Raw genomic sequence first — 67,021 nt, 5'->3', positions numbered from 1 at the left:
CAGGCTCCCTGCTCAGCAGGGAGTCTGCTTTTCCCTCTGTCCTTCCCCCTGCTTGTGCTCTCTCTTGCTCTCTCTCAAATAAATAAATAAAATCTTTTTTTCCCCCCTTTCCCTCCGGAAGGGAAAGGCAGCAAAACCAGGCAGGGTAGTCTGGGGATTGTGCCCCAGGGGCGTCTGCTGCCCTGTGTAGGGTCCGATCTTAGGAGGTGCACAACAAATTTGCTTATAAGTATTCCTCTGGTTGCAGGGAAAAGACCGGCCGGGTAGTGCACCCTAGGGATGACATCTTTGGCCTGGTAGTCCATGGGATCTCCTGAAAACATGCAAATCCTCCTCCAAAGGCAGGCACTGTCCTGGCTGGCCAAGGAGACTCATGAAAGTTGCCCCGGGTCCTCCTGCAGTCCCACATGGTGCCCGATTGTTGGATATACCCCTGTAAACCTCTGTAGCTGTTCTCTGGTGGAGACAAGCACAGGCTAGCCAGAGAGACTCGGGGGGGTGGGGGGCGGTGTGCCCAGGGCCAGGCTGTGCTTCTGCATGGGCCCTAGTATTGGACCCACCTGGTGGTGCCTCCTGAGAACGTATCCACATCCCCATTCAAAGGGAAGACACCTACTGGCCTGCGCTGGACAAGTAAACCCATGAAGGATGCCGTGGTGTCAGGTGTTTTCACTCTTGGGTCCCGGTCGTTGGGAGCACTTCCTGAAAAGTTTCTATATCCTTTTCTGGAGGTCAGCACCACCCAGTGGCTGAATGCACTCCTCCTCCCCCTGCTTCCTAGCCATCCAGGGAGGCCCAGGGAGTGTTCCAGGCCCAGCTGCGGTCACATGTAGGCCTTATTCATCACATATGCCACTGGAAAATGTTTCCAACTCCTCTACAGGAAGGCCGCACCGGGGAGGGTGTCCTGGGCCCAGCAGCCTTCCTGTGCCAGGGGGCGGAGACTGAGCTGAGATGGCCAGGGAGGCCCGTGGAGGGCCAGACTCAGGGGCTAGTCACTGGGAGCACCTAGTGAAAATGTCTAAATTGTACTCTGGAAGCTGAGAGCAGCCCGGGCCACCCAGGGAGTTCCGTGGATGGTGCCCTGGGCCCATCAGGCTACTCCTTGGGTGAGACCCACGCAAAGTGGCACCTGGGGGTCCAGGTTCATCTAGGTCGCGCCGGTTGAACTGCGCCACCTGGCGGCTGTTTTAATGTCGTCTCCGGAGCTCGGCTGTGCGGGCCTGGAATGGGATCCAACCCTCAAAAGCAAGGCGGAGTTCCAGGAGACTGGTGGCAATGTTGTCCTGGCTGCGACACACGCTGCCTCCGGATGGGCTCCCCTGAGATTGTCACTGCCATATAGAGGAGAGCGACATCCAGGAACTGCACGGATGGGCTGAATGACACACGGCGGTCCCCTCCGCCCATGGGGACTCCCTTGAGACGTTGCAGGTAATGGGGTAGAGAGTCCGGCGGGGGGCGAGGGGAAACTTGGTGCCTGGTTTCTAGGTTCTCCCTCCAGAGGCCGGGATCATGGCCAGGAAGGCCTGGGAGCGTTTCCCTCATCTGGCTGCAGTCCTGCATGGGGCAGGTCGCTGGATGTGCATCCTGAAATTTCCCCATCTGAAGAGGGAGCGGGGTGGCCCAGGGAGGGCACTCTGTGCCCAACTGCACTCCCAGTGGGGGCCGTTCTTGAACACTTCCCCCAAATCTGTGGATGTCTCCCTGCGGTGACAGGGTCCATCCTGGGCCAAACAGTCATCCAGGGGTGGGCTCATTGGACCTGGTGGCCGCCTCCAGCGGGGACCTGGTAATCTGAATCATTTGCTGGAGGGGCTCCTGGGTGGCTCAGGTCATGATCCTGGGGTCCTGAGGTCCTGGGATTGAGCCCAGCCTCTGGCTCCCTGCTCAGTGGGGAGCCTGCTTCTCCCTCTCCCTCTGCCACTTCCCCTGCTTGTGCTCACTTGCCCTCTGTCAAGTAAATAAAATCTTTAAAAAAAAATTTTTTTTTTAATCACTTGCTGGAAGTGTTTCCAAGGTAGGAGTGGGGCACTGGCTCTGGCCAGTCAGGAAGGTGTGACTAGGATGCCCTGGGTGTGTGGGCCTTCCAAAAAGTTTTCTAAGTCTCCCTCGGAAGGCTGAATCCTTTGAGGGCTGCGAGGGAGGCTTGAGGAGGTTGCTCCTGGCAGGCAACTGTCCTCAGTGGGATTCCAGTCACTACCTATCCCTTCTGAAAATGTTTCCTGAGGAAAGGAAGGCCCCAAGTCAACTCCCTACACGAGGTGAAGAGCAGTCACGTGTGGGTTCACTGGATGCACCTCCTGAAAATTTTTCTAAGTCTCTCACCATGGTAACAAGCCTGCCAGACAGGGAGGCCAAGGGAGGGTGCCTAGGTCCTGTCCACAGCCCAGATTGAGCCCAGTAGTTGGTAGAAGTGTTGTCGGGGTGCTCAGGTCCTCCATCCTGCACAGGGGAGACAAGATGACTTCTAAACCAATGATGGAGAATCAGCTTGTCTAGAGTCAGTGATGACTGGGGAAGGCATCGTCTGGCCATGGGGATGCGAGAGGTCACAGCTGTCTCATGCACTTCCTGAAAGAGTTTCTGATTCCCCTTGCTGGAAGGGAGGCACCATCTTGGGCCTGTTAGGGATGCACTGTGAAGGCACCCTCGACAAGAATGCGGATCTCTGAAGGGCCTGCTTGTTGGAGGCACCCCCTAAGTGTGTTAAGTCCCGATTGGTGGAAGCGTCGGTCTGTGTTGCCAGGCCCCATGTTAGCCCTGGTGATCTGACTCAGCTCACAAAGACATTTCCCATTCCTGGACAGCCTGGCAGGCTTGCAGAGGGCACCCAAGGCTAGGCCTCAGTCCATCATGGGTCATGGTCACGGAGGGTGCCTCCCAAAAGTTTTCTTAGTCCCTCTTTGGAGTCTGGGACTGGCTTGGGCTGGGTGGAGAGGGATAAGAGGGGGACCTCAGCCAGCCATGGTCCCACGGGGGGCCAACTTTAGTATGTTCCAAATTTTCGAAGTCTCCAGCCTGAACATGCTAAGGACACCCTGGGAAAGTTCACTGGGCCCAGCCACTATCCTGCATGAAGCCTGGTTGTCTGATGGGCTTTCTGGAAATTTTTCTGGATCTCGTTAGTGTCGTGGGCATGGGCCATGTCTGGCCAAAGAAGCCTGGGAAGATGCTCTGGGCATAGCTGTGGTCTCATGTGGCTTCCATGCATTTGGAGCATCTCACAAAATGTTTTCTAAGTACCCTCTGGAGGGCACCCAGAGCCAGGGTGCAATCCAGCGTGGGTTCTGTAATAATTCGCTAAGGCTGCCCTAACAAAGTACTATTCCAAACTGGGCCCCTTAAACAGAAATTCATCTGACAGTTTAGGAGACTAGATGACCTCGTTCATCTTAATTAATTAATGTGCAATGACCCTATTCCCAAATAAGATCGTGTTCTCAGGTACTGGAGGTTAGGACTTCAACATATGAACTTTAGGGGACACAATTCAACCCATAACAGGTTTCAGGCATTGGAAGCGCCCCCTGTGGTTTTCTTAATCCCCTACCACAAGCTGGGACTGGCTTGGGACAGAGAGGGAGGTTCGTAAATAGCCCTCGGGCTGCCCTACATTTTGGGGTCCCACTGTTCAGATAAGCCTTCCCCAAATGTCAATGAAAAGGAGGACCAGTCCAGGTGGAGCAGGAGGCTCAGGGAGGGTACCCCAGGACGCTGCATGGGACTGACGGCTGCTTGGCTATAGGAGGTGCCCGCAGTGTTTCTAACTCTCCCTCTGCTGTTTTTGGGGTGCATCCAAATACCAGGCCCTACATGAGACCATGGCTGAACTCTCAGCACCTTCCCCCAAACCCGCTGGTCGCTGGATATGCCTGCAGATTTTTCTAAGTCCTCCTCCTCTACATGTCTGTCCTTCTGCCAGGCCCATAATGTTTTGATTACTGGAGCTTTAAGTGTTGAAATCGGGGAGTGTGAGACCTCCACCTTTTTTCTTTTTAAAGATTGTTTTGGCTATTGGTGGTACCTGGAGATTCCATGTGAATTTTATTTTATTTTTAAAGACTTTATTTATTTGAGATAGAGCGAGAGTGAGAGAGAACACAAGCAGGGGGAGCAGCAAGGAAGAGGGAGAAGCAGGCTCCCCGCTGAGCAGGGAGCCCGATGCAGGACTCGATCCCAGGACCTTGGGATCATGACCTGAGCTGAAGGCAGATGCTTAACTGACTGAGCCATTCAGGTGCCCCTCCATTTGTATTTTAGAATGGATTTGTTTGTTTGTTTGTTTCTGCAAAAAACATTGTTGGGATTGCACTGAATCTGTAGCTGAATTTGGGCACTGCCGACATCTTAATGTTAAGTCTCCCATCCATGAACACAGGACGTCTTTCCATTTATTGCTGTCTTTTCTAGTTTCTTTCAGCACCATTTGTTGTTTTTAGTGTAAAAGTCTTCTCTCTCCTTGGCTGAGTTTATTCCTAGGTATTTTATTCTTCTTGATGCTTCTAAATGGAATTGTTTTCTTCATTTCCCTTTTGGATTGTTCACTGTTAGTGTACAGAAATGTAACGGATTTTTGTCTGCTTTGTATCCTGCAAATTTGCTGAAATCGTTGGTTTTTTGCATGTGGAATCTTTAGTTTCTTACATGTAAGATTGTGGCTTTTTTTTTTTTTAATCATGTCAACTGCCATTTCTGCATTGAGATGATTATGGTTTTTCCAACCTTCATTCTGCTAATGTGGTATGCACTACACTGATTTTCAGATGTTGAACTGTCCTTGCATTCATGGATAAGTGCATTCATGATCCACTTGGTCACAGTGTATAAAGCTTTTAATGTGCTGAATTTGTTTTACTAATTTTTCTTTTTTTAAAGATTTTATTTGAGAGAGAGCAAGCACGAGCAGGGGGAAGGGCAACAGGAGAGGGAGAAGCAGAGTCCCCGCAGAGCAGGGAGCCCGACTGGGGACTCCATCCCAGGACCCTGAGATCATGACCTGAGCTGAAGGCAGATGCTTTACTGACTGAGCCACCCAGGCGCCCTGGTTTACTAATTTTTGAAAGATTTTTGCATCAACATTCATCAGGGATATTGGTCTGTAGTTGTCCTGTCTTTGCTGACTTTGAATTCACAGTGAAGCCATCTGGTCCTGGTCTTTTCTTTGTTGGAAGGTTTCTGATTAATGATTCATTCTCCATACTAGTTATTAAGTCTGTTTGGATTTTCTATTTCTTCATGATTCAGTTTTGATGTATTGTGTACTTCTAGGAATTTGTCCATTTCATCTAGGTTATCCAATTTATTTGTGTATAATTATTCATGGTATTCTCTTATAATCCTTTTAATCTGTAAACTTGGTGGTAACATTGCTTTTTATTTATTGTAGTAATTTGCATCTTCTTTTTTTCTTAGCCAATATAGCTGAATGTTTGTCAGTTGTTTTTTCAAAGAAACAACCTTTTGTGTCACTGAATGTTCTCTATTGTTTTTCTATTCTTTATTTTTTAAAAATCTCACTGCCTAGTAAAATCTGAGGTCTGTGGTTTTTTTTTTTTAAAGATTTTATTTATTTATTTAAGAGAGAGAGAGAATGAGAGATAGAGAGCACGAGAAGGAAGAGGGTCAGAGGGAGAAGCAGACTCCCTGCTGAGCAGGGAGCCCGATGTGGGACTCAATCCAGGGATTCCAGGATCATGACCCGAGCCCAAGGCAGTCGCTTAACCAACTGAGCCACCCAGGCGTCCCTGAGGTCTGTGTTTCTTTAGGGACAGTTTCTATCAATTTGTTTCTTTGAATGGGCCATGTTTTTCTGTTTCTTTGTGAATTTTTGTTAAAAATTGGGTATTTGACTATCTTAATATGGTAACTCTGGAAATCAGATTCTTTCCCTTCCCTAAAGTTTGCAGGGTTTTTTCTTTTAATTGTTGAAAGCTGTAGTCTGTTTTTTTCCCAAACTATTTTTGCAAACCCTATTACTTGTGTGATCACTAAAGTCTCTGTTCCTTTAGCTTGTGTTTAGCTTCTGGTTTTGTTTTTTGCTTTTATTATTATTAAGCAATCTCTCCCCACAACGTAGGGCTTGAACTCACAACCCCGGAGATCAAGAGTCACATGATCTACTGATTGAGCCAGCCAGGTGACCCTAGCTTATGTTAGAGAGTTTCTTGAATATCAGGAGTACTTCCAGCCTGCAGGCTGGCTTTGCTCTATCGCTCTTTTCAACACTTACCTAGGCTTGCTCTCAGCCTGAGGTAAAAGCTAATGTTTTAGCTTTTTTCTGGGCATGTACCTTGCCTTGGCATGAATATGGCCTTGTAACTTCCCCTTTACACAGCTGCTTTTAAATGTTCTAACTTCCCAAAGAATTTCAGCCCATCTTCTCCTCAGGCCTCAGATGATATATTCTCTTGCACCAGGCATCAGCAGGTCTGTATTCGCCTTGCAGCTTTTATGAACCATTCAGGACACTTTTCCCACCCGAGTTTCTAGTTAGGTGAAAGAGACAAGCACCTTGTGTCAATCCTTCAGGCTCCTCCAGACAGGTTAGAACACATATACACAATGATTTGCAGATGAGGTCTGCTCTGCTCCCTTGGGTTCAACAGAAGAACTGGGAACCAAGCTGCTACTGCTTCAAGACCAGGGCCACTTACATGCTGGGAAGAGGGTCAGGCAGCGTCAAGTAAAAAAGCCACAAAACTTTCCTCCCATGTGAAGATGGCTTTTTCTTGATTGGGTATTCACTTGGTTGCTGTAAAGCTTTGCCTATTTTCCAGAGTTCTGCAAAGGTGGTTCAGCTTCTGCTTTTCCCCCCTCAGTGTTTCTGTGGGGGAGCAAGGGCTTCGAGCTTCCTAGCCACCATTTTGTTGACATCACTCTTAATATTTTGCTACTCTTAGTCCTCTGTCCCATTCACAGAGACATACAATGCAGGGAGGAATTAGATCTCAAGCAGGAGGAAGACATGAGGACTTAGACCTTCCCTTAGGCTGCTTTTTTTTTTTTTTTTAAGATTTTATTTATTTATCTGACAGAGAGAGACACAGCAAGAGAGGGAACACAAGCAGGGGGAGTGGGAGAGGGAGAAGCAGGCTTCCCACTGAGCAGGGAGCCTGATGTGGGGCTCGATCCCAGGACCCTGGGATTATGACCTGAGCCGAAGGCAGACGCTTAACAACTGAGCCACCCAGGAGCTCCCCTTAGACCACTTTTCATGCCTCTACACCAAAAACTTAGAGTACTTTGATTACTTTTGTTGTGTAAATAATTAGTTTATAGATTATAGCAAGGGTCAGCATCCAGTGGCCGACACGCCAAATCTGGCCCTCCACCAGTATTTGTAAATCAACTTTAACTGCGTATGTTCACATAATATTCATGGCTGTTTATAAGCAGGACAATGGCAGAACTGAGTAGTTGTGACAGAGATCACAGGGATTGCTCAGATGAGCAAATCTAGTATCTGGCTCTTTTGCAGAAAGTTTACCTGCTTCTGATTCAGAACTCCTGGCACAGAGGAGATGCTTCAAAATTAGAACTGCATTAAGAGCACAATCTCTGAGCCAAATGGTATGGGTCTGAATTCAATCTTTTATCATTTACTAGCTTTTGTGACTAAAATTCATTGCAATCACTCGCTTTAAGGAAATATAGCTACTTTGTAGAATTTGCTCCAGTTTTACTGTATTAATCTATGGGTACTGAGTAATTTCCATAAAACAATGGAAATGCTGTCTGACAGCACACTCTGCAAGGTGGGGGCTGGGCAGATAGGATTAGATAGGCGTTGGTGTTGCTAGTTGCTGGCCTGTTATAACAAGGCTATGTTATCATTTAAACCAATCAAAAAAGGAAAGAAGAGAAACCCCTGGTCTGATTCAGAATCAGATATGAGCAGTAACGAAAGTAACTTTGATGTCCCTCCACGAGAGATAGAGCCACGGAGAACAGCAACAAAAACCAAATTCACAGTGGATTCAGATGACGATTTCTCAGATTTTGATGAAAGAACTCAAGATGAGGATTTTGTCCCATCATCAGATGTTAGTCCACTTAAGACCAAAGCTTCCCCCAAACATACTACCAAAGAACTGAAGCCGCAGAGAAGTGTCACGTCAGTAATGGACCTTGATGATGATGACAGTGTACCACTTCCTCCAGGTTCTCCTGCTGCTGCTTTCTCAGCGGACACTGAAATCCTAAACCCCGTTTCTAAAAAGGTGGCGGTGAAGACGACCGCAGCAAAAAGTCAGTCTTCCACCTCCAGGACAGGTGCCAAAAAAGGGGCCGCACCAAAAGGAACCGAAAAGGATCCAGGCTTGAATTCTGATGTACCTCAAAAGCCTGATCCCCCCAAAACCAAAACTCGCCGCAAAAGGAAACCACCCACTTCTGATTCCGACTCTAATTTTGAGATGATTTCTAAAACAGTCACAAACAAGAAATCCGAGGGCGAGAGTGAGGACTTCCATCTGGACTTAGACTCAGCTGTGGCTCCTCAGGCCAAATCTGGATGGGCAAAGAAACCTATAAAGTACCTCGAAGAATCGGATGAAGACGATCTGTTCTAAAATGTGGTGATTTTAAGTAATGGTCTTATTGAGCCCAAGACTGGTTTTAGAGTTACCTGAGTCCCTTAATTTCCTCCCCTCTGAATTTTGTTTGGGGAAGGTAGTTTTAATCCAGAACTACCAAAGTGAAGTGTGTAGAGCCCAAGTATCTATTACCGTTTTATAATACTGTCTAAGTAGTGACCACCGTGGGCATGGTTTTCTTCTCGGCTTTGTCTATGTTTGGAGTGTCTTTTGTCTTTAGAATCTGATTTCAAGTTCTTCTGGACTCTGGAGATAGTTGTGAGGTCACTTCAGCATAACACAGTTTCTTGACGACTCATTAAGCTAAAATTGTTATAAATGTCTACTCTGCCTCTTTTCATACTTTCAGTAAATAAGAGATAGAGCATGATTGTTTTACCTTAGTTTTATAGGTAATTTTCCATCAGATAGAACTTTATAGTTCTAGTACAAATACTCCCCACTCAGTCTTTTATGTGCTGAATTTTTGCTCAAGCAATGAGAAATTGCTCATAGTCTTCATATCCTTTTGAATATTAGCAGCGGCTGAAGAAAAATAGCCTGACTGTCTCTGTATAACCTCAACACAGTCAATAGGGTGAAGGAAATTAGTGTTGTGACTATCTCAATTCTTGACTTGTCCCCTCGGGCTGTCTCCAAGTTCGAATCTCCCAAAGAACAAATTTCTAGGGAGGATTGGATTGCAAAAAAGTCGGGGACAACATTCACTCAAAGATCTTATATCAATGCCATCCATACTCAGCAGTGAGCGGTTATATCCATTTTGAGAAATCTCCATAATTTTCAACTTACAAACTTTTAAAGATATTTCTGCATTTTTACATGTGTGTGAGTTGAGTGGTGTTTTCAATGTTTTTGTAAATATTTACTATGTTTTTCTATTTCACTTAATTTCAACCATTTTTTACTTTAATAAAATGTTCTAAACATTGCAAAAACAAAACAAAAACAAAAAACAAGGCTATGTTGTTTTGATGTTGAACATAAACTCTCTCGCAGACAACCCAAATCACACAGGTTTGTTCTCTGTGACGGAAGAAGACCAACGTGAGGCCACTATCTTGTCTGTAACTGGATTATACAACAAAATTGTCCAAGCCACAGAAATTACCAAGTGTTTCATTATCCTGGCACACATGATTGACAATTACTTCTTCATCTTTGGTTTTTAGCCCCATTTCTAGATCTAATGATTAAGATACCCGATCACAGAATTACATTTACCTCCTAATATCATTAATCAATGTCCCAATTTCTTGAACTCCCTCTCCCCCTGCCAACCAACTAATGTAAGCCCAAATCACAGAATAAGTCCATCCTTCCTATTACATCTACTGAGATGCATCATGGTTCTTCATGGTGTATGGTCTCCACCATTACAATGAGTCAGTAACTCAACTATGTTCTACTCTGTGTTCCTGGTAATCTCTGGCTGTGTAGCATTGATGAAAGCAAGACAGAAGTTTCTACTAAAATATTAAGTCAGGCGCCTGGGTGGCTCAGATGGTTAAGCATCTGCCTTCGGCTCAGGTCATGATCCCAGCGTCCTGGGATCGAGTCCCGCATCGGGCTCCCTGCTCCTTGGGAGCCTGCTCTCCCTCTGCCTCTCTCTCTCTCTCATGAATAAATAAAATCTTTAAAAAATAAAATAATAAGTCATTTTAATGGAAAAAATGTTAACTATATGTAAATAAAAGAATTTAACCTTAAAAATTGCTTTGGATCCTTGAAGAAATCAAATAATTCAAACCACAAAAAAAATTAAAAATCAAATAATAAAAAAATTGAAAAAAACACCCTGAAGTAAATGAATATGAAAATAGAATATCAAAATTTATGGAACACACACAAAATTTTTAGGGTCAAAATTATAATTTTAAATACATTAGGAAGGAATAAAGATCTAAAAATCAACAAGTTTCAATTGCAGTAAACTAGAAAAAGCATATCAAAAGTAAAATTAAAAAAAGGAAATATTAAGCAGAAAAACATTAGAAGCAGAAATCAATGAAACACAACACCAGAATACCAATAGAGAAAATCAATAAAACAAACAACTGGTTCTCTGACAAGATCAAGAAAATTGATAAAATCAAAGCAGCACCAATCAAGAAAAAAAAGAAGACACGAATTACAAAAATATAAAAACAAGGAAACAAGTATACCCTCTCCAACCCCCAACAAAACCCACAAAACCCATACAAACCTACAAACATACCTGAGATTTTTAAAGCTATAAAGGAATCATGAACTATTTTATGCCAAAAGATTAATTTATTTGAAATGGACAGTTCCTAGCCATAGTCACACCTACAAAATCAACTCAGGAAAAAATAGAGATAGAAAATCTGAATAGGTCTCTATCAAATCAAGAAGTTGAAGTAGTAGTTAAAAATCTTCACACAGGGATGCCTGGGTGGCTCAGTTGGGTAAGCGTCTGCCTTCAGCTCAGGTCATGACCCCAGGGTCCTGGGATTGAGCCCCACATTGGGTTCCCTGCTCCGCCAGAAGCCTGCTTCTCCCTCTCTCACTTCCCCTGCTTGTGTTCCCTCTCTTGCTGTGTCTGTCAAATAAATAAATAAAATCTCAAAAAAAAATATTACTGGTTGATGGGAAGGAACTCTTAAAAAAAAATCTTCACACAAAGAGCCATGGACCAGATAGCCTCACTGTTGGAATTCTAACAAACTTTAATGAAGAAATACCAGGACCACACTAATAAAAGAGGAGCAACTACATAATAAATCATTTCATCAAATCTAGACAAAGATATTACAAGAAAAAAAATGGCAGGAACCCTTTCACACGGTGCACTTGTGTCAAATCACTATGATGAACATTTTAAGTATATTTTAATTGTCAATTATACCTCAATAAAGCTGGAGGGGAAATAAAGGACACTGAAACAGAAGTGGGTTTGGGTAGACTGAAAAAAGGAAAGGAAAAAACCCAAAAAATCAGATGAATGACCTCCACAAACATAAAACCTCTTAAAATATTGGCAAATGACATATGGCAAGACGTATAAAGGTTTATACACTGACAAAGTGGAGTTTGTCCAAGAAGGCAAGAGTGGATTTAATTCTCACCAAATGCTATCTAGAAAGAAACTTCAATCTGATGAAACATATGAAAAGCCTACAGGTAAAATCCTACTTAGATGTATAAGACTGAATGCATTCCCCCTCACTACTTCTATTCAAAATTTTTCTGGAACTCATAGCTGAGGCAAGAAGGCAGAAAACTTAAAGGAACAAAGATTAGAAAGAAAGAAGCAAAACTCTTATTTGCGGATGACATAATCTTGTTTGTAAAAATAACTATTGAATCTAAGGGGAAAAAGAAGTCTTAGAATAGCAAGGTCATAGGATCGAAGACCTAAGAATCAACTGTATTGCTATAGACTAGTAATGAAAAATCCAAACCTGAAAGTAAGAAAATTCCATTCACCATAGTATCAAAAGAAAAAAAAAATACTATTCTGGAATGGCAGCATGAGGAGCTAGCTCTGTGGACCCCCTCCCCAGCAAAACAAATACAAATGGTAAGTCACTTTAAAAATCCAATTATCGTAAGGCTCTGGAAAGTGTCATAATAGCATATAACAAATAAACATGAATTCAATAAAACCTAAGTAAGAGTAAGGGGAGTGAGAGTCTGTGGCACTGAAACCACAATTTGCTTTCTGTCCCTCTCATGTCAATGATGCAAACACCACTCCAGGCAGGGGCAGCCAAGAACACAAGACTTCCCCCAATCCTGCTCTCAGTCCAGGGATCTATCTTCCTGGTAGGGTCAGGAACCAGCATTTGTCATTCCCTCCCAGCTACATATTGCAGAGGATCATTTCCATCTGGCTGCCACTGATAGGAGTGGAGACCCCACTTCAGATGTGGCATGTTAAGAACACTGGAGCCCCAACTGCCCTCTCCCTAGCTCATTTATAGGGCAGAAGTTCTATGCCAAGACGCAGGTCAAGAAGAGGCTGCCACCCACACCTAGTGTCTTTCTCCTAAAAGGGGGTTATTCAGGGGCTCAGTTGGTTACGCATCTGACTTTGGCTCAGGTCATGATCTCGGGGTCCTGGGATCGAGCCCTGCGTTGGGCTCCTGCACTCAGTATGGAGTCTGCTTGTCCCTCTGACCCTCCCCCTGCTCGTGCTTTCTCTCAAATAAAATCTTTCCAAAAGGGGGAGGGTTATTCAGAGAAAAGCAGACCAATGTCCCCACCCATTATTCCAGAATTGTGGTGCAAGGATTTTGTTCATAGGCAGAGACAGTTCCTAAGAGCAGATGGCTCCGAAGCTCTCTCCAAAAGGGTTAAGTTTATTTGAAACAAATGGGTGGAATTTCATGACTAAGGGTGCTCTTGAAGACAATGGAGGTTTTGAGGGCAAGCCATGAAGTGGAAGCTAGTAGCTTCACAAGATCACTATATGAAACAAGCCAGCCAGCTAGTTTACTAGAGAACCAGAGAAAGACAGATAAGGAAAGCCCTCTTGGGATTAGAACAAACCTCAAACCCTGGCCTCAAAAACTACTTCTACAAAGGGGCAGGAATGAAACTGGATCAGGCTCTGGAGCAATTTATGCCCCAGGGTACTGTTAAAAACAATAAAGCAACTAGTCTGCCATAACAGTGTGATAAGGGAAAAGAGTCAATGAGAGAGGGGTGCCTGGGTGGCTCAGTTAGTTAAGCGACTGCCTTCGGCTCAGGTCATGATCCTGGAGTCCCGGGATCGAGTCCCGCATCGGGCTCCCTGCTCAGCAGGGAGTCTGCTTCTCCGTTGGACCCTACCCCCCTCATGCTCTCTATCTAATTCTCTCTCTCAAATAAATAAAATCTTTAAAAAAAAGAGAGAGAGGGAGAGAGCCCTGTGGAAACCAGTCATCCCATTGAGACTGTAAGCAAGCCCAGGGCTGTGCCCTCTGGAAAGCAACATCTGAGGCTCACATTGGAAAAAACAGATGTCACCAAAAAGTCAGCTAATCACAAAACCAATAAAACAAGCAGTCCTGAAAAGTACATGATCTAGAATGTCCAATTTTCAACTGAAAATGTGTAATACATGCAAGTAAATGGAAATGATTGGCTTAAAACAGAAAAAAGGCAGACAACTGCCTGAGAGATGATCTAGATGATAGCTTTAACACAGACTTCAGGGCACCCATTATAAATATGCTCAAAGAACTAAGGGAAACCATATTTAAAGAAGTAAAGGAGGATATGATAATGATGTCACATTACAGTATATCAACGAGAAGTTACAGATGGAGAAAGATTATGCAATCTAAAGAACAGATAAGAATGAAGAAAAATGAAGAGAGTCCTTGGAAAATGTGGAATACTAAGTACAAAAACATACGCATAATGGAAATAGCAGACTGAGAAGACACAGAAAGGAGGATATTCCACCACTGCTGGTTCAAATGAATTCTCTGCCCCTTCCTCTCCCTTTTCTCCTTCTGGGACTCCCATAACGTGAATATTGGTCGGTTTAATGGTATCCCAGAAGTTCCTTGGCTTACTTTCCTTTATTCTTTATTTCTCTGCTCCTCAGACTTATCATTTCAAATGACCTGTTTTCAAGTTCACAGATTGTTTCTTCTGCATGTTCCAAATCTGCTTTTGATCCTTCTAGTGACTTTTTTCAATTCAGTTTAAAAATTTCTCAGGCGCCTGGGTGGCTCAGTTGGTTAAGTGACTGCCTTCGGCTCAGGTCATGATCCCAGGGTCCTGGGATCAAGCCCCGCATTGGGCTCCCTGCTCAACAGGGGGCCTGTTTCTCCCTCTCCCTCTGCCGCTCCCAATGCTTGTGCTCTCCTGCTTTCTCTGCCAAATAAATCAATAAAATCAATAAAATCTTTTTTAAAAAAATTTCTCTTTAATGTTCTCAATTTCTTCATCTATTCTTCTCCTGACTTTATTTTCCTCTTAAACCCTTTAAGAGTGTCTGTGTGTATATATGTGTGTGTGTATGTATATCTGTGTGTGTGTGTGTGTATTTTTTTTTTTAGCGTTGTGCACACGCTCCAGTGGGAGGAGGTGCAGAGTGAGAGAGAATCTTAAGCAGGCTCCATGCCCAGCATGGAGCTTGACATGGGGCTTGATCTCACAACCCTGAGATCATGACCTGAGCCCAAATCAAGAGTTGGATGCTTAACCAACTGAGCCACCCAGGTGCCCCAAGAGTATTATTTTAAATACTTTGTCTACTAAGTCTGAAGTCTGTACTTCGTTAGGGTTGGTTTCTGGAGATTTATGATTTAACTTGTTTTGGAGTGGGCCATGTTTTCAAGTCTCTCTCTATGCCATGTGATCTTATGTTGAAACTTGGGCATTTGAACTCCTTGCAGAATGGCTCCATGCACATGAAGACTTCCACTACCAGCCTAGCATGAAGACTTAAGACATTCTTGGGCCTTTTCTGGGCTTGGGTCTCCCCTTGGTCTGTGGGTGTGCTTTCCCCCCCAATTCCCTTGTATACATGCTCTTTTTTTTTAAAATTTTTACATGTCTGCTTTTAAATGTATTAATTTCTGTAGGAGTCTCACAAGTGCAAATCCTAGACCATTTGAGCAAATTCACACTGATACAATCCATTTCTTAAAAAATTTTTATTTTGGGGGCACCTGGGTGACTCGGTTAAGCATCCGACTTGGTTTTGGCTCAGGTCATGATCTTATGGGTCATGGGTTTGAAACCCGGGTCTGGCTCCACGTTCAGCTGGGAGTCTGCTTGAAGAGTCTCTCCCTCTGTCCCTCTCCCCACTCATACATGTGCTCTCTCTCTAAAATAAAATAAATCTTTTTAAAAAAGTAATCTCTACACCCAATGTGGGGCTTAAGCTCACAACCCCGAGATCAAGAATCACATGATCCAACAACTGAGCCAGCCAGGTGCCCGATATCCATTGTTATTTATGGTTTGTGGTCATCTTTAATTACTACAATGCATTCCACCTCTCTCTTTTTGACTACAGATGTCATTCTGGTAGTCTTTGGAAAGAAGGCACTGACAAAACCATGATGTAAGTTTTTGGAATTAAGAATGATGAGACATTTAATTACAAAAATTAACTACAGAATAAAAAAAATTGAAAAAATAACTTGTATGCACATGATGATATAGACTCAGAATGTATAATAATGACAAAATTACAAGTTGACTTGAAAACCCACAATTGCAGTGGCATGTTTTAATATATCCTATCAGGAAATGGAGAAAATATTTGTTACTATACAAGTTAATAAGACACCTTGAAGGAACATGTACAGAAACACTGGTCTGATAAAAAAAAAAAATTGTAAATCACATACAAACATAACTGAAAATGTACTGAAGAGTTAGGTTCAGTTGTGAGTAGTTAGAAACACCCACAATCTGCCTGTAAGTGAAAGGTGCTTATTCTCACAAGAAAGGACTGGGTCACAGAAGTCACTGTACAATGCAGTAGAGAAACAAACTACCACATGGTTCCTTTTGACTGCATCACTGTAGCCGTGTTGGTGGAATGGGGAACCCACAGTCATTAGGAGTTTAGGAGAACAAGATCCTTACTACATGTATGAGACCTTATACAAATACAATCCAGAGAAGAGGGAATTCAGCACTTTAAAGAACATTCTCAACAATGATAGTCTAAATGTGTTGCCTGGTGGACACATGATGGCTTGCAGGAAAATCCAAATGGCATCAAACTCTGCTGTGGAACTTGTGGAGGCATCTGTGGAAACCTACAGCTCTGAGAAAATGGAAGTCAAGTAGTTGGTGGTGGTATTGAAGATACTCTTGACTGGCAGGACAAAGAATCAGCAAAATGGGCTGGACGATGTATGCAAAACTCCTCTGGTCTTATCACTGCCTGTACTGTGACTCCAAAAACGAAGGCCTTCTTCCCTTCTGCCTTTCAAACCTCATGCAAGTGAGGCTATTAGTGAATTCTAATATGAAACTATAAAGAAAACAGATTCTAGAAAATTAGGTCAAAACATTACCCATGTTGACTGAACACATTCCAGGAGAGCCATCTCCAATTCTACATTTTTTTTGTCTGATCACAGGTCTCTTAAAGTGTAATAATCCAAATCACAGAAGAAATGACAAAGAGTAAAGGGAAAATATGTAAATAGCAATTCTAATGAGATAATACTCTATGATAAACTCTGCATACTTACAAATTTATGCCAACTATTTATTAGCCAGGAAAATAAGGCTCTTTTGATGAAAGAAAAAGAAATCTTTTCTCATATGAAAGGAGGAATACTTTTAACAGCTAAGGAATATCCAGTACCTGTGACATGAGATCAATAGGAAAATCCCAACAAATACCAAAATGTCATTATTCCATGGCCCCTTCACTTACTGAACAGTTAAAAAATTATATAAAAATTAACCCTCCTTATATATTAGAAATACACTTTAACTCACCCATAGATCCAACAGACTTCAAAATGGAAAGATAACATTTTATAAGCTGATTCAAGGAAAAACACTATCTACTAAGCTTATGTACTATTGCTTAAACAGTGCTTACAGAATTGTCTCAACTCAATGTTCAGCTGAAAAGCAACAACTGGAAGCCATAGTCCAGAGACTGAGTTTCAGAATGAAATTCATTATTTTTAACTTTTGAAGCATTTCTTTCATGTAGTGAATTCTCTGGAGTATTATGCTTGATTTAATTTGTATCAGACTTTCCCCTATTACTTACATTTATACCATTTCTCTCCAGTGGTGTTTTTACATGACTTTGTATTTGTTAAGATTGAAAATGCTCCTGTATTTTTCAGTTATAATTTACCTATCTACTGTGCATTCTCATCACATGTTTATGTAAGGATGTGGGCCAGTTGAAGGCTTTCCCACAATGTTTACATTCAAGGAGTTTCTCTCCAGTGTGAATTCTTTCATGGCTTCTAAATGAACTGGGTCGACTGAAGGCTTTCCCACATTCTTTACATTTATAGGGTTTCTCTCCAGTGTGCACTCTCATGTGTCCTCGAAAGGTTGTACGATAAATAAAAGCTTTCCCACATTCCTTACATTCATAGGGCTTCTCTCCAGTGTGAGTTCTTTCATGTACTTGAACATAACTTGAACAACTAAAGGCTTTACCACATATTTTACATTCATAGGGTTTCTCTCCTGTGTGAGTCCTTTCATGTATTCGAAATGAACTGGGACAATTGAAGGCTTTCCCACATTCCTTACATTTGTAAGGTCCATCTCCAGTGTGTGTCATCATGTGTCTTCGAAAACTTGTGAGAGAAACAAATGCTTTCCCACATTCCTCACATTTATAGGGTTTCTCTCCAGTGTGAGTTCTTCCATGTATTTGCAAACCTAGAGGAGAACTGAAGGTTTTCCCACATTGTTTACATTCATAGGGTTTCTCTGCAGTGTGAGTCCTTTCATGTCTTCGAAAGGAAGTGGGACAACTGAGGGCTTTACCACATTGCTTACATATATAGGGTTTTTCTCCAGTGTGAGTTCTCACATGCACTTGGAAAGTGGTCAGCCAATGGAAGGCTTTTCCACATTCTTTACATTGATAAGGTTTCTCTCCAGTGTGAGTCCTTTCATGTGTTCGAAAGGAACTAGAACAACTAAAGGCTCTACCACATTGTTTACATTCATAGGGTTTTTCTCCAGTGTGAGATCTTTCATGTATTCGATATGAACTGGGACAACTGAATGCTTTCCCACATTCCTTACATTTATAAGGTCCAACTCCAGTATGCGTTATCATATGTCTTTGAAAGCTTCCAAGAGAAATGAAGGCTTTCCCACATTCCTTACAGTCATAGGGTTTCTCTCCAGTGTGAGTTCTTTCATGTTTTCGAAGAGAACTGGGACAACTGAAAGCTTTACCACACTTTTTACATTCATAGGGTTTCTCCCCTGTGTGAGTTCTTTCATGACTTCGAAAGGAACTGGGACAACTGAGGGCTTTACCACACTGCTTACATTGATAGGGCTTCTCTCCAGTGTGAGTCCTTTCATGTGTCTGAAAGGTTTGATGATATCTAAAGGCTTTTCCACATTGTTTACATTGATAGGGTTTCTCTCCAGTGTGAGTCCTTTCATGTTTTCGAACAGATTGGCGATATCTAAAGGATTTCCCACATTCCTTACATTTGTAAGATTTCTCTACACTGTGATTTCTTTCATGTTTTTGAAAAGGTTGGAGATAGCTGAAAGCCTTTCCACATTCTTTACATTTATAAGGCTTTTTTCCGTATTCCTGATACTTGTATGGTTTAGGTGAAGTGTGAGATCTCTTATGCCTATTAAGGGATGAATGGCGCATGAAGACTTTTCCACAAACACTGCACTCCCATGGTTTTACTTCAATAGGAGTTTTCTTGTTCAGATTAAGATTTGGAATAGGGCTGAAGTTTCCTCCACATTGACTACCTTCTTTACTTTGACAGAGCCTCTCTACCATATGACTTCTGCAAAAAAACCCAGAAGGGTATTACTGATTTGTAATTTCCTATCTATCAGTAAATACTAGAATTACATTGTTACCATTTACAAATAGGGAAAGGGTAGGTTTTTCTGTCCTGTCTGAATTGTTTGAAAATGAATATTCTGTAAGAGGACTCAACTGTAACTATTATATGAAAACAGTGATAGTTATATATGGAGTTTCTCAATAATATTTCCAAATGAACTATTTTGCAAATACCGAAGATTTGTCACATTTAAGAAAATGCTTTTGGTGAAAACCTTCTAGGAAAAAATACATTTGAAGCTGGGCTGTCTCGTGACTGCTTGCTTTTAAATTTTTGTAACATACAAAAAATTCCCCGGGACACTCCTTTCCATCATGAATGCAACTCACCTTAGTTTTCTGCCCTGGTTTTTGTACTGATCTTCAATGTTATGGTCTTTCCATTTTTTCCCTACAATGAAAACCCAGAAAAAAACAATAAATTATAGAAGAATTATTACAAGTCCATGATGAGTTCTGACCATGCCTGATTTACCAAAGTATTCCTTTTCTCCATTCCAAATCAACGAACACTGATGGGCAAGAAACACTCGTCCTCTGATTGACAAGGTGAAAGTAGGGTGTCATCCTTACCTATTGAGGCCAGGTTTCTCAAGGTTTCCCGCATCACATCTCTGTAGAGTTTCTTCTGTGAAGGATCCAGCAGAGCCCATTCCTCCAGGGTAAAGTTTACAGCCACATCCTCAAAGGCCACTGGGTCCTAAAACGTCCCACATTATGTGTAGAGGAGGATGAATGAGACAGCACTAGAAATCTATAGTCAATTCATAAGAAGTTCACATGATTCTGTAATCTCAAAATATTCCATGACTTGGTCATCAGAATTCTCACTCTGGATATGTAATCATTTCCTCATAAATTTAGGAGCATCATGAACACACATAAATTATTTCTACTTTTTTACTAGTTTCACTTCAAGTCTCATTGCTCTCTAACGGTAGAGTCCCAAGCACATTAAGAGAATGAAATAAATGATATACAAAGGAAAGAAACATTTCCATTTTAAGACCATCAATTCCTTGTGAGAAAAAAAACTCAGCTCCTTCCTTATTACACACCATTATCACACAGTACATGAAGCACAGGGTCACATCTTTATGAAGTTTTAGTGAATAAAAACATAGCGAAACATTGGGAGCTTTTCCTTCTATTTCCACTGCCAAACATGTAAGGCCAGAGGGCCCGTGGGAATCCAATTCATAACTAGGACCAGCTAGTCCTATTGTCCTGAAGTATTCCAGGCCATTAGTAGTAGTCAGATACGTCTGGCTGAATGAAAATATCTGGTAGAGAGCATCAATTTTAACTTGTCTATAAAGATATTTCAGAGATTCAGTTACTCCTTTCTATTTGTCCCATTTCCAAAGTTACTCAGAAGTTACACCTCAGGTATAAAAAAGATTTGGAATAGGGCTGAAGTTTCCTCCACATTGACTACCTTCTTTACTTTGACAGAGCCTCTCTACCATATGACTTCTGCAAAAAAACCCAGAAGGGTATTACTGATTTGTAATTTCCTATCTATCAGTAAATACTAGAATTACATTGTTACCATTTACAAATAGGGAAAGGGTAGGTTTTTCTGTCCTGTCTGAATTGTTTGAAAATGAACTTAGAACTCCACAAAATCCCTATACTCATGGGCCTCAGAGCTGCTTCTCACCAGTTTTTAGCATATATATGCACATCTACTGGAATAAGATGCTAGAAGAGCTTTTCCTGGCAGAACCATTAACAGTGTACCTCAGGCCTTGCTGAGCTTGAGGAACTGGAAAGAAGTTGCAATTTGCAAAGAGGTTCATTTGAAAGCCACAATGGTTTGATGGTGAATGCACCCATTGTTATAAAACAAAGGGTTCAGCAGTGTTTTCCTCTAAAAGAACATAAAAACTTCCCTTCTCCAATTTCGGGAGGCAGTGATTTTCCACCAGCTGCCCTAGAGGCTGCCCTTCCATTTCTCTCACTTCTGTGTCCTCATGTGGGGCACAGGAGTATGACTTCCTAACCTCTGGGCACAGATACTCCTCAGCTAATTCATTCTCCCAAATGCTGGTCTCTGAAAAGATCATTAACCCACTGATGTCTACATGCAGGTGATAGAGAAAAGGCTCCTACACAGTAATTTGGATGGCAGAATTTGCCCATTTGGTTAAGAAAACAGAATAGGAAACCCACACTTCTCAGAGATCCAATGAGCTCCTTGGGTTGGCTCTAAAGACTCTTTCTATAGTGGACCTGCAGCACTTGCTCATAACTGTGTCCTACTACCTAGTGTGCATAAGAGAGTGAACATTACTAGCAGGCTTGAGACTGCTGATCCTTACAAATGCCTACTCACAGTATTTGTCCTTCACTGGTATCTGGGAGCCAAGATGTAGAAGGGGCCCCACCAATCTGATGAGAGTGACTCAGTGTGCCTAAACTGTTTATGCAAAGAATATGATGTATCCCAAACTCTAGTTTCCTTCTGAGAGTCTGAACTTTCATTACACACAGCATAGGGTGCCTATGTGACCGAGGCACTGAGTCTCTAATGAGCTTCCCGGGAAGACAATATTTTACATGTGTTGTCACAACTTGTTGCTTGGGGAATTGAACCCATCCTATGGATTACAAGAGGAGATAACATCTCCTTGAAGCTTGCATCTGGTTTCTTCCAGAACAAATTTACATATATTTAAAGATTTTATTTATTTATTTGACAGAGAGAGACACAGTGAGAGAGGGAACACAAGCAGGGGGAGTGGGAGAGGGAGAAGCAGGCTTCCCGCAGAGCAGAGAGCCTGATGTAGGGCTTGATCCCAGGACCCCGGGATCATGACCTGAGCCGAAGGCAGAAGCTTAACGACTGAGACACCAGGTGCCCCTACTTATATATATTTTTAAAGTTTATTTATTTTTAAGTAATCTCTATACCCAATGTGGGGCTCAAACTCACGACCTGGGATCAAGAGGCACATTCTCTTCCAACTGAGCCAGCCAGGCGCCCCCCCCTCGCCCAACAAATTTAATTAAATACTAAGCAAGACTAATGAATGATATTTAATTATTCTAATAGAAAAAGATTTAAAATTTTAAAAGATTTTATGCATTTATTTGACAGAGAGAGTGAGCACAAGCACAGGGATCAGGAGGCAAAGGGAAAGGGAAAAGCAGGCTGCCCGCTGAGCAGGAAGCCTGATGTGTGGGTCTTGATCCCAGGACCCCAGGGTCATGACCTGAGCCGAAGGCAGCCGCTTAACTGACTGAGCCACCCAGGCACCCAAAAAGATTAAAAAAAAATTTTTTTTTTAAAGATTTTATTTATTCGTCACAGAGAGAGAGAGAGAGAGAGAGAGAGAGCACAAGGAGGGGAAGAGGCAGGCAGAGGGAGAAGCAGGCTCCCTGCCAAGCAAGGAGCCCTATGCGGGACTCGATCCCAGGACCCTGGGATCAGGACCCGAGCCCAAGGCAGCTGCTGGACCAACTAAGCCACCCAAGCGTCCCAAGATTTAAATTTTTATTGCATATCAAAAAGAGAATGAAAAAAAGTGAAAATATGGTACATGTTCTTAGAAATAACTCAATTTCCCAAGATGTTTCCTCTCCCAAAATGTATTTTTATAAAATCCCATCAATCCCCAAAACAGACGTTTTTGGGGCTCAACAAAAACTATTCCTCCAAACCTAATATGAGGAACAAATGTCAAAAAAAATGGTCAAGGTCTTCTAAAGGACAAACGGGTGGCTTGCCTAATATACATCAAAGATTTTCAAACTATAGCATTCCAGACAGCATACTATTAGCACAGAGAAAAACAGACCAAGAGAAAGGAAAAGTATCTTCCCTGGGCCAGCATTAAATACTGAAAGCTGGTCAAGGACAGATCAGGCATTGTAGAGCAGTGGCAGACATCAGAAACCCTTTTAATACGTGGGGCAAAAACAAACTGTTATCTAACTGGAAAAATGCACCGTATTCACTTCTATTCCATGGAATATAGCCAATTCATTGTAGATTTAAATGTGAAAGATAAAACTAGGACACATGTAGAAGTCATAGATAAATGCTTCATTGATCCAAAAATGGGGAGAATTTTCTCAGATAAGGGAAAAAGTAAGACCTGAAACAAGAGACTGAACAATTCATAATCAAACTAAGGAAATTAAAAAACAAGGTAGAAGAAAATATCTGTATTAACATGCAATATTAAAGAATTAGGGAGTGCCTGAGTGGCTCAGTTGGTTGGGCGTCTGCCTTTGGCTCAGGTCATGATCCCAGGGTCCTGGGATAGAGCCCTGAGTCAGGCTCCTTGCTCAGCAGGGAGTATGCTCCTCCCTCTGCCTGCCACTCCCCCGCCATGCTCTCTCTCTCTCTGTCAGATGGATAAATAAAATCTTAAAAAAAAAAACTTTAAAAAAAGTGTGCAGAGTAAGATGAACATAGTTTAAAAATTAGAAAATAATCAAAACATTTTTTTAAAAATTTTACTTGTTTTTTTTTTAAGATTTTATTTATTTGACGAGATGTAGAGAGAGAGAGAGCACAGATAGGTAGAGCAGCAAGCAGACAGAGAGGGAGAAGCAGGCTTCCTGCGGAGCAGGGAGCCCGACGCGGAGCTCAATCCCAGGACCCTGGGATCATGACCTGAGCCGAAGGCAGATGCTTAACGACTGAGCCACCCAGGTGCCCCAAAGTTTTACTTATTTATTTGACAGAGAGAGGGAGCACAAGCTGGGGGAGTGGGAGAGGGAGAAGCGGGCTTCCTGTGGAGCAGGGAGCCCGATGCAGGGCTGGATCCCAGGACCCTGGGATCATAACCTGAACCGAAGGCAGACGCTTAACGACTGCTAGGCACCCAGGTGCCCCTAATCAAAACATATTTAACAGAAGATGGAAGACCACATATGAAAAAATGTCCATCTGAGGGCTCCACGCTCAGTGCAGAGTCTGGTTGGTATTCTCTCTCCCTCTCCCTCTGCCCCTCCAGCTTGTGCCATCTCTCTCTCTCTAAAATAAATAAATCTTAAAAAAAAAAGTCCATCTGCTAAGTAATAAGAAAAAAAAAAAAGACCAAGCACATTACAATTCATACTGATTAGGACAAAAATTAGTCAATTTAATAATGCCGTTTGCTGATGACCAGTCAACAAATACATAAATCATGCACGAATAGAGGAAAGGTTAACTGGTATACTCCACTGCCATTTCTTGTCAATTTGAACTTGATCACGATCTACAATTTTTCTCCAATGTCCAGAGAATTTATTGTGTTTTTGCACTTGGAGTCTGATACAAGAATGAAAGGAGCTGTATTTTTTTTTAAGATTTTATTTATTTATTTGAGAGAGAGAGAGACAGAGATAGTGAGAGAGAGCACAAGTGGTGAGGAGAGGGAGAAGCAGGCTCCCTGCAGAGCAAGGAGCCTGATGCGGGGCTCGATCCCAGGACCCCAGGATCATGACCTGAGCCGAAGGCAGACGTCCAACTGACTGAGCCACCCAGGCGCCCAGGAGCTGTATTTTTAATGAGAGTAAAAATTAAATTTGAAAAAGCCCAAATACTATAACCATAGCAATGGATAAGTAACTTGGATGGCCTACAGCCTCAAGATACAAACATTTATGAAACATACTATTGCAAAGAACAAACCAAAACACATTTTGAATGTAATTTCATTAATATGTATTTATTTAGACAGAGCGAGAGAGCACAAGCAGGGGGAACAGTAGAGGGAGAAGAAGAAGCAGGCTCCCTGCCAAGCAGGGAGCCCAATGTTGGTCTTGATCCCAGGACCCTGGGACCATGACCCGAGGCGAAGGCAGATGCCCAACCACCTGAGCCACCCAGGCGCCCCTATACTCATTTATTTAAAGATAAAACTAAAAGAATACCATTTAGTGGGAAAAAAAAGTAAAGGTTATGAAGAATAAAGAATTAAGACAGAGGTCATATAATATGGAGCAGGATGGAGAGAAGTCAGGTCAGGAACCTCAGGAGACAAACAACTGCCCACTGCCCACTTATAAATCTTGATGATTACAAAGATGTTTATGTTGTTATTACTACAAAGTCTTCTCAAAAAGCATTATGCATATCATTTTCTGAATATACTTGATGATAAAAATATAAGAATCAAGTTTGAAGAAGTATGCAATTTTTATTTTTTATTTTTTGCCCTGTAATGTAGAAATCTGAATTCTAGTTCACAGATTTTGGCAGCAAAAACTGGTAACAAGTGTTTATTTTGAAAGAATTGGTTACAGACCTCTTATAAATAAAGGGTGACACGTACTGGTATGGGAAGATGTGAAGGGTTTATCAATAGAATAATTAAGTAAAATGCATTAAAATATATACACCAGGTTACCTTTTCTGTAACTCTAACAGTCACCTGCAGAGGAAGGTGGACTCCCACCTAAGATTTGATTCAGATGTCCAGACTGACAACACACACATGCCAACAGGGCATGAAAAGGTTTCTTCCATAATGCAAGAGGGCAGGGCAGGGCAGTCCTCTCAAGCAGGTGAGAAATGCCCTGAGAGAGCAAGGAAAGGAGCTTGGTTGGGTTTTTATTGGGACTTGGGGGTGGGCTAGGGTGAGACTTCGCGTACAGGGGCAGGGCCTTCAGTGAACTGAATATCTTGCCAGCGCCAAAGCAGTGATGAGCCAGGCTGTCTTGTACAGAGGTGGAGCGCAAGGGGAGGAAAGGAGGGCTGAAGGTTGAAAGCTGTCAGCAGACAAACCTCAAAACGTCAGAGACTCCTGGTTTCTGGTCAGACATGTAAGGAATTTAGATGCTGGTATTCCTGTCCTCATAAGAAAGAAAATAACCAACACACTAAAATCAACAACTCTTCTTAGATCCATGAGAGAACGGAGGTCACAGGGAAACTACTATCTCCAAAGTCAGAGAGACAAAAAAGTAGCCATTTATTTATTTATTTATTTTAAGATTTTATTTATTTGACAGAGAGAGACACAGCGAGAGAGGGAACACAAGCAGGGGGAGGGGGAGAGGGAGAAGCAGGCTTCCAGCTGATCAGGGAGCCCGATGTGGGGCTCGATCCCAGGGCCCTGGGATCATGGCCTGAGCCGAAGGCAGACGCTTAATGACTGAGCCACCCAGGCGCCCCAAAAAAGTAGCCATTTAGAAATATGTCCAGAATATTCTGTTCTTAACAAGGCCTGTCCTTTCAAAATCTGTTTTACGAGAGCATGACTGACTGGGATTTTCTTAGAGTCTGACTGACCCGAGGAGGTGGACAGAGAAATACTTGGGACAGTGACAGGATTTTCCCTTCCTGACATACAGCACGTGGCGGTTCCTCTAACGCCACCTGCTCCGACTCTGACTCATCCGTTGTGTGTCTGGTAGTTCAGCTCAGTACTAACAACTATCCAGAGTCAGCATCATTCACAGATCAAGCATTCACTACAACAAAACCACCCCACTTCAGATGCCAGCCATAAAGGGGGTGCCTTGTCTACTGACATTTCCACCCAGCTGCCTACAAATCCACAGGTGCCTTTGAAACCCCCTGAGGTTTGATAATTTGTTAAAACAACTCTGAGAACTCAAGAAAGCACCTGACTTAACAATTACTGGCTTATGACAAGAGATACAACTTAGGAACAGTCCAGTGGAAGAGATAGTAGGGATTGCAAATAATAGAATGAGATATAGGCAGACATTTATTACAATGGCTAAAATACAAGACATTGAGAAAAAAATAACATAATAGTGAAGATGTGGGGCAACAGGAGCCCTCATTCATTGCTGATGGGAATGGAAAATTTATGCCGACCTTGGTCAAGATAGGCAGTTTCTTAAACTAAACCTATTTTTTAACCATACTATCCAACAATCACCATCCTTCCTATTACCCCAAATGACTTGTAAACTCATAAAGAATCTTCGTAAAGAAACCCGCACACGAATGTTTATAAGAGCTTTATTCATGATTGCCAAGATTTACAGGTAACCAAGATATCCTCCAACAGGTGAATGGAAAAATAATCACTGGAACCTCCATACAATGAAATATTATTCAGTGATAACAGGAAATGAGGTATCAAGCCAAAAAGACACGGAATAACCTCAAAATCATATTGTTAAGTGAAAGCAGAGACTATCACAAAGCTACACACTATATGATTCCAAGCATAGTTCTGGAAAGCACAAAACTATGAGAGAGTAAATGAGCTACAGTTGACAGAGATTTGGGGGTGGGAAGGAGGAATGAAAATAAATGGGACAACAGGGAATGTTTAGGGAAGTGAAAGTATACTACATGATACAGAAATGACAGACACACATCATTTTATGTTGCCAAAGCTCAGAGACTGTATAACAGAGAGTCTGGCTATTGTAAACTAAGGACTTTATTGCATCAATATTGGCTCATCGAATATAACTGTACCACAGTGATGCAAAATATAAAACATAGGGCAAACTATATGAAGGTGGGGGGGTTATACAGGAACTCTGTATTTTTTTTTAAAGATTTTATTTATTCACTTGAGAGAGGGAGGGAACGTGCACATACCTGTGCACACAAGTGGGGGGAGGGGCAGAGGGAGAGGGAGAATAGGGTCAGCTGAGCAGGGAGTTCCATGTGGGGCTCAATCCAAGGACCCTGGGATCATGACCTGAGCTGAAGGCAGATGCTGAACTGACTGAGCCACCCAGGCACCCCCTCTCTGTACTTTGTGATTTAGTTTTCTGTAAACCTAAAACTGCTGTAAAGAAGTCTGGGCGCCTGGGTGGCTCAGTTGGTTAAGCGACTGCCTTCAGCTCAGGTCATGATCCTGGAGTCCCGGGATCGAGTCCCACATCGGGCTCCCTGCTCGGCAGGGAGTCTGCTTCTCCCTCTGACCCTCTTCCCTCTCGTGCTATCTCTCATTCTCTCTCTCTCTCTCTCTCTCAAATAAATAAATAAAATCTTAAAAAAAAAGTTCATCAGAAAAAAAAATGAAGACAGATGCATTAATATTCATCCCTGATGACAACTGAAAAAGGCCATTGTTCATTCAATTGATTTGAATTTATTCAATAACCTATTATGGGCACCCTATGAGGTCTAAACCCTGAGATGCGGGAGAGCAGAAATTTCCACTGAATGTCTCTTGAGAGTCCACCACTGTATAATGAGTGCCTTCATCACTCTCAGTAGTGTCTGGGACTCTGAAGTGGATACGGAGTGTCCAGGCAAGGACTTACACTGAGACCTTAGTACATGTGGAGACAAATGTTACCTTGATTTATATGCTGGAGATATCTGTGAGGCCAGAGAGTCCCAGATTTCTTTTACTGTGAAGGAGCATCTCAAAGACAATCGCCCAAGAGTCTATAAACATAGCTGAGGCCGTTGCTGGTCAGTGCTAAGATGACTGACTAATGGCATACAGTTTGGGGTCTAGGGCTATTTCTTGCATCAGACGCCTAAGGACAACCTAAGGCCATCACGGGCAACCCCAGGAGGCATGAGAGGAGATCACTGAAGCCTCTATTGTGAAACAGTGTTGGAGGGCACTCACAGCTGTGCCTGCTGTGTGGCAATTTGACCAGAGTCCAGAGCCTTCCTGTTTTGTTGTTGAATAGGGTTCCTATTCAGAGTGGGTCATTTTACAAGTAACAGCATCAATGGGCTCAAGTAAAACTTTAAGAAAGGAGTATGTTGCCTCCACAACACCAAAACAATCTAGACAGTGTTGTGGCTGCTGAGAGGGACAATAGTTACCTCTTCACCTTGTCAAGAAGGAAACAGGCTCCAGATTACCAAATAATTTTTAAGAATTTTTTTTTTTAGGGGCGCCTGGGTGGCTCAGTCATTTAGTGTCTGCCTTCGGCTCAGGTCATGATCCCAGTGTCCTGGGATCGAGCCCCACATCGGGCTCCCTGCTCGGCGGGAAGCCTGCTTCTCCCTCTCCCACTCCCCCTGCTTGTGTTCCCTCTCTCGCTGTATCTCTCTCTGTCGAATAAATAAATAAAATCTTAAAAATTTTTTTTAATTTTTAAATTTATTTTTTAAAGATTTTTTTTATTTTTACTTATTTATTTTTATTTATCCCAGGACCCTGAGATCATGATCTGAGCCAAAGGCAGAAGCTTAATGACTGAACCACCCAGGCACCCCAGAATTTTTTTTTTAAAGATTTTCTTTGAGAGAGAGAGAGAGAGAGAGAGAGAGAGAGTGAGCGTGCACAAGCAGGGGGAGGGGCAAAGGCAGAGGGAGAAGGACAAGCAGACTTCCCGCTGAGCAGGGAACCTGATGCAGAGCTCGGTCCCAGGACCCCGAGATCATGACCTGAGCCGAAGTCAGACACTTAACCAACAGAGCCACCCAGGTGCCTCAATTTTTAAGAATTTAAACAAGGCGCCAGGGGCTGGCTTATATATGGCAATGGCCTATCCCCTTTATATAAGTTTTTTTTTTAATTTTTATTTATTCATTTGAGAGAGAGGGAGGGACAGAGAGAGCATGAGCAGGGGGAGAGGGAGAAGCAGGCTCCCCTTTGAGCTGGGAGCCTGACGCAGGGCTTGATTCCAGGACCTGGAGACCAACCAACTGAGCCACCTAGGCACTCCTTTATGAGCTCCTTTTATCATAATTTTTATGTCCCAAATATCCTCAGTGGAGGATGTCATTAGTGTGATGTCACACCTGTGCTGCTGGAGCACGGTGGATGCAGTTCAGACCCCACCTGCAGAGGCTGTGTGCACTGGCTGTGGTGTGGAGACCCCCTGCAGGGAACCAGGTAAAGGTGGATCATATCACCTGAGAGGTAAAGGCCAACTGAACCTGACAGGCTGCTGAAACAGGCACTGAACAAAACCGACTTGGTCAAATCTGTGACGGCAGGATATTTATCTGTTGCTGAATGGATGGAGTCAGGAATTTCCATAATGGTGGGGGCTGAGAATAGGGATTTATGTGGTGCAGCCACAGCCTCAAGGTTGCAGGAATCCACTGAGGTGTCACTCATTCTTCCAGATTTAAAGAATAGGACAAATATGGCTGTTAAAAGGAGAACCAGAGGGAATAACCACTTCTTCATTAAAAAGGGGGTTTTCAATCAATGGTTTTGATTCCTTCAAATGTTTAAATTACATTGGGTCCGGGGGCGCCTGGGTGGCTCAGTTGGTTAAGGGACTGCCTTCGGCTCAGGTCATGATCCTGGAGTCCCGGGATCGAGTCCCACATCGGACTCCCTTCTCAGCAGGGAGTCTGCTTCTCCCTCTGACCCTCTTCCCTCTCATGTTCTCTATCTCTCATTCTCTCTCTCTCTCAAATAAATAAATAAAATCTTTAAAAAAAAATTACATTGGGTCCGATTAAGTAATTTAACTGGGGGTGGTGCAGTAAGGTCGGTGGGGTCCCATTTTGTTAGTATAATTTGGAAGTGCCAAAAACAAAATTTGAAAATTTGTTAAAGGTTTTTTAAAAGATTTTATTTATTTGTGAGACAGAGATAGCGACAGAGAGCATGAGAGGGGAGGAAAGGGAGAAATTTATGACACACTGGGTTCAGCCTTTCTCTGTTCAGTATGGGATATTTAAAGAAAATGGGTGTGGGGTGCCTGGGTGTCTTAGTCGGTTAAGTGTCTGTCTTTGGCTCAGGTCATGATCTCAGGTTCATGGGGTCAAGCCCCACATCGGGCTCTCGGCTCAGTGGGGAATCTGCTTCTCCCTCTCCCTCTGTGCATTCTCTCTCTCAAATAAATAAATAAAATCTTTAAAATAAAAAAAAAATAAAGGGGCACCTGGCTAGGTCATTAAGCATCTGCCTTTGGCTCAGGTCATGGTCCCAGGGTCCTGGGATCGAACCCCGCATCGGGCTCCCTGCTCTGCAGGAAGCCTGCTTCTCCCTCTCCCACTCCCCCTGCTTGTGTTCCCTCTCTCGCTGTCTCTCTCTCTGTCAAATAAAAATCTTTAAAATAAAATAAAATAAAAAAAATAAAGACAAGCAGCGCTAAGACCATGAGGGATTTTTAGGAAGACCACGGTTCTCATGGTTCAAGTGAGACATGCTTATTTGTCCTCTGCATTATATTCAGCAACTCCCTTAAGATTATCAGGGGTGCCCTGCTTAAGTATAGTGGGGTCCCCAGCTTTAACTGCAAGTTGAACCTTAGTACTGACTATTTGCATAAAGGTTCCTAAATTAGTGCATTATAGCAGATGGCAAGATTAATTCAGAACCCATGTTGTAGGGGCCCAAAGCACCAAGGAGTGTACTTTTATCTTTTTTGCTGTGTAAATTCTTTTAGTATATATTGAGTTTTCAATTGGTCAAATTGCAGACCTTGGTTTTGAGAGAGGAAAACTGAAGGGACCTCATGAGAAAAAGGCTTTTTTTTTCTTTGCTCCTTTCCCTGCTTCTATTCTTGCTAATAGCTGCACCCCTGCCTTACACATGCCTTTTTTTTTTTTTAAGTAGGTTCCAACACAGGGCCTGAACTCATGACCCTGAGATCCAGCTGTGAGATCAAGAGTCAAAGGCTTAACTGATTCAGCCACCCAGTCGCCCCCTTACACATGCCTTAATGTATGTCCTCCTTGTAAAGATCAAGGAGTTACTGATTTCTTTGGAGTTTTCCAGCACAATAGATAACATCTAAGGAGTGACCTGGAGGGGTCATCATATATCTTTTCCAAGACCACTGACTCCAGATACCTTGCCGCCAAAATACCTGGCTCCAGGGCATAAGTGAGGTATGGAAGACACCAGTTCCCAGACACCTGAGAGGACATGTACACCAAACCACCATTCTCAATAAAAACTGCAGACCCAAGGGGCACCTTGGGTGGCTCAGTTGGTTAAGCATCTGTCTTCGGCTCAGGTCATGGTCCCAGGGTCCTGGGATGGAGCCCCTGCTTCTCCCTCTCCCTCTGCCCCTACCCCTGCTTGTGCTTTCTCTCTGTCAAATAAATAAAGTCTAAAAAAAAAATGCTCTTTAAAACCTCCAGACCTCAAACAAAGATGAGACTCATTCTCCTTTTCCTTTCTGAGTCTCCCAGACGCTCCATCTGAATCTGCTATCTCTCTGTATCTTCAGTAAATTCTGCTCTCACTTCCTGCGGGCTTACATTTGATTTCTATCCTGTGCATAGCCAAGGACCCTCTTGGCTGGTCCTGTAGGACCCCCTCTGGGTCTTCAGAGCCGGCCTCTCTGCATCAGTTTCAACATTTTTTTCTTTTGCTTCCTCTCCAGTTTTGTTTTTTTCCCCTCACTGGATATACTTCAGGGGAGCGGGTGTCCTCTACCTGGGTATTTATACATTTTTTCCTCCAGAGAGCCTCAAAGTGGCACTGGCAGGGTTAGGAGCCTCCCGCATGACAACTGGCTGGTTTATAGGGTTTTGGAACCCTGGACTTAAATCAAGTTTGAACTAATCCCTTTGCTGTGCCACAGGGGGACCATGAGTGTTGCCCCCTAAACTCGAGGCTCCGGCTCTTTGCTGCAGTAAAGGCAGGGATGGCAGCAGAGGGCCTGAAGGGTCCCTGGGGTTAGGAGCGTGGACTCAGCCCATCAGCTACTGGCTGCCCTTCACTATCTTCTTTTTCTCTAACTCAGTGACTGCTATTTCATGAGTGACCACCCAGTAGGTCCCCCTCTTGCACAGGATAGAGTCCTCTCTGCCACCTCACCCTCTGTGACAGCGTCACCCTAACACAGATATAAACCAGCAAACACATCAGCCCGGGACCACCTGGCGGAGGGCCTCGATCTAACACTTCTGCTCCCACATGCCTAGGGCTTCTGTAAACTGAGGACTCTGGTCAGCCGAACACAGAACTGAGGCTTGGGAGGGTCATGCATGCGACACGGGGCAGCACAGGTCACAGCACGAGCTCCCCAGCCCCGAGCGCCTGCGGAACATGATGCCATCAAGCATCAGAGCAGCTGAGCAAGTCAGAGCAAGAGAAGCAGACCCACACAGCACCAGCAGTCATGTCTGGACGTGGCTCACAGTGCCAGTAATTATGGTCACCCATATGTGGTGATGTGGTGCCCATGTTGAGACTGAGGTCAGTGTGGCACAGGGACACACATACACGTATCAAGATGGTAGGAAAAGGCTTACAAATCACATAATGAAGGTCTCTGGGGAGGGCAGGGCTGGACCCTCAAGCAGCTTTGATCAGGCTTCAGAAAGCAATGAAAAGAGCCTGGTCTGGGGTTCATTGTGGCTGGGGGATGGGCCTGGGGCAAGAATTCTTGCCCAGGGGCAGGGGCCTGTGTGATCTTAATTTCTTGCCACCTCTAGAGGAGATACCAATCAGACTTTCTCATCAGCTTGACCAAGTGGGAGGCATAAGAGAAAGAGGGAGGGAGGAGGCTTAAACTGTGAGCAAACATCTAAAATACGGACCCGATTGCTCATACAAGGAGAAAATCGTGGTTAAGCAAAACATGCATTTGCAAGTGCTTGTTTTCATATAAAGAAACACTAATAGGATGGTCGAGAAATGACCAATACTCATTTTGGGGGGTGCCTGAAGCAAGAGTTCTGGAGTAGACCAGGCTGTTCTGACACTGAGTTTCTTTAGACTGTATTTTACATATTTTTGCTAACCCTTGCATACATTATTATTTAAGGTAAATAGTAATTAATATATATAAACCACATTTCTTCTTTTTAATAGCCTTTATTTGAATGACCTTATTTTGCTTTTTAAGATTTAATGAAAAAATTTTTTTCTACATAGGAAACCGTTCTAAGATTTCATCCTCGAAACATGAACACTTATGGGATACCTGGGTGGCTCGGTCGGTTGAGTGTCCAGCTCTTGATTTCGGCTCAAGTCATGAACTCCAGGTTGTGGGACTGAGCCCTGTGTTGGGCTCCATCCTCAGCAGGGAGTCTGTTTGAGATTTTCTCTATCTCTTTCTCTCTCTCCCACTGTCCCTCCCTCTGCTCGTGTGTGTGCTCTCTCTAAAATTAATTAATTAAGGGGCGCCTGGGTGGCTCAGTTAAGCGTCTGCCTTCGGCTCAGGTCATGATCCCAGGGTCCTGGGATCAAGCCCTGCATCGGGCTCCCTGCCCCACGAGAAGCCTGCTTCTCCCTCTTCCACTCCCCCTGCTTGTGTTCCCTCTTTAGCTGTGTCTCTCTCTGTCAAATAAATAAAATCTTAAAAAAAAAAATAATAAAATAAATAAATAAAAAGAACACTTTTAAAAGTTTAAGCCATAAAAACCAAAAAACTTCAAATCTTTTTGCATAACAAAAGGCAGCATAGTTTCCCCTTATTACCTCTTACTGGGGTTTTAGATTAAGTAGCATATTATAATACACTAGGGATTTGGCCTTCATCCATTAAATGTATTAGAATTATCAAAGATTTATGCAAGTTTTTAGTATTTTTCCTTATATCAATTAAAAGAGGAATTAATTTGCCTTAAACTTTAACAATATTATAGCATTCAAATTTCCAAAGCTCTCTGTACACAAAAAAACCCGACCTAAAATGTAAAATCTACCTGAGAACCTCAAATAACCCCATCTCACATCCTGAGAATCTTTTGCCTAAAGGAAACAAATATTGTTTGGTTCCATGACTCTTTGCGTTACTTCCATTGTATCTTTAAATCGACCTATATTTTCAAAGTCTGAGAACTAAAAATTTCATGCTCTTACAAAGAAAACAGAATCACAAATGGCTAAGCGAAGCTACCTAAGTTAAGAGCTGCAATATACAATACACAAACATATACAAGGAAAGAAATGCAAATATTGGAATCAGGTGAGATAAGCAGCATGCCTCCCCACAGTTCAGAAGGAAAACTCATATTCCCAGCTTGTGGTCCAGACTGCACCTGTTGGGATACAACCCCTGAGTCAGGGCAGAGGTTTGGGGGTGGGGGGGAGACACTTGAACAGCCATAGGAATGAAGTCTAGAAGCTTCGTACACACCACTCTTGGGGCATAATGGAAACATTCCTCTCTCAGGGTTCAATTCTCACAAGTTAGGAAACTTTTGGCCAGATTCAATGTAAGGATCTGACTCAAAATAACTCCCCAGTTCACAAACTTTTTGTCCAGAAGACCTACCCCCAGACCTTCACAGACTTTCTCAATGTACAAAAATTACTCTGAGTGCACCTACACTGTAGATGAAAAGCTCAAGCCTATGTCTAGAAACAGGCCCAAGAAAACCACAATTACCACCTCAGAAAGAGCAGCACTGCCCTGTCTTCTAATCCTGTCCCCCATGTACACAAGCATCCCCAGCTTTCCTTGGCTCTGTAGTTTCTCTCAGCTCCTTCTGTGGTGTCTGAGCCCCTAGGACACCTGCAGAGGGAGACTCTCCAGGAAGAACCAAGTGGGCCTTCAAGTAACTTCCCTTCACAGGCTCAAGGTGGGGGCCTTACCTTAGAAACACTGACCTCAGGCTTCTGCTTCCTACCAAGTTGCTCTGAAACACCACTAATATTTTAAAAATGATAAGCCCAGTGTTTGGACAAAATCACCAAAACCAGTGTTTATGTGTAAGGGAGGAAAGAAAATTGTAAAGATTCTTCTAATTCAACAAAAAAACACACAAATATCTACTCCTTTCAAAAAATATGTCAGTTAGGGGCGCCTGGGTGGCTCAGTCGTTAAGGGTTTGCCTTCAGCTCAGATCATGATCCCAGAGTTCTGGGATCGAACCCTGTATCAGGCTCTCGCTTGGGGGGAAGCCTGCATCTCCCTCTCCTTCTCCCCGTGCTTGTGTTCCCTCTCTCGCTATGTCTCTGTCAAGTAAATAAAATCCTAAAAAAATAAAAATGTCAGTTTATTATTTCCATGCCAAGAAACTGTTTGGAAACAATCATAATTGAACACACTCCTAGGGGCACCTGGGTGGCTCAGTCGTTAAGCGTCTGCCTTCGGCTCAGGTCATGGTCCCAGGGTCCTGGGATCGAGTCCTGCATCGGGCTCCCTGCTCAACGGGAAGCCTGCTTCTCCCTCTCCCCACTCCCCCTGCTTGTGTTCCCTCTCTCGCTGTCTCTCAAGTAAATTTAAAAAATCTTTAAAAAAAAAAAAGAACACACTTCTAGGTATTGCAAGTCTAAGTCCTGATATTGCATTTCCAAATCACCTAAAAGGACAAATCTGTGGACGTTACTACATCCACTCATGGGAAGAAAAAAAGGAAACAAAATTTTTAACAAATGTAATAATGCAATTTTTTCCCCCTGAAATTCACCCCTTTCTTGCCTCTTTGTAAAGTTTTATACTTTGGAGATCTACTGGTTAAATACATTTTAACTGAAAAACGCAGGCTTAAAAGAAGTTGAATAAAGTCACAAACTCAGGTAGGGGCAATACTGACAGGAGACAACACTCGGGGAAGTCTCCAAAGAGGAACCGCCACCCAAAGGACTTCCCATAGGATGTCGGTGCCCAGGGAAGACCCTGGGAGGAGAGGCAAAGGGATTTCATGCGACATACTCCAGGTAAGTTATTCTTGGCTCTCCTCTTATGTAAAATATCCACAGGCCAAAAAATAAATCTTTAAAAAGAGTCATTCATGGCTCTGTGGATAAATGATAAAACACTGCGTAATTTGAAAAGCATCATGGAGAACAAACAGTTAATAATGATGTTATGAACTGGAGAGGAAAGATGGCGTTTCAGAATGCAGGGAAAGATCTGGAAATTGAGGCATTTATTGCCAGTCCTATGAAGAGCTAGGCAGGGGGCACAGGGTCGCGGCTTTGAGACCCTACTCCCCAAACGTTTGGAAAAGTGAGGGGAAAGCGGGTGGGTACCCCAGGGAGAGAGGGATGGGGACCCCACAGACCACAGCACCTCCCGCGCACGAACCCGGGAGACCGAGGCATGACCGTCCCCTGATGACCCTCCCCGTGGTCGTCGCCCAATCTAAGGGAGACGCGGCCGCGCAGGGACGGGACAGGACGCCGGCGGTCCCGGCAGCCGGCCCGGCCCCGCGCTGCGTGCCGCGCCACCGGCGGCCTCGGGTCCGCAGACCCCAGAGTTCACGGTGGGGAGGCCAGGTCCCGCCACGGCCGGTTCCAGCCGGTCCCACCGCCCCCCTTTCCCGACTCCCGGGCCCCCCACACTCACCATTGCTCGCTTTCTGGGGTAGCCGGTCGAACCACCATACGACTGCCGCGGCCGGCGGACGTCACGGCCACAGAGGATGTGGCGGAAGCTCCCGAAGGCTCTCAGGACAGCGAGAGGGGACGCGAGCTTCGGCCGGACAGCAGCGACGGCACACAGTCCCCGCCGTCCACAGCGCGTCGCCCGCACGCACGGTTCCGGCGACTCCCCTGATTGGACAGTTCGCACGGCCCCGCCCCCGCCCGCCTGAGTGACAGCAGGCCGGAGGTCACGTCTTTGAGCCGACCTTGCTTGGGCAGTGGGCTGCGACCTGTTCTCTCCGAGGTCCGTGACCCTTCTTCACAAACACGGACAAAAGTGACCTCACCGAGGGTAATGATGAGTCTGGGTCCATTTTGATCTTTGACCATCTTCCAGCAGGGAGTCGTCTGCCCACCACGCCCCCCCAACCCCACTCATTGGTATCTAAAGAATCTCGAAGCCTCGGGCCACTCAGCTTGGTGGGAGGTTTGAAGCCCGCGGTCCTAGACCAGGCCAGAAGCCTCAGGTGCTCGCATGTGAGAAACATACGGAGGCAAAAATCACTGGAAAACCTTACAGTGTAATTCCATTGATACTTATCTGTTCAAAAGCGGAAGGAAGAAAGCTGAAAGAACTCTGCTTAGTGAATAATAGATGGTAAAGGTATCGAGGATAAACAAAGCATCAGGACAGTGGTCATCTATGGGGCAGGACAGAGGTGAGCCAGGGAGGAGAACATGAGACTCTCCCTACTGCCCACAGTTAGGAATCTTGATGATGACTTCAAGGACGTTTATATTATTAGCAGATCCCACTGCAAAACATTTTGTACATTCTTTCCTCAATATATTTGATGATAAACAATTTTAAGAAGTAATTAAGGTTGAAAAAGAATAGAATTCATAAGTTTGTTTCTTCTGTAATGTGGCAATGTGAGTTTTCATTCTCAGCTTTGGCAGAAAAAAACTGGTAACAAGACAACTGTCTTTAGAAAGAATGAGTTACATAAACTCATCATCATATGTACTTAAAAAAAAACCAAAGGTATTGATATGAAAAGATCTGGAGCATTTATCAATAGAGCAAATAAGTATATTGCAATATATATACACCATGTTACCTTTTCTGTAACCTGTAGAGATAGGTGGTTCCCCACCATCCCTCCCCCCAAGGTTTGGTTGAGTAGTGGAGACTAAAACATACCTACTAGGAATATATGAAAGCGTTGATTACTTTCACAGTGGACGTTTCTGGGGAGGACAAGGCAGACCTCTCAAGCAGGTGGGAATGCCTTGACAAAGCAAGGATAGGAGACTGATGTGTATTTTTATTGAGGTTGGTTGGAGGGTGGCTAGGGTGAGAGTCTGTGCACATGGGTAGGGACTTCTGTGATTGACTCTCTTGCCAGGGTCAAAGCTGAGCACCCAGGCTTTCTTATCACCTTGTACAGATGTGGAGCACAAAGGGAAGAGGGAGAGATAAGACTTTAAAGTAGTCAGCTGTCAGATAATAGAAAATATATACACATACTTCTCTCTGTCCCAAATTCCTGGCACTTGTAAATTCCTAGAGATAAGAGCACTAGGAGCCAGTCTTGTTCTAATATTTGGTCTTTGACTCCATCCCTGACATGGGGTTCCTGAAACCATGTAAATTCCTAGGTAATAAAAGGACTAGAAGCATCTTTTGTTCTAATGAGGTGACTCTGGGTGGGCTCCTGGATGGGGGCTGGTCATCAGAAAGTCCAAGCCATGCTTAGAAACTTGGAATTTTTAGCTCATCCGCCCATTTTCCACAGAGAGGGAGGAGCTAGGAATGGAGTTAATAATTGATCATGTCTAGGGAGGGGTGCCGGTGGCTCAGTTGGTTAAACATCTGACTCTTGATTTCAGCTCAGGTCATAATCTCAGGGTCCTGGGATCAAGCCCTGATTGGGCTCCATGCTCAGCAGGGAGTCTGCTTGAGGATTCTCTCTCCCTCTGCCCCTCCCTCGCTTCTCTCTAAAATAAATTAAGTCAATCTTTTAAAAAAATGATCATGTCTACATTACTAAGCCTCCGTAAAATCCCAATAGTATGTGCTTTGGAGACTTTGCAGGTTGGGGAACACATCCATGTACCAGGAGGGTAGCATACCCCAACTCCATAGGGGCCCTCCAAGAACTCTCTCTACATGTTTTCATCTGGCTGTTCATCTGTATCCCTTATCATATCCTTCAATAAACTGGTAACTGTAAGTAAGTGTTTCCCTGAGTTCTGAAACCTGTTCTAACAAATTAATTGAACCTAAGGAAGGGATTGTGGGAATCTCTGATTTGTAGCAAGTCAAACAGAAGTTGTGAGTAAACTTGTTGGCACCTACTACACGTGATTGGCATCTGAAGTGGGGTAGGAGGGGTCTTGTGGGACTGAGCCCTTAACCTGTGGGATCTACACTATCTACAGGTAGATAGTGTTAGGACTGAGTTAAATTATAGGACACCCTGCTGGTGTCACAATTGTGGGGGAAAAACCCTCACACATTTGGTGACCAGAACTGTCAGAATTAAAGTGTTCTGGGTGAATATAAAGGAGATATATGGGAGAAAAGAACTGGGTTTTCTCTACTCAGGAATAATATTGGATTTTCTTGACATATCAACAGTCAAATATTTAAAAACGGAGTCAGAGACTTCTGGTTTCTTCCCTGGCATGGAAGGAGTTTAGAAGGTGACATTTCTATCCTTACCAGAAAAAGCAAGCAAACTTAAATCAATGATTCTTCTTAAATCTATAAAAGAATTGAGGTCACAGTACAAACTGCTGTCTCCAAAATTGGAGACATAGAATAATAGCCAATTTGAAATATTCCTACAATATTCTGTTCTTCTTAACAAGACCTGTCCTCAAAAGATTGTTTCTCAAGAATCGCATGGGGGCAGGGAGGGAAATAGCCAACTTGAGCCCCTCCAGCATTTCTGCCTGACCTAAGTTGAGAGTGTGGGGGAACTTAGATACACTTGTGAGATTCACAGGTCATTTTTCACTGCTCAGAGTCAATGTGTTGTGTTTTCCAAAACCATTTCTCCAACTCTCCAACACCAACTGGGTGGCCTACAGTTCAATTCTAACACTAACCAGAGTTAACACCAGACTCTACAGTTTAAGGGCACAATCCCACAAAATGGCACCCCCATGTCAGATGCCAGCTGCAAATGGGAAGCCCAGGCCTTGGAGGTTCCCTAGAAACAGTCCCGTGTTTGTTAATTCAGTAGAAACACTATTAGAACTAATAAAAGCCCTTTACTTATTATTATTGATTTATTATAAAAGGTATAAGTCAGAAACAGCCAAATGGAAGGGGCATATAAGATAAAGTAGGTGGGGGAGGTAGGGAACCTCCATGCCTTCACCAGATACAACACCCTCCTGCCACACTGAGGTCTTCACCAACTTAGAATCTCTCTGAATCCTGAGGTTTAGGAATTTTGATGGAGTTTCCTTACATAGACAGGCATGACTGATGAAATCATTGGTGGTTGGTGAATAACTCAATCTCTAGCTCCTTCCCACTCCCCAGAGGTTGGGGGCTGGGGTGAAAGTTCTAAGCCTCTAATCAAATCTTGGTCTTCCTGGTGACCAACCCCAATCCTGAAGCTATCTAGGGGCTTAGAAAAAGTCACCTCTTTGAATATAAGATGCTTCTATCACCTTTCTCATTCAAAAAGTCCAAGGAGGGGCACCTGGGTGGCTCAGTCAGTTAAGCATCTGCCTTCGGCTCAGGTCATGATCCCAGGGTGCTAGAATCGAGCCCCACATCAGGCTCTCTGCTCAATGGGGAGCCTGTTTCTCCCTCTCTCTCTGCCTGCTGCTCCCCCTGCTTGTGCTCTGTCTCTGTCAAATAAATAAATAAAATCTTAAAAAAAAAAGTCCAAGGACTTAGGTGGTCTTTACTAGGAACTATGGACAAAAAATAGACATTTGTGGGGAGTGCCTGGCTGACTCAGTTGGTGGAGCACATGACTCTTGATCTTGGGGCTGTGAGTTCAAGCCCCACGTTGGGTATGGAGCCTACTTAAAAATTTTTTTTAAAAACCAGACCTTTTTCTTATTATATCAAAGGTCACAGCTCAGAGACACATGCTCATTAAAATACTGAGACTAAATCAAGACTATAGAACACTTCCTCTCCATCCACAACATTCCATCAGGATGACCCCCATTTAATAACAGTGCAATAAATTGAAAGAAACATACATTTCATACTTATTTTGAGAAGTCTCTATAGTATACCCCAAAATGACATGGATGACAAAAGCAAGGACGCCTGAGGGTATTTTAGCCTTTGACAGCTGCAGATAGTAAACATAGCCTAAACCCTAATCAGATAAACATGAACCCTCAAGCTAAGGATCTATTTACCTCAGTTCTTTTTTCACAGTACATTATGACTGGCATTCAACACCAACAACAAAAATATTAAAATACACAGTTTAAAGAAATAATACAAGTAAAAGCACTTGATTCAGATGTAGCAAATATGTTGCAATTATTAGACAAGAGATGTAAAGCAACCATGATTACTATGCTAAGTACTTTAATGGAAATAGTGGATAACGTGCAAAAACAGAGAGGTAGGTACTTTACTCAGAGATGGAAACTAAGAACAAAAAGAAATATGCAAAAAATGAAAAAACAAAACAATAGGAGAAAAATGAAGAATTCCTTTGGGGGCCTCATCAATACAGTGAAAATGTGATGAAAGATTCAGTGAGCTTGAGGAAAGGTAAACAGAACCTTCCAAAACTAAAATGCAAAGAGAATAAACAAAAAGGCAAAACAAATCTAAGAAATTTGGGACAATTACATAAAGTGTAACATAACATAATTGGACAACATGAAGGAGAAGAAAAACAGAAAGGAACAGGAGATATAAGTGAAACAATAATGACTAAGATATTCCCAAATTAATGTTAGACACCAAACTACAGATCCAGGAAGCTCAGAGATTACCAAAGAAGACAAAAGCCTAAAAATGCACCCCTAGAAATGTCATATTCAAAGTTGAGGAAAAAAGACAAAAGAAAATCTTGAAGAAACTAGGGGGAGAAAACTTAGTTATATAGAAAGAAAGAAAAGAATTAAGTCAGACTTCTTTTCAGAAACCATGCAAGCAGGAAGAAAGTTTTGTTAAATAAAGTGTTGAAAGAGAAAACCCAACTACAATTTTGTATCAAACAAAATAATCCTCCAAAAGAGAGGGAAAAAAAGACTTTCTGAGACAAACAAAACTTGAGGGAATTTGTCACCAGTAAAACCTGCTTCCCAAGAAATGTTAAAAGAAACTCATCAGGAAGGAGGTAATAATAAAGAAGGGGAGGGTGTCAGAGAAGGAATCAACGAAGGTAAAATACAATGATTCGTTTTTGCTATTTTTATTTAATCTGACGACATTCTGTTCAAAGTCATAATAGCAATGTTTTCAGTAATTATAGCTTATAGATAAACAAAATGAATGACCACAATGTTACAAGGGACAGGGAGGGAGGAATTGTGAAATTCCTCACAATGAAAGAATCCGTGAACTTGAAGATCAGTCATTTGAAATTTTACAGATGAAATTATACAGATGAAGGAGGAAAAAAGAAAAATGAATGAAAAGGAATGAAGAAAGCTTATGAATTTTAGAGGACACCAGTAAAATAAATAATATGCACATTATAGAAATTTCAAAAAAACAGAGAAAGAAAGCTTATTTAAAGATATAATGGCTGGGGTGCCTGGGTGGCTCAGTTGGTTAAGCGACTGCCTTCGGCTCAGGTCATGATCCTGGAGTCCCAGGATCGAGTCCCACATCGGGCTCCCTGCTCAGCAGGGAGTCTGCTTCTCCCTCTGACCCTCCCCCCTCTCATGTGCTCTCTCTCTCTCTCATTCTCGCTCTCTCAAATAAATAAAATCTTTAAAAAAAAAAAAGATATAATGGCTGGGGGTGCCTGGGTGGTGCAGTGGGTTAAGCATCTGACTCTTGGTTTCGACTCTGTTCTTGGGGTTGTGGGATTGAGCCCCCATCATGCTCCATGCTCAGCATGGAGTCTGCTTGAGATTCTCTCTTCCTCTTCCTTTGCCCCTCCCTCTCATGCTCTCTCGAAAATAAATTAATAAATCTTTAAAAAAAATAAACAGGGATGCCTGGGTGGCCCAATCAGTTAAGCATCTGCCTTCTGTTCAAGTTGTGATCCCAGGGTCCTGGTATCAAGTCCCATATCGGGCTCCTTGCTCAGTGGAGAGCCTGCTTCTCCCTCTGCCTGCCGCTCTCCCTGCTTGTGCTCTTTCTCTCGCTCTCTTGCTCTCTGTCTGACAAAAAAATAAAATCTTTAAAAATAATAATAAACAAATAATGGCTGGAAACTTCCCAAATCTTGGGAGAGATGTGGATACCCACGTACACGAAACTCAAAGACCCCTAAATAGGTTGAACCTAAAGACCTCACAAAGATGCATTAAAAGCAGTTTATCAAAAATCAAAGAAAATTTTGAAAGTAGCAAGAGGAAAGCAAAATATCACATACAAAGAAATCCCAATTAGACTATTAGCCGATTTCTCAACAGAAACCTTGAGGACATGAGACAGTGAAATGATTTATGCTAGGTGCTGAAAAAAGGAAACCGCCAACAAAGAATGATTTACTTGGCAAAGCTATCCTTCAGAAAGGAAGGAAAGAGAAAAACTTTCCCTGATAAACAAAACTAAGGGAATTTCATCACCACTAGATCTTCCTTACAAGATATGCTGGGGGAGAGCCTGCTTCTCCCTCTCCCTCTGCCTGCCACTCTGCCTACTTGTGCTCTCTCTCTATCTCTCTGCAAATAAATAAATAAAATCTTTTTAAAAATGCTATAGGGGGCGCCTGGGCGGCTCAGTCAGTTAACCATCTGCCTTCGGCTCAGGTCATGATCCCAGGGTCCTGGAATGGATCCCCATGTTGTGCTCCCTGCTCAGTGGGGAGTCTACTTCTCCCTCTCCCTCTGCCCCCTATCTCCCCTTGTGCACTCTCTTGCTCTCAAATAAATAAAATCTTTAAAAAAAAAGGAAAGAAATACTATAGGAATTTTATTAAGCTGAAATGGAAGGATACTAGTTAGTACCATGAAAACATATGAAAGCATAAACTATCTGGTCAAAGAAACTAAGAGTTGGTTGTTTGAAAAGATAAACAAAACTGGCAAACCTTTAACTAGACTAAGAAAAAAGAGAAAAAGATTAGGGATGCCTGGGTGGCTCAGTTGGTTGAGCATCTGCCTTCAGCTCAGGTCATGATCTCAGGGTCCTGGGATCGAGTTCCGCATCAGACTCCTTTCTCAGCAGTCTGCTTCTCCCTCTGCCTGCTGCTCCCCCTGCTTGTACTCTCGCTCTCTCTCCCTCTCACTCCCCCTCTAGCTCTCTCTCTGGCAAATAAATAAGTAAAATCTTTAAAAAGAGAGAGAGAAAAGATTAAATTAATAAAATCAGAAATTAAAAAGGAGAAATTATAACTGATAGCACAGAAATACAAAGGATCATAAGAGATTACTATGAATAAGTACATGTCAACAAATTTGATAACCTTCAAGTATTGGATAAATTCTTATAAACCTATAACCTACCAAGACTGAATCATGAAATAGGAAATCAAAAGCTCAGTAATGAGTAAGGAAATTGTATCAGTAATCAAAAAAAACTCCCAACAAAGAAAAGTTCAGGACCAGATGGATTCACTGGTGAATTCTACCACACACTTAAAAAGAAAATTCAAGGGCACCTGGGTGGCTCAGTCGTTAAGCGTCTGCCTTCGGCTCAGGTCATGATCCCAGGGTCCTGGGATCGAGCCCCACATCGGGCTCCCTGCTCAGCAGGAAGCCTGCTTCTCCCTCTCCCACTCCCTCTGCTTGTGTTCCCTCTCTCGGTCTCTCTCTCTCTCTCTCTCTCTCTCTCTGTCAAATAAATAAATAAATAAATAAAATCTTAAAAAAAAAGAAAAAGAAAAAGAAAATTCATACCAATGCTTCTCAAACTCTTGCAACAGAGAGAAAGGAACACTTGCAAAATCATTTTACAAGGCCAGCATTATAATGATAACAAAGTCAGACAAGGACACTCCAAGAAAAGAAAATTACAAGCCAATATCCCTTTGGGAACACAGATGCAAAAATCTTTTACAAAATATTAGGACATCAAATTCAACATCACCATTACAAGGCTTAGACAACATGATCAAGTTAGCTTCATCCCTGGGATGCAAGGATGGTTCAACATATGCAAATCAGTAAATGTGTTACACCAAATTAACAAAATTAAAGATAAAAGTCATATGATCATTTCAACAGATGCAGAAGAGGCATTTGACAAAATTCAACGTCCTTTAATAATGAAATGAAACAAATTAGGTATAGAAAGAATGTACCTCAATACAATAAAAGCCATATATGACAAATGCACAGCTAACATGCTGAATGCAGAAAAGTGACTTCTTGCAGAATGATGGCACCCAGCAAGGAACTGAGGAGAGCATTAAGGTGAGACATACCTACTTGTCCCCTATTTTACATTCATTAACTCCCTATGTTATCAGGGGTAACTTGCTGAAATTTTCTGGAATCCCAAAATAATTATAATTTGAACCCTAGTATTATTTGCATGAAGGTTTCTGAATTAGTGCATTGAAGCTGATGGCAAAATTCAGAATCTCTGTTGTAGAAGCCCCCAAACCCTTTGTCTTTTAACGGGTTTATTTTATTTTATTTTTTAAAAAAGATTTTATTCATTTGAGAGAGAGCACAATCAAGGGGAGCAGTAGGCAGAGGGAGAGGGAGAAGCAGGGCTCGATCTCAGGACCTTGGGATCATGACCTGAGCCGAAGGTAAAGATTTACCCGACTGAGCCACCCAGGCGCCCCTATTTTTTAAAAGGTTTAAACAGTGCCCTGTAATCTTTTTTTTATTGTGTAGATTCCTTTAGTATATTTTGGATTTCCAATTGGGTGAAGTTGTGAACCTTTCTTTCAGTGTTTTTCTCTTTTCTTCTTTCCCTCCTGTCCTTCCCTATTTTTTTTTTTCTTTTTTTGGTCACTGGATGAACTCCAGGGAAGGAAGTGTCCTCTCTACCTTGATATTTATATATTTTTTCCTCCAGAGCGCCTCAAATCCATGCCATCGGGAACAGGAGACTCCCCTGTGACAACAGGTTGCTTTATAGGATTTGAAGATCCTGGAATGACGTCAGTTTAAACAAATACCTTTGCTGTGCCACAGGGAGGCCTTGTGTGTTGGCCTCTAGAACCCTGAAGGTCAGAATCATCGCTGCGGTGGAGGCAGGGCAGCAGCCGTAGAGGTATTTAAGGATCCTGATGAGTCCTTTGGTATTTGGGGTCGGGACTCAGCCTGCATTCTAATGACTGTCTTTCTCCTCTCTTTTTAAATGACAGCTGTTTCAGGGGTGACCCCTTGATATGCCCTCCTCTTGTATAGTCCCAGCCTTTATCTTAGTTTCATTCTAACACACAGATAAATCCCTGCAAACACATCAACCCAGGACCACTGTAAGGAGGGCCCCAATCCCATACTCCTGCTCTGAAAGGCCTAAGAATCCTAGAACTACCACTTCTGGCCAGTTGATTCTAGAACTTAGGCTTGGTAGGGTCACCAAAACAGGGCAGCACAGCACACAACATGAGCTCCCGAGGACTAAGCGGCCGATAGTGCACGCCACCGTCAGGCAGAGCAGGTGAGCGAGTCAGAGTAAGAGAAGACAGACCCATGCGCAGTGGCTTCGTCTGGAAATGCTGTTCACAGCCAAGTGTTAATGGCCACCTGCAGATTTGTGGTTTCTGTGTTAAGACCGATGCCCCGCCCCCCCACCCCTACACCCACACCAAGAGGATAGGAAAAGGAGATCCAGAGGAGGAGAAGTCAGCCTCCCAAATAGCTCTAAAATGGCTTCAGAAAGCAAGGAAAGGAGCCCAGCATGGGTTTTCACTGTGCCTGGGGGTTAAAGAAAAAATATGCAATGACACTTGTCAAAGATAGTAGAGCAGATTTTATTCAGAACCACTGTACCAGGTATAGAGACAATGGCAATGGGATCTCACAATGGGTGAGAAATGAGTTGGGGCTCAACTCAGAATACAGCATGGGCAAGTGGGAGTTTATGGCCAGAGAACAGGGTGGAGGTCAGTGGACGGAAAATTACTAAGAGAAAAATCAGGGGTATGTGGGTTCTGGCTAAAATGACCTAACAGGATTCTTACTGAAGATAGGCTAGGGTGATCCCATTCATCTGGGGGATGATGGGGGGAGGAACTTGGTCATATATCAAGGGTAATCAGATATGGAGGGGGTGGGAATGGGGATGATTCTGGTTCAACTAACTTAGCAGGGTTCTTGCTAAAACTGGATTTAGCAAGGAGCTACCCCGACAGACTTAACGAGAAGGTTCAGGAGCCTGACTCAAGTTTGGTCAAGCAAAGAATCTTTGTCGGGGGTGGGGCCAGGGCAAGAATTCTGCACACAGGGGCTTGTGTGCTTGGAATCTGAAGCCAGTGCCATATAAGGGAGTCTCCAGACTTTCTTGTCTGTTTGTCCAAGTGTGGAGATAAGGGAAAGAGGGAGGGGTGAGGAGTAAGCTGTCAGCAAACATCAAAAGATGTGGAGTCTGGTTGTTCATTACAAGGACACACATGGGTAAGAAAAATATGCATTTGAAATGGTTTGGTTTCTATATAAAGAAACACTAACTGTTGGCACAAAGCTTACGAAATTATCAACACTGTGTATTTGAAGATGGCTGGAATTTTAGCACTGGAAGTGAGCGGGATGTCTGGGCAGTGAGTTTTCTTAAGTTAGATTTTATCTCATGGATTTGATTTACTTCAAATAAACAGAAGTTTGTATACACCACATTTTACTATTTAGCAATCTTTATTTAATTTTAACTTTTGTACATAGGAAACCATTCTCGGATTTAATTCCTTTTTCTTTTTTTTAAGATTTTATTTCTAAGTAATTTCTACACCCAGTGTGGGGGCTCGGACCCACAACCTTGAGATCAAGAGTCCCGTGCTCCACCGATCGAGCCAGCCAGGTGTCCCAGAATTAATTCCTTTAAACACTAACAGTTACAAAAATGAAAACCATAGAAAGTGTATATTTTCAAATCTTTTTCTAACTAGAAGGACATGTGGTGTCATAATTTGTCCTTCCCCTAGTTCAGCCTGGGGCTATTTTCAGAAATCAGTAGCATCTTCTAATGCAACAGGGGTTTGAGCTTAATTCCTTAAACGTACTGGATTTTCAAAGACTTAGTAAGCTACGAGTAGCTTTCCTCATGTCAATTAAAATAGGAATTCACTTTCTTGGGGTGCCTGGGTGGCTCAGTCGTTAGGCACCTGCCTTCGGCTCAGGTCATGATCCCAGGGTCCTGGGACCAAGCCCCGTATCGGGTGCCCTGTTGAGCGGGAAGCCTGCTTCTCCTGCTCACAGACCCCCTGCTTGTGTTCCCTCTCTCACTATCTCTCTCTCTGTGTCAAACAAATAAATAAAATCTTAAAAAAAAAGAATTCACTTTCTTTACCCTTTTAAATGTCAGAGTCCTCTAGAGACATGCACATACAAGCACTGATGTAAAAATGAAAACATGTACCTGAAAACTTAAGCACATTCATCTCAAATCTTGAAGTTCTTTTCCCTAAAAGGAACAAAAATTCTTTTTAGTTCCATCATTTTCTTGCCTTACTGCCATCATCTCTCTCAATCAGAGATGATTCCCAAGAGCCTGCTTCGGATTCTCTCCCTCTGCACCTCCCCCCCCTTAAGTAAGTAAATAAATAACAAAGTACTAAGGGAAACAAGAATCAAAGGGCTGCAATACTCAATCCATAAAGGAATCCAGAGAAAAGAAACATAAATATTGGATTCAGCACAGATGAGCAGCCTGCTTCTCATAGGACATCAGGAAGGCCACATTCAGAGAGTTAAACACACTCTAGACTCTCCCAGTGGAGACCAAAGCCCTGGTGTTGGTAGATCCCTGGGAAAGTGGCAGTTTGGCGGGAGGGGGAGAAAGGGACACCTGAGCAGCCACAGGACTGAACCCTGGGAGCCCTGTACGCCCTCCCCTCCCTGGGGCATAACGGAACCCCTCTCTCCCTAAGCCTTCCATTCTCACAAGTGAAGAAACCCTCAGCTGGATTCAGTTTTAGGTTGTTACCTAAATGAACTCCCAAATTCATGAACCTGAACCCAGATACAGAACTCCTGACTTCCACAGACTTTCTCAATACAAACAAATTACACTGAGTGCACCTGAACGGGGATGCAAGGCTCCAAACTATGTCTAGACACAGGCACCAGGTACCACAGTTACCTTGGAAGGGGTAACCTCCCTACCCCTTTGTGCACATGCATCCCCAGCTTTCCAGGCTCTGTAGCTTCTCTTCATATAAAGGCTCCTTAGTGGTGGGTATAAGCAGGTAGGACACCTGCAAAGGCTCCTCAGGAAGAACCAGCCAGGGTCTTGAAGGTATTTCCCATTGCAGGCTCAATGAGGAAGGGGGTGGGGAGTCTAACTTGGGTCACTAATCATAGCCTTCTGCTCCCAGTCACATACCTTTGGACTATATTTATATTTTTAATGACACAAACACAGTATATGAAGAATCTAGGAAAATCACACAAACCGAATGTTTATGTAGAAAAGATGGAAGAAAATTGTTAAGGCCTTTTTCTAGTTCAACAAGAAAATCCACAAGTATTTATTACTTTCAGAAACAATGATAGTAAATAATTATTTCCATGGCAAGAAATTGTCTTATAATCAATCACCGAATACTATAATTGCTGGAATTATATTGGAAATTGCTCCCCTTCCCCCTCGCACACACACACACTCACTCACAAAAAGAACAGACCTCAGACTATTACTACATCTTCTCAGGGTAAGAAAAATGAGAAACAAGAAATTTTAACACATGCGATGTGATATTATTAGTTTTTTTTTCCTGAAATTCACCTTTCTCTTCCTTCTTTGGAAATACTTAATACTGTCTTTCTCAATCTATCGATGAAATACATTTTACATTTACTTGAAAGCTGGAAACTAAAAGTGAATAAATTTTATCAAGGTGACAAACCTAGGCATGGGCAGTGTTGGCAGGACAGATCACCCAGGAAACTTTCAAAAGAGGAACCTCCCCAAAAGGACTTCCCATTGGATGTCTGCGCCCAGGAAAAGATCCTGGAAGGAGAGGCACAGGATTTCATAAAAACGTAGTTCCAGGTGGTTATTCTCTGCTTGCCTCTCATGTAAAATATCCGGACAAAAAATGTAAACGTTTAAAATGAGCTATCCATTGACAGTGTGAAAACGATAAACAATTAAAATACTGCGTCTGTTTGAATTACACCGCGGAGGACAAACAGTTGGTACGGATGCTATGAACTGAAGACAGGAAGTTGGCGTCCGGGGAGGCGGGGCGGGATTTGGAAACAAGCATTTATTGCCAGTCCAAGGAAAGGAAAGGCTGAGGGAGGGACAGGGTCGTGGATTTGACCCTCTGCTGCCCAAACATCGGGAACACTCAGGAGAAAACGGATGCCCCCCGGGAGAAAGGAGGGATTGAGGCCCCCGGACCACAGCACCTCCCTCGCACGAACCCCGGACGAGTCAGGACTGTCCCCCGACAACCCTCCCCGTGGTCACCGCACGATCGGGGGAGACGCGACCGCGCGCAGGGACGGGACAGGACGCCGGGGTCCCGGCTGCCCACCCAGCCCGCACGCCGCGCGCCGGAGGGGACTGAGGTCCGAGCGGCGTCACCGGGGACTCGGCTCCGCAGACTCCGGGGCTCCCGCGGGAGGTCGGGTCTCGCCGCGGCCCGTTGCCAGCCCCTCCGCCCCGTCCTGGCACACCCGGCCCCGCACGCTCACCATTTCCCGGCTTCTCGGTCCGCCGGCATCGTCCCTACGGCTCCCGCAGCCGGTGCAGGTCGCCGCGCGATCGACGCGGCAGCAGAGCCACCTGGGACCGTTAAGCGCAGGTGAGACTTGGCCGCGAGCAAGACCGCAAGCGCCCACGCGGCTGCGGAGCGTCGCCACACCCACCTGCCCCTGCTGCGCCCCTGATTGGACAGCTCGCAAGGACCCGCCCCTCTGCTCCTGAGTGACAACAGGGCGGGAGGTCAGATCGCTGAGGCGCACCGTCTCTGCCGGTGGTCGGGAACCAGTCCCCTCCTTGGACTTTTACTTTTGGACAAAACTTGGTCCAGGCCCTAGAGGGACAGTGGCGTCTTCCTGCAGCTCCCTCTAAACGTGGGGACACGGGTGTGCGCAGGGAGTCCCAGAGTCCGTTCCAGTGAAGCGACGCCCTTGTTCAGAGCAAGAGGGGCGCCTGCCCAGACCATGCCAGGCCAGACAGGAGCTAGAGGGTGTTCTGGGGTTGGCATGACGGCTGGGAAATCAATGTCAGAACTGGAATAAATGCCTAAATTTTGAGATCACTTCTGCGTTACCAAATGTCACTTTCTTCTCTGATCGATATTGTTATCAACTATTTGTCCTCCATGGTGTATTTCGAACAGACTCAATGTTTCAATTGCACAGGACAACATTCAATATCCTGTATGAAATCCATGTGACTCCTCCTTAAGTGTATTTCCTGGGCACAAACATCCTATGGGAAGTCTTTTGGTGGAGTTTCCTCTTTGAAACTTTTCTGGGTGATCTGTCCTGTTCGCACTGCCCACCCTGGGTTTGTCACTTTGAAAAGATGTACTAATTTATTTCTCCTTTTCCAATAGGGATAAAATTTATTTAATTAGTAGAGCTTGAAAGAAAGTATGAGATATTTCCAAAGAGGTAAGAAAGTGGTGAATTTCAGAAAAAAAATAAGATATTCTAATATTACATTCCATTTGTTAAGGATTTTGATTTCACTTTTCCTTCTCCTGAGAGTGTGTTGTAAGTTTCTGAGGCCTATTCTTTAATTCTGGGTGATTTCAAATCTGATTAGACCTGCAGAGTGGAAGTATTCAAGCAGGACTAATATCTGCAAAACAATGTCTTGCCATGAAAAATAATTAACTGATATCTTTCTTTCCCCAAGAGGAATAGATATTTGGGGTTTTCTGGTTGAACTAGTAAATGTGCATTACAGTTTCTTTCCTCCTTTCCACATAAACACTGAGTTTGAGTGATTTTGTTCAAACACTTGGTTTGTGTTGTTTAAAATATAATGGTGGTCCCAAGCAACTCAGTGGGGCATAGACCCCTGTGGTCAATGACCCAAGTAAGGCTGTTCGAATCACTGCTTTCAATTCCTAAGAGAGAATTGCTAGCTTAGAGGATAACTCGGTCTGTAGTTTTTGGGGAATTGTTATGTTGTTTTTCATACCATCAACATAATTTTATATTCTCAGCAATAGTGCAACAAGGGTTCCAAAGAGTATTTTCATTTTCTTGATAGTGTCCTTTAAGAACAAAAATCATTAATTTGATGATGATGAAGCCTATTTCTTTCCCATTCTTGCTCTTGGTGTCTAAGCTACCAATTCTTTGCCAATACAAGTCAAGAATTGTTTCCTATGTTTTATGTGTGTTATAATTTACTCTTACATTTAGGTCTTTATCCTTTCTGTTAAATTATTGTATGTGGTGTCCCATAAGGATAAAACCTCTTTCCTTTGCATATAGCTATCCAGTTGACCTAGCCAAATTTATGAAGAGAATATTCTTTTTTGTTCTGTTTTAGAGCGGGAGAGGCAGGGAGGAGGGGCAGAGGGAGGAGAGAGAGAATCTTAATCAGGCTCCATGCCCAGCATGGAGCCCAACATGAGGCCGATCTCATAACCCTGAGATCATGACGTGAGCCAAAATCAAGAGTCAGATGCTAAGTTGACTGAGCCACCAGGCACCCCTGAAAAGAATATTCTTGCCCTATTCTTGGCTTTTTTTCCCCTTAAAAATCAGTTGACTATAGATGTATGGGTTTACTTCTCAAATCTTTTTTTAAAAAAGATTTTATTAATTTATTTGAGAGAGAGAGAACATGGGGGGGGTGGAGAGGTAGAGGAGAGAGAGAAGCCCCACTGAGCAGGGAGGCTGATGTGGGGCTTGATCCCAGGACCCTGAGATCAGGAACTGAGCCAAAGGCAGACGCTTAACCAACTAAGCCACCCAGGCGCCCCTATTTTTCAAATCTTAATCTACCAGTAGTACCACTCTTTCTCTCTCTCTCTTTTAAAAGATTTTATTTACTTATTTTGACAGAGAGTGCACAAGCAGGGAGAACAGCAGGCAGAGGGAGAGGGAGAAGCAGGTTCCCCACCCAGGAGAGAGCCTGATGTGGGGCTCAATCCAAGGATCCCGGGATCATGACCTGAGCTGAAGGCAAACGTTTAACTGACTGTGCCACCCAGGTGCCCCAGTACCACACTCTTTTGATTACTACTGCATGTTGCAAAGTTGTGAAATCAGGAAATGTTAGTCCTACCACTTTGTTTTTCTTTTTCAAGAGTGCTTTGGATATTCTGGTTCCCTTGCAATTCCATATAATTTAAAAAACCATTTTGACAGTTTGTATAAGAGGAAGTAAGCTAAGATCATGATAGATACTGTGTTGAATCTCTAGATCATTTAGGGGCTGGTGCCACTTCAACAATTTTAAGTCTTTTGATCCATTTTCCCATTTATTTACACATTTATTAATTTCTTTCGCTCATGTTTTATAATTTTCTGAGTATTTTGTACATCTTTTGCTAAATTATCCCTAAGTATTTTATTCCTTTTGATTTCATTGTAAATGCATTTCTTAATTTCATTATCAGACTGTTCCCTTTTTTTTTTTTTAAGATTTTATTTATTTACTTGAGAGAGAGAGAGAGAGAGCAGGGTCAGAGGGAGAAGCAGACTCCCCGCTGAGCAGGGAGTCCGATGTGGGACTCGATCCCGGGACTCCAGGATCATGACATGAGCCGAAGGCAGTCGCTTAACCAACTGAGCCACCCAGGCGCCCAGACTGTTCCCTTTTTAAAAAAGATTTTATTTATTTGAGAGAAAGAGAGCAAGAGAGAGAGCACAAGCAGGGGGAGTGTCAGAGGAAGAGGGAGAAGCAGGCTCCCCAATGAGCAGGAGGGAGCTGACGTGGGCTCGATCCCACATGACCTAAGCTGAAGGCAGACGCTCAACTGACTGAGCCACCTAGGTGCTCCCAGACTATTCCTTACAAGTATATAAAAATACAATTGAGGGGCGCCTGGGTGGCTCAGTCAGTTAAGCGTCTGACTCTTGATTTCCACTCAGGTCATGATCTCAGGGTCGTTGGATTAAGTCCCGAGTCGGGCTCTGCACTGGGCATGGAGCCTGAATGGGATTCTCTCTCCCTCTGCCCCTCCCCCCTGCTCTCTCTCTCTCAAAAAAAAAATTTTTTTTTTTTATTTTTATATAATGATCTTGGATCCAACCAATTTGCTGAACTCGATTATCAGGGTTTTTTTAAAAAGATTTTATTTTTAAGTAATCTCTACACCCAATATGGGGCTTGAATTTATAACCCCAAGATCAAAAGTCCCATGCTCTACCAACTCAGCCAGCCAGGCACCCCTCAATTATCAGCTTTAAGAGGTTTTTTTTTTGTTGTTGTTAGTGGATTTTTTAGAGTTTTCTAGAAACAAGATACCTCAGTGGGGAGTAGGTATAGTTTTACATCCTAACCAACCTTAATGCATTTGTTTCTTTTTCCTGCATAATAGTTTTAGCTAAAATATCCAGTACATCTGGAATATAAATGGCAAGAGCAGATATCTTTGCTTTGTTCCTTACTTCAGGGGAATACATCCAGTCTTTCACAACTAAAAATAATATTAGTTTGGGTTTTCCATAGATGGTCTTAATGAGGTTAATTTCCTTTTATTCCTAGTATGCTGAGTGCTTTAATCATAAAAGCATATTGCATTTTGTCACTTATTTTCTCTGAGGTTACTGAGATCTTGCTATTTTGTTTTTTACTCTATCAATATCCTTCATTATTACATTAATGGACTTTGAGTTATTAACCCAAGCTTTCATCCCTGGAATGTATCCTACTTAGTCATGGTGTAGAATTTTATGTATTGCTGGATCAGGTTTGTGGGTTCACAAAATGAGTGTGAAGTATTCTCCCCATTCTCACTTGTTTCTACTTATACACTTCTGGTAGGAATGTAACCTCACGCTGCCGTTGTGGAAAATAGTATGGCAGGTGTTTGTTTGTTTGTTTTTTAATTTACAGAGTGTTATCATGTGATCCAGCAATTCCACTTCTGAGTATATACCCAGAAGAACTCAAAACATGGACTCAAATAGATATTTGTTCACTTGTGTTTGCAAGAGCATTATTTACAGTAGCCATAAGGTGGAAGCAACCCGGTGTCCATCAAAGATGAATGGATAAACAAAATATGGTATACACATACAGCAAAATATTACTCAGCTTTAAAAAGAAATGAAATTCTGGGCACCTGGGTGGCTCAGATGGTTAAGCATCTGCCTTCGGCTCAGGTCATGATCCCAGAGTCCTGGGATTGAGTCCCGCATTGGGCTCCCTGCTCCTTGGGAGCCTGCTTCTCCCTCTGCCTCTCTCTCTCTCTGTCTCTCATGAATAAATAAATAAAAATCTTTAAAAAAAAAAAGAAATGAAATTCTGATACATGCTACACCATGGGTGAACCTTGAGGACATTATGCTAAGTGAAACAAGCCAGTCACAAAAGGACAAAAACTGTATGATTCCATTTTTTGAGGTGCCTAGAGTAATCAAATTCATAGAGACAGAGAGAAGAATGGTGGTTCTCAGGGGTTAGGGGCACAGGGCAATAGGGATTTGTTGTTTAATATGTATAGAGTTTCAGTTTTGCAAGATGAAAACAGTTCTGGAGACTAGTTTCACAGTGTGTTCACACTACTGAACTCTATACTTAAAAATGGATAAGATTTTATAGAATGTGTATATTACCACCCTTAAAAGTAAAAAGTTTAAGAGAATGAACACACAACCCACAGAATGAAAGAAAATTTTGCAAATAATATAACTGAAAAGTACTTGTATCAAGAATATAGAGGGACACCTGGGTGGCTCAGTTCATTGAGCATCTACCTCTTGATTACAGCTCAGGTCATGGTCTCAGGGTCATGCGATTGAGCCCCATGTCAGGCTCTACACTCAGCACAGAGTCTGCTTGGGATTCTCTCTTTCCCTTTTCTTCTGCCCCCCTCATCACTTGCACACACTCTGGAAAACAGTATGGAGTTCCTCAAAAATTAAAAAGAGAACTACCCTACAATGCAGGAATCACACTACTGGGTATTTACCCAAAAATACAAAAACACTAATTCAAAGGAGTACATGCACCTCTATGTTTAAATGGCATTATTTACAATAGTGAAACTCTGGAAGAAGTCCAAGTGTCCATCAATAAACGAATTGATAAAGACGAAGTGGTATATATATAATGGACTATTACTCAGCCATAAAAAGGAATGAAATTTTGCCATTTGCAACAACATAGATGAAGCTAGAGAATATGATGCCAAGTGAAGTAAGTCAGTCAGAGAAAGACAAATACCATATTATTTCATTTATATGTGGAATTTAATAAACAAAACAAACAAGCAAAGGAAAAAAAGAGAGAAAGACAAACCAAGAAACAAACTCTTCAGTATTAAGAACAAATTGATGGTTACCAGAGGGAAGATGGGTAAGGGCATTGGGGAAATAGGGGATGGGGATAAAAGAGTACATTTATTATGATGAAAAAAATAACAAAGTAAAATGATTTAAAAAAATGCTCCCTCCAAAATTGTTCAAATAAGTGGAAAATGCATTAAGAGTTTTGCAATCCAAGGGGGGTGGAGGGGATGGGTTAGCCGGGTGATGGGTATTAAAGAGGGCACATTCCGCGTGGAGCACTGGCTGTTATACGCAAACAATGAATCATGGAACACTACATCAAAAACTAATGATGTATGGTGATTAACATAACATAATAAAATAAAATTTAAAAAAAGAGCTTTACAATCCAATCTCTTAAGCACATTAATACTTTCCAAGAACATCCCATATTTATATAACCTTTTCTTGTTTCTGGTTATATCAGTCCGAACAGTAATCAAATTACAGGTTTTATAACCTTTTATCTAGCACGGTTCTCTAAGGATACATTCAAACAGTGATCTGAAATAAATTTCCTTTCAGTGTAAAACGTATACCTGAGAATTTAGTCAATACATTTTACAACTTGTGGTTAGTTTTAGAAAAATCCCTGCACCCAGCTGGGACTGGGGTTCCAACTTTCCACCACAGCCAAATGCTTGGAAGGCAATAGGACACCCAACGCTGTCAATAGTCAAAGATCAAAATGGAACCAGGTGACTCTTAAAGGTCTGTATTTGTAAAGAAGCGTCGCAGTTCCACGAGTGGCTCCTCAGCATTACCCTCCAATGTAAAAATCCCTGGAGAGAACGAGTTTAATAAATTGGTGTTCCACAGACACCTCGCCTCTGGCCAGCTGTCACTCCCGAGGGAGGGAGGGTGGGTCTCGCAACCTGTCCAATCAGGGGAGACGTCAGGGCAGGTGGGTGGGGCGACGCTCCGCAGGCACTCAGCAGGAGGCTTCTGGCTCTCGCCATTGTTGGGATCGCGGCTTCCCTGCGCTTAAAACTTCCACCTCGCTCTGCCCGGGATTCTGTCTTGCTTAGACCTGTCCCTTCCCCGAAATCGTAGGTAGAACGTCGGGAGACCCAGGAAAGCTAGAAATGGTGAGTGTGCAGGCCCGGCCTCCCAGAGAGGGAGGCGGAGTGCTGGTTGGAACCGGCCGGAGATGGCCGTGGCGCGAGCTGGCCTCCCCGCGGACAACTCGGAGTCTCTGACTCGAGTCCGTCGGTGGCGCCGCTCCGACCTCAGTCCCCTCCGGCGCGCGGCGTGGGGGCTGGGCCGGCAGTCGGGACCCTGGCGTCCTGTCCGGTCCCTGCGCGCGGCAGCTTCGGCCCTCGAGTCCGTGGACAGCTCTGCGCCCGCAGCTCCGCGTCTCCCCAGATTGTGCGGTGACCCCCGGTGACAGGGGACGATCGTGACTGGCTCTCTGGAGTTCGTGCGCGGGAGGTGCCATGGTCTGCGGGGTCTCCATTCCCTCCTTTCTCTTACGAGGGGACCCATTTTCTCCTGAGTTTTCCAAAATTGTGGGAAACTAAGTGAAATCCACGATCCTGTCGCGGCACCCTCGCCCCCCTCCACCCCGCGCCCAGCTCTCCCTAGGACTGGCAGTCGTTGCGTAAATTTCCAGATCCCTCCTGGCCCACTTCCCATCTCCGTAGAGTTCACAGCGTCACTAGGAACTATTCGTCCTTCATGGTGCGTTTCAGACAGACCCAGTATTTCAATTATTTATCTTTTTTTTTTTTCCCCGCTGTCAATGGATGGCGTTTTTAAACGGGTTTAGTTTTTGTTCCTGGATATTTTACGGAAGAGAAAAGTAGCGAATAATCCTCTGGAACAACGTTGTATGAAATCCTTGTGCCCCTCCTCCCAGGATCTTTCCTGGGCACAGACATCCTATGGGAAGTCCTTTGGGTGGAGGTGCATCTTTGGAAACTTCTGGGTGATCTCTGCTGTCAGCACTGCCCCTGCCTCAGTTTGTCACCTTTAAACGATTTATTCAATTAACTTTAGTCCAAATTTTTCAATGAATAAAAATTTATTTAATCCACACATCGTGAAAAACAGTAAAATATTTCCAAAGAGTCAAGAAAGGGGTGAGTTCAGGAAAAAAAAAAAAATTCTAGTATTACCCTGCAGGTATTATTTTTTACTTTTTTCCTCCCTTGAGTGTGTTACTGATATTCTGAGGTCTGTTCGTTAATTGGGGATGAGTTCAGATGGATTTCCAAGGCTTAGACTTGCAGACCCCGTAGTGTTCAACTATGATTAGTAGTTTATAAGACAGTTTGTTCTCCTGTCAATAATTAACATCTTATTGTTTATTTATTTTTGTGAATGCAGTCCATACTTGTGAGGTTTCTTGTTGAGCCAGTAAAGTGCCTTACAATTTTTTTCCTTCCTTTTCACATAAACACTGGGTTTGAGTGGTTTGCTGGATTGTTCAAACATTGGGTTTATGTCATTTAAGGTATCACTGGTGGTGCAAAGCAATGTCAGTGGCAGGCAGAGGCCTCAGGATGTGTCTCTAAACTCTGGCCCCTTTGAGCCTTCAAGGGGAAGTATATAATGCCCAGTTTTTCTTCCTGGATAGGCTCCCCTACAGGTGTGTGCTCATTCCTCTGGCTGCTCAGGTGTCCGCATCATTCTTTCCATGTACTGACCCACTCCAGGGCTTCTATCTCCACCAGGAGTGTCTAGAAGGTAGGGCTTGAGCTCATGACCCCAAGATAGGGAGTCACATGCTCTACCCACTGAGCCAGCCAGATGCCCCTAGAATGTGGAACTTTCTTTTTTTTTAAAAAGATTTTATTTATTTGAGAGAGAGAGAAACAGCATGAGAGGGGAGAGGGTCAGAGGGAGAAGCAGGCTCCCTGCTGAGCCAGGAGCCCGATGCGGGACTCGATCCCAGGACTCCGGGATCATGACCTGAGCTGAAGGCAGTCATTCAACCAACTGAGCCACCCAGGCGCCTGCGAATGTGGAACTTTCTGAATGTGGCTTTCCTTCTGTCCTGTGGGAAGCAGGCTGCTCATACGTGCTGCTTCTAATATTTCTTTATTTTGGGTTCTGTTACTGAGCCCTTTGGCTCTAGTTTCTTTTATTTTTTTTTTTTAAGATTTTTATTTATTTATTGAGAGAGAGAGAGAGAATGGTAGAGAGAGAGCATGAGAGGGAAGAAGGTCAGAGGGAGAGGCAGACTCCCTGCTGAGGAGGGAGCCCGATGCGGGACTCAATCCCGGGACTCCAGGATCATGACCTGAGCCGAAGGCAGTCGCTTAACCAACTGAGCCACCCAGGCACCCTTCTAGTTTCTTTTAGTACTTGGGCTCTGAAATTGTGAGTTAATTGAGAGGTACAATGGGAGGAAAGCAAGAAAATTGTGGAACTAAGTAGAATTTGTGTTCTCTTTAGGCAGGAGAACCTCAAGACGTGAGAGGCACTCAATTAAGTTTTCTTAAGGTCATTTTTTATTTTTGGATCAATTAGCGCATGTCCATGCCCCTAGAGAATGCTGACATTCAACAGGCTAAAGCAATTGAATTCCTGTTTTAAGTGATATGAGGAAAACTGCCCAAAGCTTATGTAAATATATGAAAATCCAGTACATGTAAGGAGCTAAACTCAAACACCTAATGTAGGTAATAGGCTACTTATTCCTGGAAAATACCCTGCGTGTGATATAGGGGAGGAAAAAATGTGATGCCCCATGTCCTGCTAGTTAGACATTTGAAAATTTTCATAAATTATACAAGTGGTTTACACTTTTGGTGTGGTAAACACCAGATAGTGTTTAAAGGAATTATATCTTAAAATGGTTTCCTGTGTACAAAGTTAAAATGAAATCGATTGTTAATTACTTTAATGTACATAAATTTGTATATATATGTGTGTGTATATATGTGTGTGTGTGTATATATATATATGTACATATATATATATTTTAAAGATTTTATTTATTCCAGAGAGAGAGAGAGGGAAGGAGCAGAGGGAAAGAGACAAGCAGACTCCACGCTGAGCGCAGAGCCTGATGCGGGCTTAGATCCCAGGACCCTGAGATCAAACCTGAGCCAAAACCAAGAGTTGGACACTTAACTGACTGAGCCACCCAGGCACCCCAAATTTATATATATTTTTAAAATAAATTTGTAAGATAGGGAGTGTAACTTAAGAAAATCACCGTGAACACATCCTAGTTCCTTCCAGCACTGTTAAGCCCAGCTACCACCAAGTACACAGTTTTGATAATTTCTTGAGCCTCCTATTCCAACAAGCAATTGTGAGTGCATATTATTCCTGCTGATGTTTGTCCTTGTAACAAGCAGTCAGACTTTGCATTTTTGGATGTTTGAGTGCTGACAGATAAAGCCTCACCTCCCCCCCGCCCCCCACCCCTTGTGTTCCCAGCTAGATAAGCCGATGAGAAAGCCTGGGTGGTCTCTCCTCTAGAGCAGGCAGGAGATTCCAACCAGAAAAGCCCTTGCTTGTGTGCAGAACTCTTGCCCCTGCCCCACTCCCTAACCCCAATGAACTCCTTACCCAGCCAGTCTCTTCATTCTTTTGAAGCCATTTCAGAACTGCCTGAGAGGCAGCCTTGCTCTGAGACCTCTGTTATATGAGTCCTAAACCTTTTCCTACTGTCTAGGTGACTGTGTGTGTCATTGGGGGCTACAGAGCCATCCCCCTTGACTTCTGAACCAATTCTCAGCAGGTGGCCATAACAGTAGTTATGAGTAGCATGTACACATGCGACCACCCTTCCATGGATCTGTTTTCTCTCGCTTTAAGTTGCTCACCTGCTCCGCTGCCTGATGGTGGCATGGACTGCTGGGGGCTGGGAGCTCGTGCTGTGCCCTGTGCTGTCCTGTGTTGCATTGGTGACCTAGCAAGCCTCAGTTTTAGATGGAGCCAACCAAAGTTGGCAGTTGTGAGAATTTCTAGGCTTTCGGGAGCAGGACTGGTGGATTGGGGCCCTCCTTAAAGTGGTCTTGCATCCGTGTCTTTGCTGGTTTCTCTCCCTGCGTTAGAGTGAAGCCGTGACAGAGGCTGGGTTGGCCCCTGTACACCCTGTGGAAACAGTTGGCCTCATTCAAAGGTCACTCCTGGGAGAGCAGACATTTGAAAAGAGAAAGAAGAAAGAGAGAGTGAAAGGCAGCCCATAAGTGGTGGGCTGAGTCCACACTCTAAACACCAGATAGTTGAATGGGACCTTTGAGTATCTCTGCTGCTCCTGCCCCTGCCTCTTTCGCAAGAAGTATCCTGACTCTGTGGATTTTGGGGGACAACATCCATGGCTCCCTGTGGCACAACAAAGGGATTAGTTCAAAGCTGACTTAAGCTCCTTGTCCTTAAACCCATTAAAACAACCAGTTATCACGGGGAAGGCTCCTAACCCTGATGGCACTGATTTGAGACTCTTAGGAGGAAACCCTTTATAAATACCAGGGTAGAGAGGCACCCCCCTCCCAAAGTATATTCAGGGACAAAGAAAAGAGGGATACTCAAGGATGGAACTAATAGATAAAATACTGAAACAAAGGACCACAATTTAACCGAATTGGAAATCCAAAATGTACAAAAAGAATTTATACAACAAAAAGAATTTATACAACAGATAAGAATGCACTGCTCAGCTTTCAGCCTATAGAACATAAGTTCTGGATTAATTTTGCTATCTGATGTAATTCATTAACTCAGAAACCATTAAACAATTAGTCAATACTAGGTCTCAAATTATAGTTATACCTAGGATCCCACTACATTTAAGCACGGTACCCCTGATGGTCTCCCGGGTCACTGAATAGGATATAGGGGGCAAACAGCACAGCTGTTTCTTCTTGACCGTCAGAACTATGGTCCTGAAATTCTCCATGGTCACAGCACTGTCCTAAAATAACCCATAGTGATCTAGGAGGCTCTGAACCAATGATTCATAAATTAAAATTAAATAAGGCCCTTGCCACTTACAAATTGTCTTCACAAAATAAGACCTCTTGGACTGTACCCTCTAAGTAGAGTGGTTTATATGGCCCGATGTAAACTGCATAGGCCCTTGAAGGATTGAAGCCATATACAAAACCTGTTTAGTGAAGGGTTGATTATTCCCAGTGCTTCTCCTTCGAACAGCCAAATTTGACTTATTCTTTACCTTGAACAAATGAATGACACCTCACAGTGGATTACAACTGTGGATTACAGTGGATTATGACTGTGTAACTGTAACTGTGGTCACACCCAATGGACCTCTATACCCAGTCCCCAACTTTATGGAAATTATTGACTCAACCAGTCAACAACTGGGTAAATATCCTGCGGTCACAGATTGGGTGGGGTCTGTTCTGTTCGATGCTTATCTCAACAGCCTCACAGCTGCAGTGGCCTTCATCTTGAAGGGACACAATACACCTATCCTGGGTTATCCTCATGGATCTTCAGCAGTTTTGCCCTCCCACAGAGTCACTGAAGGCAAAGATCTGAACTGCATCCTGGTTTCTCCAAGAACACAGATGCCACATTACATTAATGATCTCTTCCTCTGAGGACATACTAGAGAAGCAAACGTTGAGAAAAGGAGCTAGCAAAATGTGGATAGGGCATTGTCATGCATAAAATGTGACGCCTGGTCAACCTTGTTATTTTACTGGAAATTGATAATCTGACACCCACTCCCTCTCTAACATTATGAGGAAAAAGCTGTTCTCTCTATCAGCACCCACAACATCTGCTATGTTCCAGAGGTAACATACTTCTTGTTTACAAATTTTACTTGAACCCATTTATGCTGTTAATTACAAATGGTATCCATACCTTAAAAGGCTGGAGATTCTTGAAACTGCCTTCAACTGGCACTGGTAGTGCCCACAGACTTCTTCACTTGGATGCTTCATTGACCTCTTTTCTTGCCTCCTGGAGTTACCCATGATGGCCTTGAAGAAGGCTGCTCTTTGACCAGCTTGAGACATGGGGCAAACCTTGGAACTTTGGGATAGCCACATACAGGAGGGCATGGCCCACTCTCTCCTCAGTCTCTTGTAAGATGCCATGGTGCTGGAGGAAGTCCCCTTTTTCCCAGCCCCCTGGGTTCTCTGGGGAGCTCCATAGGAGTACCTGAGTGAAAAGCAATGGGAGTTCATAGACTTTAGATATGACATCACCACATTCGTACATAATGGAGTTTAGGCAGAACTGCTGCTTCTTATGTCTGAATTAGGATCAGACCAGAGGGTCATCACAACTTACCATATATCAATCGGTCATCTTAGACGAGGTGACAATTGACACCATCTTCACCTGTTTACTAGTCTTGAGTGATTCTCTGAGTTGCCACACTGGGGTGGAAAGAACGGAATCCTGTGTCTCCATTACCCCCAATATAAATCACAGTAACACTTGTCTGTATATATATTAAGGCCAGAATACAAGGCCTTGCCAGGACACATATAATCGATGTCTGAGTCCGGATGGTACTGATAGTAACAAAGGCACTCATTTCAAACTCACTTCTCAAAATACAGTGTGCTGGACACTCTAACAAGGCATTCAATGGAAGTTTCTCCTCTCTTCCAAGTCTCAGGGTGCAGAAGTCATAAAGCACCATAATGGCTTACTGAAATAAGTTGGAATACATTGAAAGATGGTCTATGCCTGTCATGGGTCAGTTATCAGGTGTGAATATTAATGCATCTGTCTTTTTCTTTTCCTAGTAGACTTTTTTTTTAAGAGCAGTTAGGTTTACAGGAAACTTAATCAGAAAGTATAGAGACTTCCCACATAACCCCTCTACCTGGACACAGTTCTATATTTTATATCTTGTATTGTAATACATTTGTTACATTTGTTGAACCAACTTTGATGCATGAAAGGCATGCAGACATTAAGGTTGACTCTGTTATATAATCTCAGGTCCTCAGCTAATGTGAAATGACTTGTCTCCATCATTTTTGTATCCTATGGAATACAAATCTCCTGTTCTCTACCTAGTCATTCACCCCTCCCTCCCACCCAAAGCCCAGGTAACCAAAGATCTTTTTTTTTTTTTTTAAATTTTTTTTTTTTTTTTTTGAGAGACAGAGAACAAGAGATAGAAAGCACGAGAGGGAAGAGGGTCAGAGGGAGAAGCAGACTCCCTGCCGAGCAGGAAGCCCGATGTGGGACTCGATCCTGGGACTCCAGGATCATGACCTGAGCCGAAGGCAGTCGCCCAACCAAAGATCTTTTGATACTTTTTAATTTTCTCTTTTCTGGGAAATGCCCTATGCTTGGAATCATAGTGTGTAGACTTGTTATATTGTCTTCTTTCACTTAGAATATGATTTTATTTTATTTTATTTTTTATAATTTTTTTTTAAAGATTTTATTTACTTAGAATGAGAGATAGAGAGCACGAGAGGGAAGAGGGTCAGAGGGAGAAGCAGACTCCCTGCTGAGCAGGGAGTCTGATGTGGGACTCGATCCTGGGACTCCAGGATCATGACCTGAGCCGAAGGCAGTCGCTTAACCGACTGAGCCACCCAGGCGCCCTAGAATATGATTTTAAAGGGGCACCTGGGTGGCTCAGTTGGTTAAGCGACTGCCTTCAGCTCAGGTCATGATCCCGGGGTCCTGGGATTGAGCCCCGCTTTGGACTTCCTGCTCGGCTGGAAGCCTGCTTCTCCCTCTCCCACTCCCCCTGCTTGTGTTCCTTCTCACGCTGTCTCTCTCTCTCTCTCTCTCTGCGAATTAAATAACTAAAATCTTTAAAAAAAAAGAATATGATTTTAAAATGTTCTCATGTCTTTTCCCTTGATAACCTCATTTCTTTCATCACTGTAGAATATTTCATCCAGTGGATATACCAGTGATTTTTTTTTTTTATCATTTTGCCTATTGAAATTATCTTGGTTCCATGTAAGTCATGACAAGTGTGCATAAAGCTCCTATAAACATCCACATGTAGGATTTTTATGAACATAAGTTTAAAATTCATTTGTGTACATTTGAAACACATAATTGCATAGTGTGGTAAATGTAGCCTTAGTGTTAAGAAACTGCCTTTCTTCCAAAGTAGGTATACCATTTTCCGTTTCCACCAGCAATGAAGGTTTGATGTTCTCATGACATTTAGCCATTCTAATAAGCAACTGGTGACATCTCATTGTTCTTTTTATGTGCAATTTCCTAATGAGATATGATTTTGAAATTGTTTTCATGTGCTTATTTACTGTCTATATCACTGATGAGGTATGCGTTCAGATATTTTCCCATCTTTATTTGGATTGTTTCTTTTTGTTGCATTTTAAGAGTATTTTGCTTGTGTTCAATACCAGTCCTTTATCAGATAAGTGATTTCAAAAGATTTTCTGCCAGACTATGGCTTGTGTTTTCATTCTGTTCACTTCTGTTTCACTGAGTAGTTTTTCATTGTAATGAAAACTTTTTTCGTTTTTTAAAGAAATTAATCATCAAATACCATATCACAAGGATTTTCTCCTATTTTATCTTTTAGGAGTGTTGAAATTATACAGTCTACACTAAGATCTGTGATCAAATTTGAGTAAATTTTTGTGAAGGGTGTAAAGTCTGTAGATTTAAAACTTTTTTTGCATGTGGATGTCCAGCTTTTTGACATTATTTGTTGAAAAGACTGTTTCCATTGAGTTATCTTTGGTTCTTTGTCAAAGATGAGTTCACTATATTTGTGTAGATCTGTAGGAAAGCAATTGCCTTTTCAGTATTAACTTTATATATATATATATATTTTGTAAAGATTTTATTTATCCATTTGACAGAGAGAGAGAGAGAGCACAGGGGGAGCGGCAGGCAGAGGGAGAGGGAGAAGCAGGCTCTCCAGTGAGCAAGGAGCCTGATGCGGGGCTTCATCCCAGGACCCTGGGATCATGACCTGAGCCAAAGGCAGACATTTAACCAACTGAGCCACCCAGGCACCCCAACTTTTTACATATTTATTTTTAATTTTTTGAAGTAGGCCCCATGCCCAATGTGGGGCTTGAACTCACTACCCTAAGATCAAGTGTTGCACACTCTACTAACTGAGCCAGCCAGGCACCCCAATATTAACTTTTTTTAGAAAAGATTTTATTTATTTATTTATTTGAGAGAGAGAATGCACACATGAGAGAGCACAAGTAGGG

At 43.1% G+C, this 67,021-nt stretch overlaps 2 protein-coding genes across 5 annotated transcripts in view; one reads left to right on the top strand and one right to left on the bottom strand.

Moving 5' to 3' along the window:
- Positions 1 to 16,559: 16,559 nt before the first annotated feature.
- LOC112816678 (uncharacterized) lies at positions 16,560 to 51,691 on the bottom strand. 3 transcript variants are annotated; one of them, XM_073887642.1, is made up of 6 exons: positions 51,135 to 51,691; positions 48,850 to 48,894; positions 37,180 to 37,513; positions 19,690 to 19,816; positions 19,447 to 19,507; positions 16,560 to 19,054 (listed from the first exon to the last, which is right to left on the bottom strand). In XM_073887642.1, exons 3-6 carry the CDS (start codon positions 37,180 to 37,182, stop codon positions 17,401 to 17,403), a joined length of 1,845 nt encoding a protein of 614 aa, XP_073743743.1. In that variant the 5' UTR covers positions 37,183 to 37,513; positions 48,850 to 48,894; positions 51,135 to 51,691; the 3' UTR covers positions 16,560 to 17,400. The 3 variants fall into 3 exon arrangements, with proteins under 3 accessions (XP_073743743.1, XP_025719108.1, XP_073743744.1); XM_025863323.2 differs by lacking the exon at positions 37,180 to 37,513; XM_073887643.1 differs by lacking the exons at positions 37,180 to 37,513; positions 51,135 to 51,691 and having other exon boundaries at positions 19,690 to 19,870.
- Positions 51,692 to 57,169: 5,478 nt separating this feature from the next.
- LOC112816692 (uncharacterized) overlaps positions 57,170 to 67,021 on the top strand; it is a 17,858-nt gene continuing 8,006 nt past the window's right edge. For both annotated transcript variants that reach the window (XM_073887609.1, XM_025863353.2), the window contains exon 1: positions 57,170 to 57,994. In XM_073887609.1, the coding sequence (XP_073743710.1) occupies positions 57,992 to 57,994 (3 nt within the window). In that variant the 5' untranslated portion in view covers positions 57,170 to 57,991. The remainder of the gene's footprint in view (positions 57,995 to 67,021) is intronic.

The sequence above is a fragment of the Callorhinus ursinus genome, unplaced genomic scaffold (genome assembly GCF_003265705.2).
Source record: "Callorhinus ursinus isolate GAN/ISIS: 27379988/994484 unplaced genomic scaffold, GSC_fseal_2.0 scaffold82, whole genome shotgun sequence".
In the NCBI taxonomy this organism is placed as follows: Eukaryota; Metazoa; Chordata; class Mammalia; order Carnivora; family Otariidae; genus Callorhinus; species Callorhinus ursinus.
The sequence above is the reverse complement of the archived record's forward strand: the minus strand, read 5'-3'. Positions and strand labels throughout refer to the sequence as shown.

Bases quoted from the DNA above. Each gene is read 5' to 3' on its own strand.
- LOC112816678 (XM_025863323.2), bottom strand. The intron at 19,508-19,689 runs GTAAGGATGACA...TTTTCATTGTAG, and splicing joins GAGAAACCTGGCCTCAATAG to GGAAAAAATGGAAAGACCAT. The intron at 19,055-19,446 runs GTGAGTTGCATT...GTTTTTTTGCAG, and splicing joins AACCAGGGCAGAAAACTAAG to AAGTCATATGGTAGAGAGGC.